General features: G+C 37.8%; 1 protein-coding gene across 1 annotated transcript; it reads left to right on the top strand.

Annotated features, from left to right (window-relative positions):
* The first annotated feature begins 17,036 nt into the window (after positions 1-17,036).
* On the top strand, positions 17,037-23,252 carry LOC149197207 (putative beta-D-xylosidase 5). The gene is made up of 7 exons (XM_089408601.1): positions 17,037-17,453; positions 17,628-17,915; positions 20,328-20,497; positions 20,586-20,683; positions 20,786-21,124; positions 21,235-21,648; positions 22,603-23,252. Exons 1-7 carry the CDS (start codon positions 17,037-17,039, stop codon positions 23,250-23,252), a joined length of 2,376 nt encoding a protein of 791 aa, XP_089264727.1.
* The last annotated feature ends 48,837 nt before the right edge of the window (positions 23,253-72,089 follow it).

Raw genomic sequence — 72,089 nt, forward strand, 5'->3', positions numbered from 1 at the left:
TTTATAATAATTGCAAGGCGTTGCTGGAACATTTGGATTTCTGTTATCTATTGCAAATCAGGCCATGTGATCACAATTAAAAGCTAATAAATGTGTCTGTGGCTTGTAGGAAATTAGGCACCCAAATGAGTCTGTATGGGCAGGAGTGTCAAAACTGAAGAACTGGAGTGATGAATTTCCTCAATGGAGACGGCTTGATAATCTGCGAGAATCCTCTGGAAATCCAGACCATGGGTTCGATTTGTTAGTGGTAAGTTCATATATTTGGTTACTGATATTTATAATTAGAAAGTATTTGTTGGTATCGGATGGCTTACCAATATAATCTACAGGTGCTTACCTATAGTTATGTTTTTCCCAGAGATTTTTTTCAGAATACAAGGGATTTGAATTTTGTTATATTTGTTGTCGATTGCAGACAAGATAAATTAAAAGATTTGAACCTTGAACTTCTAAAAACTAGTTTTTATTTGAATTATAAATTTTATAATGTTTTAGAAATTTGAGAACAAAATATAACCGTTGACGTCCTTTAAATATTCAGATATCTACCATACATTTAAATTCAACACTTTTTAACCAATTACTTATATTTATGCTGGTGCATAAAATACTAATTTATCAACTTACAAAACGAAAAAAGCATAATTTTATATTAATATCAGAAAATAAGTTATATATATGTCATTCGTTTAGGCATTGTCATATTCATTGTTCATAACATGAGCCTAAACTGGCACTGTCAGGATATAATATACAAATCGTCCTTGATGATAACAGTATAAGGGAAGAGCATAACATGAGCCTAAACTGGCACTGTCAGGATATAATATACAAATCGTCCTTGATGATAACAGTATAAGGGAAGAGGTCCATATACAGCAAGATTTACCTGATAGAAAAACAAAATATTCATGAAAACATATTTGAAATGGCAGAGATAAAAAGAAGCTATAGTTTGCCAGCAACCCACATCATCAAATAAACAAGATGGTGCAGAGATGCACTGATGTGTTCTATGGATAAGAAACTGATATGAGATATGAGAAACAGATTGAAACGATGCCACATCGGACAGTAAGGTATGCCAGAATAAGGATTCTATATGATCAAAAAATATAAGAAATATAAGAAATTGATATGAGATATGAGAAACATATTGAAACGATGCCACATCGGACAGTAAGGTATGCCAGAATAAGGATTCTGTATGATCAAAAAAACAACACCATCTACGAGGAGGAAGAGATAGTTTTGCATAGTTTATGCCCAGTAGCTAGGCTTCCATGTACAAAACAGAAACAACAGTCCTTCATTAATGCGGCAAAAAGCTATATTTCACATTTAATAACCTGCAAAAAACATCAAGAAAAATCAGAATGTTAGGGGAGGGAAATGTATTTAACCCGCGAGAGGAAAATCTTCAATATTTATGTTCTTCTGGTCCATAGTAATAGTTAAATGCATCTTGCTTAAGGAACCAATTAAACCCTTATTTGATAGTTCATTCGCTGTCATATTCTGCTCTCTATGAACATGGTTTATAGTGGATAGTGGAGTTGTTTAGTAAAGCACATAACTGTTCAATTCTCATCAACCATCTAAGCACTAAGGGATTGGAGATTTTAGCAGTCCCCTTTAAATGTTGTATTATTACGTTGGGATCGCCATGGATGCGGATAAGGGGAATATCTAGAAAGTGTATGAACCATAGAAGGCCCCAAAGTGCCATAACCTCCGCTTTAGTTTTGGTGCCCCTACCGCCATGCCAGAAAATGTTATATCTTTGTTCCTTTGAGATAGCCAACCAGAGGCCACAACCACATACTTTCTGTTGGGCAGCACCATCGAAAAACACCATTGGGAATATCTGTTATATTTCCGTCTTGTTAAGGAAAGGAACCATTGTGCATGTTTTTTTAGAAGAGTATAGAGTTAAAGAGGTGAGAATGTTATCCATGACCCTATGAAAATTCTTAGAATAGTTTTGAAAAATGTAGTTATTCCTCCACTTCCATATTTCCTAGAAAAGAATAGGCGGGAGAATTCTCCAGTCAGCCTTTTGGCTTCTCCACCATATTAGACAATCTTTAATGCAATCATATTGATGAAAAGGAAAACCAAGTAGAGAGGAGAGATGTTTCCAAATATGAGTAGTGAGCAGAGAAGTAAGGAAAATGTGATTATTATTTTCAAAATCTCTCTTACAAATGGGATAGATGCTAGGCCCACGTCATAACCGATTTTGCAGGTTTTCCCATGTTAGATTTTTGTTGTGAAAGACTAGCTAGGTGAAAAGTAAAATTTTGTTAGGAATGTTGGTTTTCTAGAAAGCATAAAGAGTATGTTTCTCAGTGATGTTAGAGGCCCTCGAGAAGAGAGAAAAATATGGATTTGCCACATTAATATTGTCATTCTGCATCTTCCTTGTCTAGATTAACTTGTCCTGGTTTCCCTCGCGGCATATCCCTAGTTGATTCATCCCCGCCAGGATGTGCAACCATTCCCGATCCCATAGACGAGGCACACTGAGATCCAAAGCAGACCTCCAGATAGGATGTGGACCCCTCCTTGAAGCTTGGCCCCATAAAAAGATGCCTTTGCTATTAAGGGAAGTGATAAGTTGTTCTGGGATATTGTCCACATCACCATAACCCAAGATACGATCAGTTCCAATGAGAATGTTGTGTTCTGAGCCAAATTTCCAAGCTAGATGTTGCAGAAGGATCTTGGAAACTTTTTGGAAGCTGAGCTAGATGACTGATCCGTTTTTGACACCAATGGAACCTTTGCGGAACCATTCAGTGAAGTCACGGTTCTCGAGATATTTTTATCTAATGATCATGCTCCAGGTACCTGTAACAAAGATGCCTCTCGAAAGGGATTTAATAAGTAAACGAAGGTCTAAAATTCCCCATCCCCCCAAGATTTTTGGTAGGGTAATCAAATGAATTTTGGCAAGGTGATATTTTTTTTTAAATATCACTGCCTCCCCAGATGAAATTAGCCATGACTTGATTTAGGAAGAGGATGGTAGCAGCAGGAATATGAAACAGGTGGCCTGAGTGTACTGATAATTGGTTTAGGATGGCTTGGGAGAGGATAATGCTGCCACCGAGGGAAAGGTTTCTGAATTCCCACCCAAAGATTTTTTTGAAGAATCTATCAACAAGCCAAATCCAGTCAGCAATTTTGTAATTGTAAGCTTTAATTTGGAAACCTAAATATTTTATGCCTTGATCCATCAATTTGGCCTCTATTCAAATAAATTCTTGATATAGATAATATTTTCCAAATCACAATTATTATGATACATAATGGATTTATGTATATTCATGGAATTTCAAAACAAATGCTTTTCACACTTTTCCTACTCATCTCCACAATCTAACTGTATCCACAATTTCAAGGAAGGATCAAAGACCTCTTCACAATTTACTGTATTTGACAGGCAAAACCGTCAAACCAAATTCCACCCGTGGACCTGTCTTTATTTGACTGAGTAGAGTTGTCGAAGCACTTAGGAACGAAATTATTTTTCAATTTGAAAAATAGTGTTACGCTCTGATGCGATAATCTTTTTTTCAGCACTATACTATCTGCTACAGATATTTCAACCGTCAACGCTAGTGCAAAATCATTATCAAACTATTATATAGAATGAAACGATGGCCTATTAAAACGGTATCATTTAGCAAAAAAAACACTCCGATGAGATGATGTAGGTCTTTAGGTATTACAAATTGAATTTAAAATAAATTCATTTTGATCGTTAAATTTTTTATATATTTAAAAAAAAAATCACGGAAATATATTTTTTATTTGAATGCATAAAAATGCGAATAAACGATGTTAGGGGAAGATTTTCAAATTATATATTTTTAGTAAAATGAGGTGTAATTCTATTTAATGGGTCATTAAACGATAAAATAATTTGATTTTTTATTTATATTATATAAATTTTAATAATAAAAATGATTATTAAAAATTATATTTTTATAAAATATAAATAAATGGTTTATAATTTTAAACTTTTCAAAATTAGCAATCTTGACACTTTATCTCAAAATTTATTTAAGAAGGGTGGCTACATGTAAAAGCGTGTGATGTTTTGTGAGAACCATCAATATGAAATGCCATCTTCCATTTTCATTCTCGGTCGCTTGATAGTGTGGTTTGCTTTTGTGTATATGGCCTTGCCTAGCATATCCCCATTGCAGGTGGGATTTTCCAGACCTAGTGGCATGGGGAGGTTTGCACATGGTGATGAAGACATTCCTATGGAACTTCTCCCGTTGAATTGCATGCTTTAGATTCTCGTTGTCTTCATTTTTGGGTTTGAGATAGTCCCTCTATCAGAGGGATTACAGTGACTCATGGTATTTGGGCATGGTTAATCTGGAACGTTGCATCTAGAAGACACTCTACACAACGAGGATTGAATCACATGCTTTAGGTTCTGGCTATCTTCACTTTTGGGTTTGAGATAGTCCTTCTATCAGAGGGATTACAGTGACTCATGGTACTTGGGCATGGTTAATCTAGAATGTTGCATCTAGAAGACCCTCCACAGGGCGTGGATTCGCCTCTAGCTACATAATTTATGTGCACCCATGACCCTCCTAGACCTGGTTTTCATTTTGACATTGGATACTGTGGCGCTGGCTATTCGATTGTAATTGGAGTAGCTCGCAACTCCGACGAATTTAATAGTGGTAAAATTTGTGCATTCTAAATTGCATTCTCAACTCTCTAGGGATTTTTACATGGTTTTTAGTTCATGATTGGAGTCATTTTGTACTGGTGGTTTCTGGTCACTTTTGTGCCTGAAGTCATTTTGCATTGGCGATTTCCGGTCATTTTTTCTAGAGGGCATAACATAGTGGTTGTCTTTACACCTTACTTATTGGACCCTATTTTTTTTGTTGTCTCTTGGTTTTTCTTCTATTGCGCTTGCTTATTTGGGATGCCCCCTCTTGGTTTAGTTTATCAACACATTGTACTTGCGCTAATTTCTTCCTCAGAAAGTTCAATGCTTATTACCTGGTTTCTAGTTTTATTCCTTTCTAGTGATCATGCCCAGATAGTGCATGTGCAACCAGACAGGAAAGCGATGGTCGTGACCCTCAAGGTACACCACAAGCCCAGGCTCAAGCAAAAGAGGCTGCAACAATATACTACTTGGCTACTCCATCAGAAATTTACTCTAAAATTCGTCACCTGGAATCCTTATTTGCTCCTGACAAACAAGAATTTTCTTATTATGATGTCATTGATGAGGTTGTTTAATGGGTTCCTAACCCTAATAATACAAGGAGAAGTCAAAAGCAATACCTCAACTCTATGTCATTGCATTTCCAGTTGAAAACCAGCCTAGGGCGAGTGTTGAAAGAAAGATAGGGTGAACAAATACAACATATTTGCAACTCTGAAGGACATCAAGTGTGTTGAGTGGAATCAACGCTATTGTTTGGAGCGTTTGGATTCTCGAATATCTCACATGGAAAGACATTTTCAGTGCGAGGATAAACACACAGTTCCCTGGGATTTTCCAGACCTAGTGGCATGGGGAGGTTTGCACATGGTGATGAAGACATTCCTGTGGAACTTCTCCCATTGAATCACATGCTTTAGATTCTTGCTATCTTCATTTTTGGGTTTGAGATAGTCCCTCTATTAGAGGGATTACAGTGACTCATGGTACTTTGGCATGGTTAATCTAGAACGTTGCATCTAGAAGACCCTCTACATGACGAGGATTGAATCACATGCTTTAGATACTGGTTGTCTTCATGGGTTTGAGATAGTCCCTCTATTAGAGGGATTACAGTGACTCATGGTACTTGGGCATGGTTAATCTGGAACGCTGCATCTAGAAGACCCTCCACAGGGCAAGGATTCACCTCTAACTACATAATTTATGTGCACCCATGGCCCTCTCTAGACTTGGTTTTCATTTTGAGATTGGATATTGTGGCGCTGGCTATTCGATTGTAACTGGAGTAGCTCGCAACTCCAATGACTTTAATAGTGGTAAAATTTGTGCATTCTAAATTGCATTCTCACCTCTCTAGAGATTTTTACATGGTTTGTAGTTTGTGATTAGAGTCATTTTGTGTAGGAATTTACAGGGTAAGTTCCTCAGAAAGAACACCAAAAGGACACCGCTCACAACCAGATCACAGATCAATACACCAGTATTTTTGACGTGGTTAAAATCCTCAAAGAGGGAAACAGTCCACGGCCTGCGCCAACGTGGCTACTACAGGCAATTTATTAATCAAAGAATGAAAATTTACATAAGCTTCTCTCATGCACGGATTACCCGAACAATGACCCTCCATGCGCTTTAAATAGAACTCATGGACCAATCGGGTGTCAAGCCACGGATCAAGTGTCGGTAATACCGAGGAGAGAATGAACCGTCGGATCACTACATATCGTGACCGTCGGATTGTAAGTTACAAAATGTACAACGGTAAAGAAACACACTTTACCTAACTCTATACCTAACTCTAAACTAGACCAAGTTGTACTTAACTATTTCCTATGTGTCGGAATATCCTAACATCCCCCCTTAAGAACAACTTGGGATAGGATTGAAGGATTTACAAATATGACACAATAGGAGAAGGAAGGAGGCACTAGAGCCTATCCCCCCTTAGTGACAACTTCCTGAACTCCAAGCATATATCGAAGTTTAGTGAACTTCGCCTCTGTGAGAGCCTTTGTGAAGATGTCTGCAACCTGATCATCTGTTGAACAATATTGCACTTCAAGAACATGGTCATGAATGAGCTTTCTGATGAAGTGCATGTGTAGTTCAATGTGTTTGCTGCGCTGATGCTGGACTGGATCTTTGCATAGCTGAATGGCACTTTGATTATCACACCAAAGTGTGGTTGGATGCTGCTGCTCAAAGCCAAACTCTGATAGGATCTGACGAAGCCACAAGGCTTCCTTACTAGCTTCCACGGCACCACGATACTCTGCTTCTGCTGACGAAAGAGAAATGGCAGCCTGTTTCTTACAAGCCCATGTAATAGGTCCTGAACCAAGAGTGAAGACATAACCGGCAGTAGACTTTCGATCATCAGGGTCACCAGCCCAATCAGAATCAGTGAAACCAACTAATAGAGGAGCTGCTTTGGCACTGTAATGAATCCCAAACTGTACTGTACCTCGAACATAACGAAGTATTCTTTTAGCTGCTTTCCAATGACTTTCACGGGGGTTTTGCATAAAACGAGCAACAAGGCCAACAGCAAAGGAAAGGTCAGGACGAGTATGGGTTAAATACAAGAGTTTTCCTACAAGTTGACGGTATAAGGTAGCATCAACTTCAGGAGAAGTACAAGAGACTGAAAGTTTGACTCCAGACTGAAAGGGAGAAGGGGCTGGCTTACAGTCTTCCATGTGAAAATGACGAAGAATATCACAAGCATACTTGGACTGGGAAAGGAAAATACCCTCCTTGGATTGCAAGACTTGAAGACCGAGAAAATAGTGTAAGTGTCCTAAGTCTGTCATTTCAAATTTCTTTTTAAGGCTGGACTTCACATGGTTTATAAGGTTGGGATCACTACCAGTAAGAATAAGATCATCAACATAAAGAACAAGGATGATAAGAGAGTTGCCCACTTTCTTGGTGTAGACAGTATTGTCAGAATAACACCTAGAAAAGCCAGATTCTAAAAGAAAGCTATCCATTTTGGCATACCAAGCCCGAGGAGCTTGCTTGAGACCATAAAGGGATTTCTTAAGTCGACAAACAAGGCTGGAGTCTGTTTGTATGAAGCCAATGGGTTGTTCCATATAGATTTCTTCCTGCAAGTCCCCATGCAAGAAGGCAGATTTAACATCCATCTGATGGACTTCCCATTTTAAAGAGGCAGCAAGGGAAAGAACAAGGCGGATAGAGTTCATTTTGGCAACAGGGGAGAAGGTTTCAGTGTAGTCAATGCCTTCAACCTGTGAAAAGCCCTTAGCAACAAGACGAGCTTTATGTTTATCAACTTTCCCATCTGGTCCATACTTGGTTCTGTAAACCCATTTACATCTAACAAGTTTGCGTCCCTTTGGTAGAGGAACAAGATCCCATGTATCATTTGTCAACAATGAATGATATTCTTCATTCATAGCTGCTTCCCAATGTGGATGGCCTGAAGCTTCTGCAAAAGTGTCAGGATCATGATTTACTGGAGCTTGAGCCAGTAAAGAAGAGGCTCTTTCAAACTGAGAACGTGTACGTCGCTGATCTGTAGGATCACCGGCAAGATCACCTGCTGCATCCCGAGTAGCACGGACCCATCTTGGAAGTTGAGGATCCTGAGAAGGTGGGGGAGGATTATCATCCTCACTTTCATCATCTGAAGAAGAAATGTTTTCAAAAGTAGAAGAGATAGGAAGAGGTGGCACATCCGCCGGACTAGGCTCGCAGGCCGATTTATTTTCATCAAATTTTACATCTCTTCTAATGATAACATTTTTGGACTTAAATGGAATAAGTCTATAACCTTTTACATCTTCAGAATATCCAACAAAAGTACATTTCTCACTCTTAGGTTCTAAAGCTTTATGCTTTTCATCTGGAATATGGGCCCATGCTTCACTTCCAAAAACACGAAAGTGACTTACATCTGGTTTAATGGAACTCCAAGCTTCTTCTGGAGTGATATTCTCTAGAACCTTAGTAGGAGTGCGATTGATTATATAATTTGCACAATTAATTGCTTCGGCCCAAAAACTAAGACTGAGTCCTTTAGATTGCAGCATACAATTAGCCATTTCCTTTAAGGTGCGATTTTTCCTTTCAGCTACACCATTTTGTTGTGGAGTGTATGGAACAGTATGTTGCATTTGAATTCCATTTTCGGTGCAAAAGTTGATGAATGTGTTTTTAACATATTCTCCACCATTATCAGTTCTTAGCTTAAGAATTTGATGTCCAGATTGTTTTTCAACAAAGGCTTTGAAGGCCAAAAATGTGTTAAATACTTCGCTCTTGAGTTTTAAGAAGTATACCCAAGTGCGTCTGGAGAAATCATCAATGAAAGTTAAGAAATACTTGCAGCCAGAGAATGAAGCAACAGGAAGAGGACCACATAAATCACTGTGCACAAGCTGTAAAGGGGCTGAGGCGTGCCAAGAGGCACGTTTGTCAAAACTGTCCCGATGATGTTTTCCGAGTACACATCCGGAACAAACACCATCTCTGCAAGATACCATAGGAAGACCTGTCACCATATTTTCTTTACATAGATGCTGAAGGGAGCGATAGTTTAAGTGACCAAATCGCTCATGCCAAAGTTTGCTCACTTCATCATTATGAGCAACAAATACTGAGGGAAGATTTGATGACCCAAAGTTGTGAAACTTATACAACCTTGTGGAATCATCAGCAATACCAGTAGCTAGAATCTGTTTAGGATCTCTTAGATCCTTGATTACAACATCATGAGGTGAAAATTCAACAATTTTACCTTCACCTGAATGAGTTATCTGATATACAGATAGAAGGTTGCAGGATAAGGTTGGAACACATAATACATCATTAAACTGACCATTGTCTAGATGAACAGTTCCAGTCCCTACAACATTAAGAGATCTATCATCACCAACATATATATTTTTGGTGTTACAATCATTTAAAGAAGAAAACATGGCTTGGTTTTTGGCCATGTGATAAGAGGCTCCAGAATCAATGAGCCACTCATGAGAATGAGAAGAAGAAGATACATTTAATGCATAACCAGACTGAGATGATTGACAACGACATGCAGAAAGTGCCATTCCGGAAGTTGAAGTTGAAGTAGGCTCCACATGGATGTTATGTTTCTTCATTGCGGCTTCCAAGGCTTCCATCTTCTTAAAGCATTTAGATTCTAAGTGGCCATCTCGATTACAAAAGTTACAATGTCTATCAGTCTTCTTCCATTTGTTTTTATTGGTCTTATCATTTTGCTGAAATGATCTTTCATTTTGAGGCTGAGTTGGTTTAGGACCATTTTTTTGAGGATATGACTTCTTAGGATTCTTTGAATTTGGTTGCTGCTGGGCGGCTAACGCTTTCGTGGAAGAGTTTCCAAGATTAAGAAGACCAAGGTGTAAGAGTTTTTCTTGTTCTCTTATTAAGGAATCACAAAAGGAGTCAAAGGAAGGGGCCTTGTAGTCTTTTCCTTGACAAATGAAAGCTTCCCTTGTAGAATGGAAAGTGGAAACAAATACAGAGTAGGCTGGTCCCAACTTAGTAAGGATGGAATAAATAAGGTTACCATCTTCTTTCTTAACCTTAACACCTTCCAAGAGATATCTAAGGGTCTTGAATTTGGACAAGAAATCTTCAATGCAAGAAAAATTATTAGGATCCAAAGTAAGCAACTCATTTTCAAGTTGATGGGCTCTAATTTCATTTTTAATCCCAAAAACTTTAGCGATTTTTTCCAATGCTTCATGAGGAGTCTCAAGTTCTGCAATATGGAATCTAAGATCAGGAGAAATAGACATCCCTATCAAACCACGTGCTTGATCTTGTCTATTTTCCCATTTTGCAGCCTTGTCTTCATCTTTTGGTTTCTTCTCTTGGTCTGTGGCTATTCTGTAGAGACCTTTACTTCTAAGTAAATCTTCCATGTAGGCTATCCATTGGAAGTAGTTAGTGCTGTCAAGAATGACTTGGCATGGACTTTCCATTTTAAAAAAAAAACTGAAGCTGAAGATGCTGAAAGTAAGTGTTCCAATGGATAGATCTCGAAAAATTAGGCTGTTTTAAAAAAACGGCTCTGAAAAAGGCTTCCGGATGAAGAAGTTATGGCTTTTTGAAAAAAAATTGTTGAAGTTGCCGGCAAAGTGCGCGAATGTGCGGGAATGAAAAAATCCGCCCCCACAAAATGGAGACTTGAACCCAAGACCTCTACTCTCTTAAAATAGCTTTGAACCAATTGATCTATACAAAAAATTTGAGAGAGAGAGAGAGAGAGGGGGGGGGCCTCGGTTTGCGTGCTTGCCTTGAGAAAGCTCTTTTTCCCTACAAAACACAAAACACAAAACACAAAACCCAACACGAATATGCAAAGAAAAACGAACCTTGCGGCTCGAAGTTAGCTTTAGCCAAAAAAACTAGATATTTTTAAAAAAAAATCTCAAAGTTAGCTTTAGCCGAAAAACTAAATATTTTTCTCAATGTTTCTGATTTTCCGAGATCACACTAAGGTGCAGGGAAAAGAGCATACGCATGAGAAAAATCCTTCCTTTCTGTTTCTGATTTGCCCAGATCGCACAGAGTCGCAGGGCAAAGAGCATACGCAGAAATGAAAGGTATAGATCCGGTTAAAAAAAAGGTAAATAAACCGAAACCGAAATAAGCAGAGAGAAAATAACAGTAAACTGCAAAAACACTGTATACCTCCCGATCTGAAAAATGACGCAGCTAGGGCTACCGGAAACCTTTTCGCGTGAAACGAAAGGGGTTCCTCACTAGAACAGATGCTCCGAACGCAACAGAGCAGTCCTCTCGGCCCGAAAGCAGTCAGAAACAACAGATCTAGGAAACGACAGCCGCATGCAGTTCTACCGGCTTCAGATTTGGATCACCAACGGACGCGGCCCTCAAATAGCTCTGATACCATGTAGGAATTTACAGGGTAAGTTCCTCAGAAAGAACACCAAAAGGACACCGCTCACAACCAGATCACAGATCAATACACCAGTATTTTTGACGTGGTTAAAACCCTCAAAGAGGGAAACAGTCCACGGCCTGCGCCAACGTGGCTACTACAGGCAATTTATTAATCAAAGAATGAAAATTTACATAAGCTTCTCTCATGCACGGATTACCCGAACAATGACCCTCCATGCGCTTTAAATAGAACTCATGGACCAATCGGGTGTCAAGCCACGGATCAAGTGTCGGTAATACCGAGGAGAGAATGAACCGTCGGATCACTACATATCGTGACCGTCGGATTGTAAGTTACAATATGTACAACGGTAAAGAAACACACTTTACCTAACTCTATACCTAACTCTAAACTATACCAAGTTGTACTTAACTATTTCCTATGTGTCGGAATATCCTAACATTTTGTACTGGTGGTTTCTGGTCAATTTTTTGTTTGAAGTCATTTTTCATTGGCGATTTCGGGTCAATTTTTCTAGAGGGCATATCATAGTGGCTGTCTTTACACCTTACTTATTGGCCCCCTCTTTTTCTTGTTGTCTCTTGGTTTTGCTTCTGTTGTGCTTGCCTATTTGGGATGCCCCCTCTTGGTTTAGTTTCTCAACACCTTGTACTTGCCTAGATTTCTTCCTCAGCAAAGTTCAATGCTTATTACCTGGTTTCTAGTTTTATTCCTTCCTAGTGATCATGCCTAGACAGTGCATGCGCAACCAGACGGGAAAGTGGTGGTCGCGACCCTCAAGGTACACCACAATCCCAGCCTCAAGCAAAAGAGGCTGGAACAATACACAACTTGGCTACTCCGTCATAAATTTTCTCTAAAATTTGTCACCTGTGATGCAGGAGCATCCTGCTTCAGAAAACCATTGTATATTTGGTTGACTTAGGGGGCGTAATGTTTTTAATTTAGTTTTATATTTTAATAATTGAGTGAAAAATATGTGTGTGAAGTTTTAATTGTACATATTATTCTCAATTATGAGAGAATATGAGTGATGATACGCTTGTAAAGATCTCATAGAGATCTTAGGGATTAGGGGATCCTAGAATAGATGATTAGCTGAATTGAAAGTGGAATTAAAGGATTTTTAAGATTTGGATGAGAGAGTTTAGGGATCAAGAGAGATATTGTTGGAGTTTGTTAAGGGATCTAGAACCTACTTGGATTCTAGTCCATTTGTATAAATTAAGAGGAGCCCATGAGGCATGGGAGGTAGAAGTGTGAGAGTAAGGGATTAGAATAATTATGTAAATATTTTATTAATGAATTATTTTCAGAGTTTATGTGCAAATGTTTTGGTATAATCTTTTATTATTTTTGTGTAACCTATGGCTAGATTTACAAGTCCAAGAATAGTGTGAAAAATTGCAGCATTGTCTGCATCAACTTGGAATCCTTATTTGACAAACAAGCATTTTCTTATTATGATGTCATTGATGAGGTTGTTTAATGGGTTCCTAACCTTAATAATACAAGGAGAAGTCAGAAGCCAAACCTCAAATCTATGTCTTTGCATTTCCAGTTGAAAACCATCCTAGGGCAAGTGTTGAAAGAAAGATAGGCCGAACAATACAACATATTTGCAACTCTGAAGGACATCAAGTGTGTTGAGTGGAATCAACGCTATTGTTTGGAGCATTTGGATTCCCGAATATCTCACCTGGCATTTGGATTCCCAAATATCTCACCTGGAAAGACATTTTTAGTGGGAGGATAAACACACAGTTCCCTAGGATCCAACTCCAAATATCCTACCCTGGTGACTTCATTAGAATGATGCATTTGATATGTATTCATGTGTTAGGTTGTTTAGTATTTATATTTTAGTAGAATAGTTTACTTATAGAGGATATTAATTTCAGTTTAGACATTAAAATAAATGAGTTATTTTATTTTATTTTATGGGATGTGTAAAACAATTAAATATTATGGTTAACATAAAAGAAATTAAATATAATTTTAAAGGTTATTGTATACCAACCCATGGATAGAGTAACTTCCTTGGAGGCCTATTCCTCTAGACTCATCATAAACTCGGGTGGAGAGGGAGTTAATGTTTTTCTTAACCACTCAGGCCTAGACTTACTTGCCAAATCAAATATCTTTTCACTCTAAAAGAGGTTTGTATCTCAAGAGACTTGATTAAGATGTATCTAGGCTTGTTTAAATTTTTTTCTTTAAAAATATTATATTTTACATGAATACCATGGGTCAATACCATGGGTTCTCATAAATCTCTAGCTCAAAAAACAACAATAATTTTTATTATTTTTATTTTAACATTGGATTATTTTTATTTTTATTTTATTTTTACTGAGTCAAAATGTTTACAACACATTCCATTACATCTCTACCATACTGGGTGATAGAGCACCTCTTGATGCGATTACTTTTATGTTTTTTGTTTTATTTTATTTTATATTAGAAAAATAGAGAGAGCATATTATGACACACAAATCACTTCATCTTTATTCATCACAACAATTACAAATATATAGGACATAGATCACAGACTTGGACGAATCTAGATCCTAAGAAAGTGGATCTATGACTCGGAAATGACACAACTACAACTCAGACATAAGGGACATCAACTTCTAGATCGACTCATGTAACTCCTAATGACAATTACACATGACATAGAAGCATTATTTCCAATACCCTCCCTTAATGCTTACATGGATAACATTAAAAACACATATTACAACAATAAATAAATCTTTTTCTGATTGGCCTTCATGAGCACCCACATCCACTCTGAAATCTCGCAAAGAATGCTCTTTCACCTCCATTTAAAATGTAACTGCCTCTAACCATCATTATGAACTTTGCAAGATCAAGAATATTGATAACTTGTTAGTCTTCTGTTATAAGGGTCATCAAATAATGAACCATCCTATGGACCAACCACCATCTGTTGGATATTTTACTTTCGTCTATTCGTTAGTTGCTAAGGTGGAGATCTGAATACAGAATGTGTTTAAAAGTTGATCAAACAACTTGACCTTACAAGAATTGATGTTTTGACCACTGAAGCTTCCAGTTTAAGAACCACCAACTATTTTTATAACCAATAAAAACACACACACCAACATAATCTCTCACATATTTTTTTTGAAATAATATAACAACTCCGCCATCTTCAAAACAAATCTTAACCAAGGAATATGGACCTCACCAGGAAGCCTCTACGGCATTGGATCCTTTCTTTATATCGCAAGTGCTTGAAATCCATCCACTTTCAGCTTTTTTAAATAAACCTTGCATCAATATATTAATACCCAAATACTTCCACAAGTTAAAATAATCATTTTATATATATTTAATACATTAAAATTCTCCTCATAGTTATAGCAAAGCACATCAATATATAAATAATGATTAGAACATTAATGTATAAATAATAACCATTTAATCTTTTAGAGATGGAATAGAATAGTAGACCATTTACTAGATCCTTTTGTAAACGATTTATAAGATTTTTTCGAATTGAATACCTCTAACATACTTTTATATTAATTTATATTTTGTGTATATGAATATAATTATATAATATTAGTGATTTTTTTTGTTTTATGATTTAGTATATTAAATAATTCAGTTAATTACTCTATATATATATATATATATTACAGTTTATGGGATAGAGTAAATGGTGATAAGATATATATTATAATTTATGAGGGATAGAGCAAATGGTGACAAGGTATCATGTTAAGGTATTCTATAGTGTAAAGTTTACTTGTTCGAAATTTTATGGGAAAAAATCCATCCGTGTTAAAAATTAAAAATTAGTGTAACTTAAATATCCCTTGAACATACAATCATCTTAAAACTCATCTAAACTATATATATATGAATTATATTATAATATTAGATTAATTACAATATATTTTTTTTTCCCATAGAAAAAAGTCGTAATTTCTATTAATATAAAGAAATTACATTTTGTAGATGCCAAGTGCATATGCATATGGAGGCATAGATGCCTGACTAGTTCATAAACTATTGATCGAGAAGAAAGTCTGTTATATCTCCACCCAGGGAGTCCACTAAGACTGTGCTAGTTGTTACTGATATAAGTTGATCAAAAATAAGTCCTGCTCTACGCAAAGAGTGACAATATAAAACTGTGTGTTACCAAAAATTGAGTTGTAAATCATGACAAAAAGCAGTAGTAATATATACATTGTAATATGAGTGGGCCCTATAGCCCATCGTCTATAGGATCATCAAAAGGTCTATGATAATGCTGGTAGAAAGTTCCATCGATCTCCTCCGGTATCAACCAGTTATTTCCTTGTCTATGCGCTGGTTCTTTTGATAGTTGATCTTCCCCTGTATTTTGTTCCCTGTAAATGTGTTGACATACAAAGGAGTCAAATGAAGTAATCAATGGTTTTGCTTCATCTAATATATGCCTCAATGAAAATGCATAGCAATGTGATTGCAATTTCAGAATCTCCAAAAAGCTGTAGATGACTGCACTGTTTTTGCAATGCAAAGTGTATAATGTGTTTTGCTATGCAAAGTTCAGCAAAATTATTGGTGCCCCTGCCTAAGTTAATTTGGATCTTGAAGCAATGATTTTCATTAAGGTATAGGATGGCTCCAAGCCCACAGCCAGAGCCATCAAAATATTAACTACAATATATTATTAAAAAAAATCAATTTATCATTTATTTATTTTTTTTAATATCAAAATTATAAAAAGATATCAATATAATTATAAAATTATACTATAAATAAAAAATATATAATTATATATGAATTTAAAATTAATTTATACATAACCAAATTCAAAATTATATATATAATTGGTAGATGTATATATTGTTAAGGTATTCCATATAATAGTCATCAAAACTCTATAGATGTACCACATACTTAACCCTCAATGACAACACCATTAATAACCATTATATCCCACGACAAGATTGCACACATCAAAAACCTAAAAGTGAAGAAACCAGACACAATGATTCCCAAAAGTGAAGAAACCAGACGCATGAATATCTGACTCCTCAATGTGAGCGTGAATTGCATGGCAAAAGAATCCGGAGGCCAGCTCCACCAAACCTCTGAAAAATTTGAAAATGAGTTCAAATCGAAATTGGAGAGGCTTTAGGCTGCAGTTTGCTGCATTCTCACACTCAGTATAGTAACATTCCTAATTCACTCAGTAGGGAACGTTTCACACTTCACATTTTCTCGACGTATGCAGTTTGGTTTGAAGTTTATCCGAAAATATTTGCGTTATTGATTATTGGATTAAATTGCGTCATTGAACATGTTTTAAATCTCTGGTTTTGAATGATTTCTTTCATCTCTGCAGAGGTTGCCCATTGAGTTTTGACAATGGCTCAGAATTATATGGCTGCGTTCTTAATTATTATTGCTGTACATGGATGGGCTGACTGCGCCACAGCAGCGTCTCCTGAATATGTGTGTGATCCTTTGAAGTTTCAAGCCTTGGGATTGAATATCAAGGATTTGGCATACTGTGATAAATCTTTGCCATTTTTAGAGCGTGCAAAGGACTTAGTGAGTAGATTAACTTTGGCCGAGAAACCTGGCCAGATGGGAAGCAGCGCTACTGGAGTAAAGAGGCTTGGAATTCCCAAATACCTATGGGGGTCGGAGGCATTGCATGGATTGGCTACTAATAGTCCCGGTGTCAAATTTGAAGGGCCTGTACCATCTGCAACGAGCTTCCCTCTTGTCATTTTAACAGCTGCTTCTTTTAATGAAACCCTGTGGAGAACCATTGGAGAGGTAAGTACTCATTGTTGGTTAATGGGTATACATTTATGCAAAATATTCAAAATATTCTTGAAAATCTACCCTCAATCAAATTAACCATTACTATTCAGCTTAATACTTTTATCATCCATTTTTAAAATCCATGAAATGGTAAATGAAATTCCTTTATGGTGGCATTCAATGCAGGTGGTATCCACTGAGGCACGAGCCATGCACAATGTTGGGTTGGCAGGATTAACATATTGGAGCCCTACCATCAACCTTTTAAGAGATCCAAGATGGGGTCGTGCGCAAGAAGTCCCGGGCGAGGACCCTTTTGTGGTGGCCAGATATGCCGTGAACTATGTCAGGGGTTTGCAAGATCACCCAAATGCCTCATCAGGGAGACTGAAAGTTGGTGCCTGTTGCAAACATTACACTGCTTATGATCTCGACCTGTGGAAGAACATCAATCGTCTTGACTTTAATGCAGAGGTAGGCTCTAAATTCACGTGGATAAAACAAATCTATCTTCAAAATTGTAAATAATTTATTTTGATTTAAAATCTTAATTTTAATGTTTTAATTTTTATATCCATGTTTTTTAATAAATATTAAAATTTATAATATAAATTTTTTTAAAATTAAATTATTTTATATTTATATAAAAAACAAATTTATATACTGATCCCTTAAATATCAGTTACATAAACTCAAAAAAAAAAACTAACTTATCCAACAACCACGTAATTCCATAATCCAGAATCACCAAAACATTGTTACAACAATGACAAAGTTCCATCTTATGATCTAAATTATGATACATGTCATCCTATAGTTTCTAATAAATATTAAAATTTATGATGGTTTTTAATAAATATTAAAATTTACAATAAATTTCAATATTGAGTTCCATCATCTTTATAATGTTTAATAAATATATTTATATTTATTTTTTTCCTTATTAAAACTTTTGGTATTTGAGGTTATAAAAAAAAGAAGTTACGATATTTTTGTCGGAGCTTATAGACTTTAGTCCACCTGCCCGGCGCTTGCTCATGAGAAAGAGGACAGAGGGTTCAGCTCTAGTACTATAATTTAGCTAGTGCCCTTGGTTGTTCTTTGTTATTCGGTTCAGATAGAGCAGGAGCACCGGGAGAGGATAATCTTGAAAACCTCTCCCTCTCCCTCTCCTCTCGATGGCGGCCTTAACAGTCGAGTACCTAAAGGTCCTTATGGTCGAGTACCTAAAGGTGATGGCGGCCCTATGGTCGAGCCTGCTTACGCATCCTTAACAGTCGAGCACCTAAAGGTCCTTATGGTCGAGTACCTCTCGGTTTCTCTATCATTTTTTACCCTTTTCAATTTAAAAAGTAAAAGCCAAGTCATTGATAGTATTATGAAAATTACATTTTTTAAGAATTTAATATATAGTTTATAATGATGTTATCTATTTATTTAATTTAAATTCAATATAAATATTAAAATATTATATAAATTAATATATTTTTAGTGTAAAACTTGAAAAAAGCTTACACTGAAAAAAATTTCATCACTCCAAAGATATTTCTCCCTATTTTATTTGTTTTATTTATAAATACTACTTTTTTATTATAATATTTTTCTCTCATTTCTTCATTTTATTTATTATTATTTTAAATTTTAATAATATTTTTCCCTATTTTATTTCTATATCCTAATTTATTTTATTATAATAATTTTCACTATTTTATTCATTTCATTTATTTTTAATATTATGAAATAATAATTTATATTTTAAAAATGTTCTCATTTAAAAGAAAATTTAATTAATATAATAATTTTTTCCCTCTTTTAATTATATTGATTTTATTTTATTTTTAACCTATATTAAACCTTGTTTTAAAAACATTAGAAATAAATATTTAATTACACATTATATATTAAAATTTAAGATATTCACTTTTAAGATGGGCTTTAAATTTGAGGTATTCATTTCTAAAATGGTCTTTTCTGATATTGTCATGTACAATTTCTTTTATTGTTAGATGTAAATTGACATTATCTTCTTCATATTAAATTATTAAATCATAAAATTATGTCTTTCCATACTTTTTCTCTATATTAAAATATATATCTTTATGACATTATCATTTTTATATTAAACTTTATCTTATAAATTTGAATTATCGGATTAATTTCCCTTCAATAACACATTTATAAAAAAATAAAACTTTAGTGAGTTCAATGATCACTAAAATGTTTTTCCTAAAAAAAATCACATGTTAAAATCCAATCAAAAACAAATATAAAATATGTACACCTTAAGACTTTAACAATAGAAAATCGCACCAACTTTTTTGAACCCAACACAAATTTAATTTAATTAAGCAAATATAAAATATGTAGGCCTTAAAGACTTTAATAATAAAAAATCACACCAACTTTTTTGAACCCAACACAAATTTAATTTAATTACCACATAGCAAACAACCACCTTCTTTCAGCCCAAAAAAATTGCCACATGACCAAAAAATTCACATTTTTTGAACCCAACACAAATTTAATTTAATTACCACATAGCAACAACTTACTTCTTTCCGCCCAAAAAATTGCCACATGGACTAAAAAATTCACACCAACTTTTTTGAACCCAATACAAATTTAATTACCACACAGCAATAACCAACTTCTTTCAGGCCAAAAAAATTGCCACATTACCTTAAAAAATCACACAAACTATTTTGAACCCCAACACAAATTTAATTACCACATAACAACAACAACCAACTTCTTTCACCCAAAAAAAATTACCACGTGGCCTCAAACAGCATCTTTCAACCCAAAATGGTGTAACGCCTGTTTAATTTGAACATGAATGATTTACTAATTTTGAATTGATTTTGATTCTAACTGGAATGAATGCAGGTCACTCAACAAGACATGATGGATACTTTCCAACCTCCTTTTGAGGCATGCATTAAAGATGGGGATGCTAGTAGTGTAATGTGTTCTTACAATCAAGTCCAGGGAATTCCCACCTGCGCAGATCCGAAGCTTTTGGGGGAAACCATCAGAGGGGAATGGAAACTTAATGGGTAAGAAAATGATATTAGTATTGAGTTCTTTAACAATTCATAGCTCTGATACTAACCGATTGCCATGATTCTAACTTATGTTGTTTAGGTACATTCTGTCTGACTGTGACTCTGTTAAAGTACTATATGCTAACCAGAACTACACAAAAACACGAGAAGACGCTGTAGCATCTGCTTTGAGAGCAGGTTGGTCTAGACATTTAGACAATGTTGCAATGTTTTATTTTAGTGTCTCACAGCAATTTTAAAAAATTCACTTCATTGCATGGTTTTTCTCCTTTGATTCAGGATTGGACTTGGACTGTGGATCGTTCTATCTGGATTATCTAGAATCTGCAGTTCTGCATGGAAAGGTCAAGGAATCGGATTTGGATAAAGCTTTGATAAACTTGTATATGGTTCTGATGAGAGTAGGTTTCTTTGAGGTAGATGAGCATTATGCCAATCTGGGGCCCAAGGACATCTGCACTGCTCAAAATCAAGAGTTGGCTGTTGAAGCAGCCAGGCAAGGTATAGTTCTTCTTAAAAATAATGGAGCCTTACCATTATCAACTAATCATATCAAAATATTGGCCGTGGTTGGACCCCATGCCGATGCCACCAAATCCATGATAGGCCTCTATGCGGGTACGTTTTAGTTGTTTTTTTCACATTTCAATTACCCTAGACTTATGAAGTACTGAAAGTGAACATTATTAAAATTAATAGTATGGTATGGTCTGGCACTTGAATTGCAGGGGTTCCTTGTAACTACACCCCACCTGCACACGGGTTGGGTAAATATACTAAAGTTGTATATCGACCTGGATGCCTCGACGTGGCATGTAACAACACACGCCTGATAAGTCCGGCAGTGAAGGCAGCCAAAGAAGCTGATGCAACTATTCTGGTTGTGGGGTTAGATGTAAAGCACGAGGCAGAAGGACTTGATAGAGAGAGTCTACTGTTACCTGGGAATCAAACGGAACTTGTAACTTCGGTGGCCAATGCTTCCAAAGGACCAGTCATACTGGTTATCATGTCCGGAGGTGGAGTCGATGTCAGTTTTGCCAAAAATTTAGACCAAATTTCAGGGATTCTGTGGGCTGGATATCCTGGCCAAGGGGGAGGAGATGCCATAGCTCAGGTCATATTTGGAACATATAATCCAGGTACAAGGTGCAACACATTTATCAACCAATCAAGTGATTTTGAACACTACAGGATACCTGTTTTATCTATATAATTCTTCAGGGCCTTATTTTTCAATTTATCAACATTTGCTTCACTGGTCAACCCGAAATATTAGACAATTGAAAATCTACACACTTAAAAATTCCAAAAACACTGACAATCATTATGACGAGTAAATGTAGAAAAACACACCCAGCAACACAGATTTTTCAGTTTTACTTTTTAATACAAGTAACTGTTCACGCTACCTTTTGTGGCCCTTTGCACCGGAGCTAGGTCAAATAAAGGAATTAGCTTTTACTCTTAGATTTTGTTCTTTGAATTTTGAGATATTTTTAGTCACCTGCAATTTGAAACCATTCACTCTATTCCTATGTGGTTATTTTTATTAGATTGCAGATTATGAGAAGAGTCTAGATTTTGAAAGATAAAAGTGAGATCAAACAAAACAATTAACCTTTTTTTCAAATTATGGAATATTCATAATTTTTTGTTTTTGTTTTGTTTTGTTTTTTTTTTTAATTCTGCAATATTGTAGGATTCAATAAGATGAATAACTTCAACTCCCTTTGTGCCGGTGAGCTAGAATAAGATGAATAAGGTATTTCTCGTTAGAGAAAGATTTCGGCGAAAATCACATGGAATGTCATTTGTCAACGCGTTTCGAATCAACCAGTTTGGTTCATCGTCAAGACAAGTTCAGCAAAATTTCACTCATTGAAAACCCTTTTTTCTGGATGTCAGGGTTGTTCTACTCAAACAAGTTATTGATGGTTTTTAGCTTAAGTATATTGGCATACATGGTTTTGGCCATAATATTAATGTTTGATGTAAAAAGCCTTTATAATTATCTTTGGACATCACATCACGAATTATCTCAGTGCTCTATAAACCTAACTCCTTCATGATGTAAATGATTTCAATAAATGCAGGTGATCGGCTTCCCATGACTTGGTATCCGGAGCAATATGTGGAACAGGTTAGCATGGCAGATATGCACATGCGAGCCAATTCAAGTGGGTACCCAGGAAGAACATACAGATTTTACAAGGGCAACACAGTGTATCCCTTCGGCTATGGACTGAGTTACACCAATTTTACATATCAGATAAAGTCTCAATCCCCGCAAGCGATACTGAGAGTTCCCTTGCCTAAGAATCAGAAATGCTTCTCTCTGTTTCAAGCCATGGATCCATTTGCATTTCCTTGCGAGTCGATTCGCTTGGAGGATTCGACAGAAACATGTCGGGGATTGAATATAAAAATAGGTATTGAAGTGAAGAACGAAGGTAACAGAGATGGTAGTGATGTTGTTCTGGTATACTCCGTTCCGCCTACCGGCCTTAGCGGAGCTCCAGAAAAGCGGTTGATTGCATTCAGGAGAGTGTTCGTGAAGGGTCAGAGCAGTGAAATTGTTTCAATAGAAGTTAATGCTTGTGAGAGTTTGGGGTTAGTCGACAATACAGCGTATCGGGTACTGCCAGCGGGCTCCCACACATTGCTGGTAGGGGATAAACCCTCCAATTCGGGAAATAAACCCTCAATTTCAATTCCTCTACTGGTATCTCTAAATTCAGCTTAGTTCAGTATAGTAGAACGCATGCAGGCTACCGTTATCAATTTTCTGGAAATCCAGAAACCATCTTCTCTTTTATGATGTTTTCTTGTTTAAAAGCAGAGCATGTCATTAATATAATATTACAATCACATCTGTGCTGGCTAGTTATAAAATTTTGCTCTTTAATGGCATGCGACCGTTATCAATTTTCTGGAAATCCAGAAACCATCTTCTCTTTTATGATGTTTTCTTGTTTAAAAGCAGAGCATGTCATTAATATAATATTACAATCACATCTGTGCTGGCTAGTTATAAAATTTTGCTCTTTAATGGGCATGTTTTTAATTTTGGGTTGTATTATTGTTGCTTTATTAAATGGTTAGTAAATGCTCATAACATCCATATTAATCATCAAATGTTTTACTTATATTAATCATCAAAACTTTTACTCATAATACATATTGTATTTTCTAAAAAAAATTATTTAAAAATAAAAATAAAAATTAATTTAATTATAATTTTATTTTAAATTATTATTATTACTATTTATTTAGATAGGTATATCTATTTTAGAACAAGATTTTCAGAATTTTAATTATTAACTGGATAGTGGAAATTTAACTTTTATAAAATAATTAGGCTTTTTTGGTTAAACTGATTAATTAAATGTCACATGAAGAGACTTATGATTTTTTGGACATCTCATAGTGATTATCCATAGTAGTGTAGCATACTCTATCCAAAGAATAAAAATTTCCATAATAAAGTGGGGTAAATTTCCATGCTTAAGAGTCACGTTCTATATTCTTTTAAACGTATATAAGTCTAACTTATATATTAATTTTGTTATAATTAATAATATTAATATTGGTTTAAAATAACATTATAATTTAGTTAGTGTTCATGATGCGTTAATATGCCATTCTCTTTAATTAATTAATTTGAAAGAAAATAATTAAAAGAGCAGAACTAATATAAAAGAAAATCTTAACCCTTGATATATGAATACTACTATGACTAATACAATCATATAAATTAAATAGCTAAGATATGTTGCTAAAATTGGAAAAAGTATAAGAATTAACCAAAATTATAACTTTATTTTAAATAATATATATAAAAGACATGTAACAAGATTCTTAATCATGGAGTTTCAGTGCTATCTATTATGGAGATTCTTAATCTATGAATAGGCTTTGTTACAATACCATGACTTATTAATCCCTTTGCTATAATTCATTTCATATGACATTTTTTTTAAAATTAATAAATTTAATTACAAGGGAAAAATGCATAAGTACTTTGGTAATAAATCTTAGTCTTTGATTTGTGTATACTAAGAATATTCTAGAAAATTTTATGGAGGTTAAATCCCTACTATCTCCTTAATAATTGTTAATTAAATTAAAATTTTGGAAGCTCTATTCTAAAATAGACATGCCTATTAACATAAATATTCCAGCATATTCATTGGAGCTTTAATCTCTATCATCCACCCAATAAGTATTAATAACTAAATTAAATGTTTGCAAGGACCATTCTAAAATGGGCATATGATTGCATATTTCCTTTTCAAAATTTTCAATATATTGGTATACTTTTTTTTCTTAAAAATGGATTAGCAGAATTGAATCCCATTTCACAAACAAGACAAAATGTTGATCAAAATTTTTAAATCGACATAAGAGACATTAATACTAATTTTTTTAACAAGAAAGAGTATTTGTATTGTATAATTTAGAATTTGTATTGTATAATTTTGCATCTCGTTCACAACAAATACACTAAGCATTACCGAGCTAATTTATCCAAATTTTCTAATTGTTTTCTCCTTTCCAATAGGAATACATGATTTTCCTTAAAATAATACATTTGAGCAACAAAAAATAAAGATTTTGTACACCAAAGTTACAACACATGACACTACTAATTGATTATGAAAATTTTCATGATAGCTTTCGTGCATGCATGTGTTTCCTCAATATTATTATGAAATCACTTAGATCCCCAAATTTTCCATTTTTATATTTTTTTATTAACCAATTTAACTAAAGAAATATTAAACTTCATCTATCCAGAATTATAATAAACTTGATTTAACCATTAATTTTTAATTTGGAAGAACCATGTTTAAAATTCAAACAATTTACTTTATATATAATTTTCAAAATATTCAGAAAATATATAATTAATCAAATCAATAATAACTATTCAACTTTGTATTTCAAAATCTATAGGATGATAAATAATATTCCTTTATGACACCATTCAATCCAAGTGGTATCCACTGAGGCACAAGCCATGCACAATGTTGGGTTGGCAGGATTAACATATCAGACCCCTACCATCCATTAACCTTTTAAGAGACCCAAGATCAAATGCATCATCTGGGAGACTGAAAGGTTGCAAACATTACACTGCTTATAATCTCGACCTGTGGAAGACCGTCACTTTTTATTTTGAATCTTAATCTCAATATTTCTATGCCCATCTCCATGCCACAATCTAAACAAGAGGGGCTGTGCGGCAGTTAGTCCCTATCCAATGTGAATGTTGAAAGCAATGGTGGGAGCAAATTGAAGTTGTGAACTGTAGTCTTGTGCATTGGCAGGTTTGCATTCGAGAGGCTATACACAGCTTTCAAAGGCTATCCATACATTATCAATAGACTCTGCAGGCGAAACTATTACCATGCAACTGCAACTGCGATTGGAAAACCATTATAGAATTTATCTGAACTATATCTGTATATCTGTGTCGCTTGCAGGAGGCTGAGTTGGGATTATTATTTCGGTAGGAAAAGAAATATATATATATATATATATATATATATATATATATATATATATATATATATATATAAATTGTCTGTGTTTTGCTTGCAGGAAGCTGAGTTGGGAGAAGAGTGCAGATTACTTTTGGGCAGCACACAGGACTACGAACCCCCGGGTTCCAATAAGGACCATGCAAAGGCCACCATCCCTAGCGAAATGGAGACTCATTACAACAAGAAATTAATGAAAATCAAGGAAAAATCTGAAACACTTGAATGTACTTAGGGTATTAGGGTAGGAAAAATATGAAGCACTTGAATATATGTAAATGTCTTAGGAAATAACTGCCTACAATTATATTGTAGTTTGTCAGCTTCAACTTCACGCCACTCTACTCAGTTACAACGTTGTCAATAATAATTGTATTCTCATTCGCTTGAAATGGACTCAAATAAAATGAAAAGCACAACTATGAGGTTGCATGCAACCCATGTGTTAACATTAAGAAATCTATATATTGATAAAAACAACACAACAAATTTGTTGGTCCACATCGCCACTTCACAGTAGAGTATGAAATTGAGACAGGTACATGTGAATGTCTTAGTAAGAAAAACACAAAACGTCATGTTATGTGTCTGTTTTCCGTGGTTTTCTCACAAGCATGGTTTGCTCCAGCAAATGGTTGATGCAGCTAGGTGTTGACTGTGTCTAAAATAGCAGAAGCGGTTGAAGCACCACTAGAAGCAGAGGTGGAAGCACCAGAAAGAGAGCCAGTGGTCCTTGCTTACCGAGAAAAAGCTACATTTCGAAGGCAAGATCCAGAGCTAGTGGGGATACAGATCTAGTTGAATCAGTTTACTTAGTTGAGCCAAGTGACCCAGCATCTTAAACCATCATCAATGTAGATCAAATGTCCACTTAGACCTTCGCACAGTTTCAGATATAAATAAGATATAAATACATATGTGAATTTAGTGGCAATGAATGACTTTGAAGCGGTTTAACCCAGTGAATGTTCCAGTTATTGATGATGCCGATGAAAAACAAGCAACATGGATGGAGCACCCAGAGAACATGCAATTTGGACACCAACACCAACGTTTATGAATTGAGATCTGCTGCACTAATTGGGACAAAAGCATGGGCAAGGAACCTGACCACCGAATCAGAGAAGACTATGTAGACGAAAAACACATCTAATGGGCGCTTTTGTTTCGAAGATTGATTTCTATATAAATCCATCTCATGGATGTGAATCTATGAATACTGGTTCTGTCGCTCCACATAAGCATTTTTTTTGTAAGATCCCGTTATGAATAAAGTTCTAGCGCATAGAGGATCCAACTGTTATCAATCTTCTAGTTCTCATCTCCCAAAGCCAACTAAAGCCTAACTTTTAGTCCCTAGGAGTAGGAGTTCATCCTCTGTGAATGAGATGGATTGCCTGCTTCACTAAAATCGAGCGAGCAAAGAGTCCCGTGCACCAACTGGAAGGTGAGATATCAAGGTTCGTTCAGGCGAACACTCCATGTAGGTAAGCAACCATATTGAAGGTGTTGGTTCAACTTGCAAAAGATATCTGACACATTTTGAGCTGCGATTACATGACACTTAACTCATATAATGTTGTGATTACAAAGTAACCAATGTTGTTCAATATGCTGCTACACAGAGAAGAGTGGCAAATTGAGAAAGTATCATAATAGTAGATATAAAGGAGGAGCTAAAGAGTGCCTGCAGAGATAGCACGGTTATCATGGGCGATATTTTCAGTAGTAAAGGACTACTAATAATTCAGTAGCATTTTTCTACTTTAAATTCTTTAGCTTATTTCTTCTTTAAATTCTTTGGCGTCTTGAGTCGGTTGGCAAGCTTCTAAAGATGTATAGCTTTCCATGATAATTTAACTCCAAAATGTGCTAACTTTTTCAAAGCTCCAATGCGGATTCACAACATAAATAAATAAATGAAAAATAGAACCCTAGAAACAATTTTTTATTTCTTGATATATTTTATTTAAAGCTTTGATTCCTTTCGTTGGCCTTTTAAGGGACTATGATGACGAAAATTCACTGTTTTTGTCTTTGCTTTTCACTAAATTGTGTGTAGGAAGACAATTGAGAAAAAAGTAGCATATGTCCCAGTTGGCCTAGTGGATTGAAGGAAGAAGAATGATGAACCGCCCTCAGATAAGTGGGCTTGGCCAAAATACAGGCAGAAACTTATCAGAGATTCTCCATATTCAAGGTGTTTATACTTTTACCCAAATTTTAGTACTTTCGAGTCTCGACCTTTCTTAACTATAATCTATCTAAATGAAGAAAAGAACCCCAGTTTCAATATTTTTCAAACCCTTTCAAGGTAGAAAATTCATCTCTGGTGTATTCTTTATATATATCATGATAGAATGCATACCTCGTTTTTTACAAACTTCCTCTGGTTGTCTTAGAATACCTTCTACATCTTGGCCCGCAGCAGTGCCCTCACAGACTGCGATGACGGGAATTCACTGTTTCTGTCTTTCCGTTTCACTAAATTTTCACTAAATTGTGTGCAGGAAGACAGTTGAGAAGAAAATAATATGTGTCCCTGTTGGCCCAACGGATGGAAGGTAGAAGAAAGATGAACTGCCCTCAGATAAGTGGGCCTGGCGAAAATACGGGTAGAAACCTATCAGAGGTTCTCCATATTCAAGGTGTTTATACTTTTACCCCAATTTTAGTACTTTCAAGTCTCGACCTTTCTTAACTATAATTTGTCTAAATGAAGAAAAGAACCCGAGTTTCAATATTTTTCAAACCCTTTCAAGGCAAAAAATTCATCTCTAGTGTATTCTTTATATATATCATGATAGAATGCATACCTCGTATATTACAAATTGCCTCTGGTTGTCTTAGAATACCTTCTACATCTTGGCCTACAGCAGTGCCCTGGCCAACAACAGGTTCAATGCGACTAGCCAGAAACTGTCTCGTTTTCCTTTTGAAATACATTAACCATGGTTTTCGATGCACCAGCTACTCCAGGTACAGTAGCACGACAAGCAAGGGTTATGGAGCCTGGCTCGACTCCAAGTACAGTAGCATGACAAGCAAGGTTATGGAGCTTGAATGAGCCACTGAAGCAGTCCATAAGCCAAATCATGGGTACAGGGGCATACACTGCTTCTCCCTTGGTTTTTCTCCATGGCACTCCTGTAGGCACAGAACAATCCAAACTGACGCATAGGACAAGTAGTAATACGGGCCGACGTAGTGGTTGGGAGAGTTGACAAGTGCGTACGCCCATGCAAAGTTTTAAACGTGGAGGAGCCAAATGCTGCAATTTTGGAAACCTTGTCACATAAACTGGAAACCTGCCCTTGTCACATACTTTTAATTCTTGGCATGAAATGTCATCCAAACTTTGGTTTTTCTCCACGACGCTCCTACAGGCACATAACAAGAAGTAATAGGGGCCGATGCAGTGGTCGGGCAAGTTGACAAGTGTGTACATCCATGCAAAATTTTAAACGTGGAGGAGCCAAATGCTGCAATTTTGGAAACCTTGTCACATAAACTGGAAACCTGCCCTTGTCACATACTTTTAATTCCTGACATGAAATGTCATCCAAACTAATGCTAACATTAGTTTAAAACTTTCATTAAACTAAAAAATGCACAAGAAATAAATGACTATAAGATATGGTTTAACAAGCCTTCGCCTCCGCCTCTGCCTCAGGAAGAGGCCAAATAACATGACGAAATCGTTTGCATATGTTGGTAGGGTAAATACTTTGGTTATTTGGGGCAGTGAAGGCTTAAAGCAGCTAGAATTAATGTTCCAAGCCAGTCAATTGATTACTATAGTCTCAGCCGTGCCTGCGTCAAGGACTAATGAAAGTAAATATTTACAATCTAAATTATGACACATGTCATCATTTTCGTTTTTAATAAATATTAAAATTTACCATGATAAATTTCAATATTGGTCTTCCATTTAATAAATATATTAATTTTTTTATATTAATATATATATATTTTTTTGGAATTATAGGAGAAAGAAGTTGGCTTCTCTCTCACGTAAAATTGTACTTCGCTTCTTTCTACCTCCCTATCATTCGTAAAGTAAAAGTGAACGTATTGATAGTATGATGTGGATTAGACTTTTTAAAAGTTTATAATTTATAATTATTTTATATAATTATTCTATATATATATATATATATATTTTAAAATTTGAATGTAAAATTTAAAGAAAAATTGTATTTCTAAAATTTTTATGTTTCCAAAGATAATTTTCTCTATTTTATTTGTTTTATTTTTATATATTATTTTTTATTATAATATTTTTTTAATTTTTTTCATTTAATTTATTATTGCCCTAGGCACTCTATAACTATATGGGAGAAATGTTCTCACATAAAGTGACGTTATATTTAAAAATATTAAAATAACAATTTAAATTAAAAAATTAAAAATAGTAATAGCAAGAGAAATAATAATTTACTTTTTAGTATGAAGAAGAAATTTAATTTATTCACTACCTAATATGGAAATGAGTAAAACAAATGAGGAAGAAATGTAATTATTATTATTATTGATATTACATGACATATACTATTATAAAAATAACAATAACAAAGAAAAATATGTAATTATTATTATTATTGATATTACATGACATATAATATTTTAAAAATATCAATAACAAAGAAAAAATTAACTTAAGTTATATATAAAATATTTAATTTATTAGTCCTAGGCACTGTACAACTCTCTATGGGAGAAATGTTCTCACATAAAGTGACGTTATATTTAAAAATATTAAAATAATAATTTAAATTAAAAAATTAAAAATAGTAATAAATAGAGAAATAATAATTTACCCTTTAGTATGAAGAAGAAATTTAATTTATTCACTACCTAATATGGAAATGAGTAAAAAAAAAATGAGGACAAAATGTAATTATTATTATTATTGATATTACATAACATATACTATTATAAAAATATCAATAGCAAAGAAAAATATGTAATTATTATTATTATTGATATTTTTTTGTTGAAGCAAGAGTCGTCCCTTCTATTTCATTAAATCGGAGAAAAAAATTACATAAAATACAACAGTCGTCAAGGAACTGTGGGCCAAAGAAAAAACTAGCCTCTTAAAACCAAGGGCACTGAGCTAAAGGCTAAAACACCTAGCCAAGGTCCCGCAAACAAAACTACAAAACCCTCAAAAAACATACAAAGCCAAGACCGTTCGATCTCTCCTCAGAGATCTTATGGACAAGGCTCAAATCGGGTCGAAAACAAGCAGCCACTTTAAAATTAGAATCGGACTCGATGAGGAAATAGAGACCAATCGAAAAGGATTTCGGGTCTGAATGGGGGAATAACCCTCGAGCATGTAGATCGCGCGAAATACATCTATTCCCACTATGATGCGAAACAAGCACGGAAAATATTTCTCACCCAGACCTGCATACTTATTCTTAACCGTCAATTCTCCTCACCAGATCCAATGATGAAGGATGATATCGCAATACCTAGAAGCACGACTATTAACCACGCCATAAACCTGGACCCACCAACATGCTCACTTATTCCTGACCGTAGATCCATCTTGCTTTATCCAATGGCTGAGGATCATATCGCACGAGCCAAAAACACCGATAATTAGCGTGCAATGCGGGCAGTATTAAACGTGGAGGAGCCAAATGCTGCAATTTTGGAAACCTTATCACATAAACTGGAAACCTGCCCTTGTCACATACTTTTAATTCCTGACATGAAATGTCATCCAAACTAATGCTAACATTAGTTTAAAACTTTCATTAAACTAAAAAATGCACAAGAAATAAATGACTATAAGATATGGTTTAACATGCCTTCGCCTCCGCCTCTGCCTCGGGAAGAGGCCAAATAACATGATGAAATCGATTGCATATGTTGGTAGGGTAAATACTTTGGTTATTTGGGGCAGTCAAGGCTTAAAGCAGCTAGAATTAATGTTCCAAGCCAGTCAATTGATTACTATAGTCTCAGCCGTGCCTGCGTCAAGGACTAATCAAAATAAATATTTACAATCTAAATTATGGCACATGTCATCATTTTCGTTTTTAATAAATATTAAAATTTACCATGATAAATTTCAATATTGATCTTCCATTTAATAAATATATTAATATATATATATATATATTAATTTTTTTATATTAATATATATATTTTTTTTATTTGGAATTATAGGAGAAAGAAGTTGGCTTCTCTCTCACGTAAAATTGTACTTCGCTTCTTTCTACCTCCCTATCATTTGGAAAGTAAAAGTGAACGTATTGATAGTATGATGTAGATTAGACTTTTTAAAAGTTTATAATTTATAATTATTTTATATAATTATTATATATATATATATATATTTTAAAATTTGAATGTAAAATTTAAAGAAAAATTGTATTTCTAAAATTTTAATGTTTCCAAAGATAATTTTCTCTATTTTATTTGTTTTATTTTTATATATTATTTTTTATTATAATATTTTTCTAATTTTTTTCATTTAATTTATTATTGCCCTAGGCACTCTATAATTATATGGGAGAAATGTTCTCACATAAAGTGACGTTATATTTAAAAATATTAAAATAACAATTTAAATAAAAAAATTAAAAATAGTAATAGCAAGAGAAATAATAATTTGCAGTTGTCTATAACGCGACTTTTTGAAAGCCTTTCCGGCGGGTTTTTCCGGTCGAAATCCGGTAGGAATTTATTGGAATTGTAAGTTTGATAGCTAGTTTCTGCACAATGAAAGCGTCCGAGGGGTTTTTCAGGGTGCTGAATCCAAATATGCAGTTAAAAAACCATTTTATCTGCAACAAATCAAGATTTAACCTCAATTTCTTCGCCAGATTCCGTCACCGGAATCTCCAAAAAGTCGCATTTTAGTATGAAGAAGAAATTTAATTTATTCACTACCTAATATGGAAATGAGTAAAACAAATGAGGAAGAAATGTAATTATTATTATTATTGATATTACATGACATATATTATTATAAAAATAACAATAACAAAGAAAAATATGTAATTATTATTATTATTGATATTACATTACATATAATATTTTAAAAATATCAATAACAAAGAAAAAATTAACTTAAGTTATAAATAAAATATTTAATTTATTAGTCCTAGGCACTGTACAACTCTCTATGGGAGAAATGTTCTCACATAAAGTGACGTTATATTTAAAAATATTAAAATAATAATTTAAATTAAAAAATTAAAAATAATAATAACAAGAGAAATAATAATTTACCCTTTAGTATGAAGAAGAAATTTAATTTATTCACTACCTAATATGGAAATGAGTAAAAAAAAAATGAGGACGAAATGTAATTATTATTATTATTGGTATTACATAACATATACTATTATAAAAATATCAATAGCAAAGAAAAATATGTAATTATTATTATTATTGATATTTTTTTGTTGAAGCAAGAGTCGTACCTTCTATTTCATTAAATCGGAGAAAAAATTACATAAAATACAACAGTCGTCAAGGAACTGTGGGCCAAAGAAAAAACTAGCCTCTTAAAACCGAGGGCACCGAGCTAAAGGCTAAAACACCTAGCCAAGGTCCCGCAAACAAAACTACAAAACCCTCGAAAAACAGACAAAGCCAAGACCGTTCGATCTCCCCTCAGAGATCTGATGGACAAGGCTCAAATCGGGTCGGAAACAAGCAGCCACTTTAAAATTAGAATCGGACCCGATGAGGAAATAGAGACCAATCGAAAAGGATTTCGGGTCCGAATGGGGGAATAACCCTCGAGCATGTAGATCGCGCGAAATACATCGATTCCCACTATGATGCGAAACAAGCACGGAAGATATTCCTCACCCAGACCTGCATACTTATTCTTAACCGTCAATTCTCCTCACCAGATCCAACGGTGAAGGATGATATCGCAATACCTAGAAGCACGACTATTAACCACGCCATAAACCTGGACCCACCAACATGCTCGCTTATTCCTGACCGTAGATCCATCTTGCTTGATCCGATGGCTGAGGATCATATCGCACGAGCCAACAACACCGAGAATTAGCGTGCAATGCGGGCAGTATTATTCCCCCCCACCCCCCCCCCCCCTTGGCCACATGTTGCTTGGTGAGTGGAATCACTCCCAACTCCGAAAAACTGCTTCCAACTTGAAGGGCTTGCGATAAACCATAAACCACCCCGAGAACGGTATTGCGTCCACAGAAAGAAAGACGGGGGTTTTAAGGCTGCCGAGAAAGCCAGGACTCCGACCACTCACCCCATCCCTTCTCCGCTAGTGCATGAGAGGATAACCACGCCATAAACCTGGACCCACCAACATGCTCGCTTATTCCTGACCGTAGATCCTTCTTGCTTGATCCGACGGCTGAGGATCATATCGCACGAGCTAACAGCACCGAGAATTAGCACGCGATGAGGGCAGTATTCTTTCCCCTCCCTTGGCCACGTGTTGCTTGGTGAGTGGAATCGCTCCCAACTCTGAAAAACCGCTTCCAACTTGAAGGGCTTGCGATAAACCATAAACCACCCCGAGAACGGCATTGCGTCAACAGAAAGAAAGACAGGGGTTTAAGGCTACCAAGAAAGCCAGTACTCCGACCACTCACCCCATCCCATCTCCGCTGGCACATGAACCAATGTAGGATGAAGATCCATTCGTCCAGCTGACCATCTGAGAAATAGTGTCTGCTGAGCAAATTCCATCTGAAACTTTTGTGCTTGTACTTACCAGGGTTAAGGAGGCCGACAGTGACCTGCATCCCAAAAATGACCTCACTTCAGAAAAAACACTTCATAATGAATCCAAATCAGCTAGACCCTGCCTCTGTGGCTCTGTTTCGAAACACCATCCTATCCTCATCTGCCTAGTCATGACAATGCACCTTTAATCTATTCTGAGGCATCTCTTGCCAACTCAGCGTGACCCTGCTTTTGGTTCATAGCACCCTTTGATTGGCCAGAATGTCCACCAATTTATTTGGTGTCCTCCGCACATGGTTAAAACTCACTGTACGTAAGCATAGGAGGTGAAGCTGAATCCTTTGAAAGACCTGGAGTAGCCTCCAGTGTTTTGAGACTTTTTCTGGCTCCGTGCCACAGCTGATTCTTTTGACCGAGTTAATGATTAACTCAGAATTAGCTTCGACAATTACATTTTGGAGATTATCCTGCTTCAGGAATTCTAAACATTTCTCAAGAGCCATTAATTTCGCCATATTGTTAGTGGCTCTTCCCAAATGGCAATGGAAGATGAAAAGGATACCGCCGTTTTCATCCCTTAACACCCCTCCAAAGCCAGCAATACCTGGGTTGCCTTTTGAAGCCCCATCAATGTTGTATTTCAAAAAACCCTGAGGGGGAGGATGCCAGTAATCCTGCTTAGTATCCAGTTTCATTACCTTCCTATCCAAGCCCTGTGGTATAAGCCCCTGCATACCCAACTGAAGAAGTATCTACATTTCAACTTCTGAAGGTGGATTCTGAGGGGAAGTTCGCACTACAGTACCTACCGTCTCCTTAAGCTATCTTAAGATCTGCTCGAAAAGGAGTTGGGAGGAACTCTTTTCATTTTTGAAGATTTTATTGTTCCTTTCTTTCCAGACATTCCATATTATGAAGCTTGGCGTTAAAGCCCAAGCTGAGCCAAGAAATTCATAATCAGAGAAGTTTCGTCTCCAATTGTTTAGGGTATTGATAATGCTTCCTTTGTCCCTGTCTGTTTGTTGGAAAATAGTGGCGAAAGTATCCCACAACTTGGAGGTGAAAATGCAATTATTGAGAAGGTGCTCCATTGTTTCCTCTTGGGCTTCACAGAGCTGACATCTGGAAGGACCCAGAACACCCCTCTTCCGAATGTTATCCCAAGTCAGAATTTTCTTATGATGTACTAGCCACATGAAGAGTTTGATCTTCATCCATCCTTGATGCCTCCATAGGTTCTGCCAAACCCTGTCCAGTACATTGGAGTCCAGCTCAAGGAGTATGCATTTTGCCTCCTTAATATTGAAGGTACCTTCATTATTGTTGCCCCATCTAAGTTGGTCATGCCCCCCTGTAACTAAAATCTTCCTTTGTTCCAACATTTTCAGAAGTGCCTCTGCTTTTGCTTTCAAGGGGCTATCATCCCTGTAATCAATATTCTTCCAGGTTCTCCATTTTCCTTCACTATTGGTTTGATCCCAAAAATATTTTACCTTAAATAACCCTTTGGTGTCTATCTCTTTCTTGAGGTCCAGAAAGTCCTCTCTTAACAGTGTAGGTTCTTGTTGCCATTTATCCTCCCAAAATAAAGCAAGATCTCCCTCTCTGATTTCCCAGAAGCTATTTTTTTGTACTAAGCCTCTATTCTCCCAGGCCTTATTCCAGATGTGTGAGCCCTTTATGATTCCAAACATCCTTATGTGATCATTATTTTGCCAAGTGCTGGCATATTTTTCTTTCCAGATACTAGCCCACTGAGCCTTTGGGTCTTTTACCCAACGCCACCATAATTTTTCCCCTAAAACTTTGCTTAGTACTTCCGGATCATCCAATCCAAGACCCCCATGGTTTTTAGGTTTGAAAATCTTATCCCAGGCTACCAAGGCCCATTTCTTTCTTTCCTCCCCCTTACCCCAAAGAAAGTCTCTTTGAATGGTTCTGAAATGTTGTAAAATTCCTTTAGGAGCTGGAAGGGCTGATAGCATGAAGACGGGGATTGATTGAAGAACAACTTTTGTAAGCACTAACTAACTAGCAAAGTTTAAAGATCTGACATTCCATTTCCTGTTTTTTTCATCTTACCAATCACTGGCTCCCAAATGCTCTTGTGAAAAGTTTTATCAGTTAGAGGAACTCCCAAATATTTGGAAGGAAGGACATCCCTTTGAAAGCCCAGAATTCTGGAGATATTTCTCTGAATAGCAATATTGGTATTAAAGAAAAAAATCTTAGATTTGGAGAGATTAACTTCCATATCTATAGCCATGGCAATGTAACATAGGATATGCTTATACGCTAGTGCTTCTTTGACCGTGGGGATTCCCTGCAGCATAGTATCATCAACAAATTGTTGATGGGTCAAAGCCTGTCCAGTCTCAAAAAGTTGGAGACCCTTGATATTACCAACTTCTTTCGCATGCTTGATAGACCGACCAAGTCCTTCCATCATGAGGATGAAGAGAAAGGGAGAGAGTGGATCTCCCTGCCTGAGGCCTCTTGAAGGAGTAAAAGTCTCGGAGGGAGAACCATTAACCAGAATTGAAAAGCTAGAAGAAGTTACCAGGGCCATGACCCATCTTACCCAGTTATGATCAAACCCAAAAGCAATAAGGACCTTTCTGATGTAGTTCCAATTCAACTTATCGTAAGCTTTGGCTAGGTCCAATTGCATAATCATTCCAGCCTTCCTATTGCTTGTCAATGAGTGCACCACCTCATGTGCTTGAATGATGTTATTGAGAATTTGTCAGCCCTACACATAACCAGATTGCTTCACAAAAACTAGAGTAGGAAGGAGTGGTTTGAGTCTATTGGCAACAACCTTGGATATTATCTTGTATACCACATTGCACAAAGCTATGGGTCTAAACCTGTCAGGAGTCTGAGCATTGTCGTGTTTGGGGATTAGGGAGATGAAGGAAGTATTGAGCACCTTCAAAATAGTTCTATTCATCCTGGAATCTTCCACTACATTCAGAATATCCTCTTTAACAATATTCCAGCAATCCTTAAAGAGATCCACATTGAAACCGTCAGGGCTTGGCGCTTTACAATTCTGCATTTCTTTGATGACCTCACTAACCTCCTATTTAGTCATTGGCCTATTAAGATTGAAATTATCCTCTCTAGATACCAACCTAGGTATATGCCTTGTTAAGTCCCTGATAAAATGCTCTATATCTGAAATTTTTTCCCTTGCTATACCTCGAAAGTGCTGAGCTAACACAGATTCTATATCTTCATGGGAATTAAGAAGATGACCTTCCTCGTCCTTGATCGAAGAGATCCTATTATGAGTTCTATTCGCCATGGTGGATTTGTGGAAAAATCTAGTGTTTCGCTCTCCTTCTTTTAGCCATTGAACTCTAGCTTTTTGTCTCCAAAATATTTCCTCTTCTTTACATAAATTCTCCTAGTCTTGATGATGTTTGGTGACTTGATCATTTCTAACTTTATCAAAGCCATCCATGATAAGGGCTTGATTGAGTTCCTGCATTTTATCTTCAATAGCTTTTTTTGCTTCAAAAATATTTCCAAATTCATTCTTGTTCCAATCTTTAAGTCTGAGCTTGATGTGCATTAGTCTTTTGTGTAGTAGGAACATTCTTGTACCTTGAATATGCAAATCTTTTGTCCACCATTTTTCAATGTTTCTTATGAAATCTGGGTGGGTGAGCCAGATATTCTCAAATCTAAAATGTCTATTCCTAGGGGTACCAATGCCCTGAACCTCAAGTTGAATAGGGCAATGGCCTGAGCCTCCAAAGGGGAGAATTATCGCTATCATTTCCTTGTCGGTGAGCATAAGGTCCTATGAGATTATGAATCTGTCTAACTTTGAGGCTACTTGAGACTCTCCTACTCTTTTATTGTTCCAAGTAAAGAGACCATTACTCGTCTCAGTGTCAACTAGCTTCATATTATCTATGAAAGTTTGAAATGTTGAAGAGTCTTTGCTTAAAGTTATGGTTCCCCCTTTTTTCTTCGAAAGTGATTTGATCATGTTGAAGTCCCCACCTAGGATCCATGGTACTCCTACATGTATGTCTCTTAGATCCACAAGAGAATCTATGAACTTGAGTTTATCATCCATTCTTTGAGGGCCATAAACATTCCTGACCAGATAAGTCTCCCTATCTTCCACAATTTGAATAACCACTGATAAATAATTCCTAGATGCCTCAACATCTATTATGCCAATATTTTGGGGGTTCCAAAGAGTGAGTATGCCTCCTGCTATATTGTCTGCTTTGACTTCTAAAAACTCAAAATGATTGAGCCATTTGCTGTGAATTTCTTTTATTTTTTTAATGGAACATTTCGTTTCCTGGATAAAGATCATATCTGAAACTTCTTGTTTCATTCTATTACTAAGTATTCTTTGTTTTCTTTTACTACCTAGACCTCTGATATTCCAAGATGTGAACTTCATTATTAAAGATTTGTAAAGGAGTAGCTGGTTAGGTCTTTCATCTTATCTGAATCTATCATTAGCTTTCCACATTCCATCAACAACTCGTTCTGCTTTTTCCTGCCTCTTTTCTTTCCTGGGTTTCTAGGTGCCAGTCCTGGTGTGCTTTTCATAGTTTTCACACCTTCATTGCCCTACCTTTCATTATTTCTTTGCCTTTCCAACCCTTTAGCCTAATTTTACCATAGGAACAACTGCTGTACTCTATTGAACTCTTCTTGAGTTAATGAGTCTACTCCTCCCATGGTTCCCTGTTTCAAGAACCCTTCCAGAACTAGGTGTTCTCTATCAAGAATCTCTTGTAGTTCATGGTCCTCCATTGCCATCTCAATCTAGGTCATTTCTTGGTCCATCTCCAGTTCTACATCGCTCAGCATAGTCTCTTTCTTTTTATTAATATCCTGTGTTTGTTCTCTGTCTTCTTCTCCCCTAGGCTTCCTTCCATTACTTGATCTACTTTTGTTATCTCTTCTTCTTCTTTGAGTACTTGGAACCTGTTCAGACTGGCCTATTTCCCTTCTGTTTGATGTTGCTTTGGCCCCCTTTTGTCCCATTTTCCTCTATGTCCCACTTTGTCAAAGCTTTCAGTATCTTTCATTGTGGTAGCTTTACTTTTTTTTCTCTATTTTACTAAGAGGGCAGTCTCTAAATAGGTGCCCAGCTCATGACATCTACAAAATCTGAAAGGAATATGTTCATAATCTACTGTTTGCACCCATTCTTCATCAAAAACTTCCAAGATGACCTCATCCGGTAGAGCTCCAGAGAGATCCATCTCCACAAAAATTCATGCAAAGAAAGTGTATTTTCCCCTTTTGGTGGCCTCAGAAGCTTTGACAAAACGCCCTAATTTGTTTCCTATGGCAGATAACAATTCTGTTTGCCAGTAATCAAGAGGTAGGGAGTAGAGTCTTACCTAGATCGGGACCGAAGTGAAAGTCTCACGCTCCGGGACAAAATTCATCATCCACGGCCGCATGTAGAGGCCTGCTACTGCATAGAAGTAGGGCCCTCCTTCAAACACCCTGTCTTTATCCTCAATATTTTTAAAGACCACAATGAAGAATCCCTTTGACCCAAGATGTAGGTCTATGCTTCCTTTTGGTTTCCAGTGGTATTTAATCCATGTCTGTAATGCCTTTTTAGTGGGCCATAATCCCATGAATTTACAAATGATAGCATATGTCCGCATGTGGTCCCTGTGCGCCTGCAGAGCAGGATCATTTAAAACTACTCTGGGTGTAACCTCAACTTTGGGTTTACATGGTCCCTTTTGTGCTTTGTTTTTTGTTCCATGTTCCTTGTCTTCTTCCTCATTTTCTTTTGTGCTATTATTCTCCCTTGCTTTGGTAAAATCTTGCTCCTCTTCCATGTTCCTTTTCCCTTCTCCTGAAGGACCTCTGACAGTTTCTATTGGTTTCTTACCTCGGCTGGCCACGACCTGCTTGTAGGAGGGAGTGGAGCTCCCTCCTTTACGCCCTTCCATGGAGTTCAACACCTGCAGAAGCCTGAAAACCCTAGCTTTTCGTCTGCCTTCCCCCCCTATTATTGATATTACATGACATATAATATTTTAAAAATATCAATAACAAAGAAAAAATTAACTTAGGTTATAAATAAAATATTTTAATGCCCATCTTGAGTAAATTTTTTTAACATGAAACACATATAGAGAGAAAGATTGAGATAATTATTATTCCATTAATAGTTGTTTGATTCAATGTGGGAGAGATATTTGTAATTTTTCCTATGCTTAATATGGATTTGACATGTAATATTTAGAAAATATTACTAATAAAAACAATTAAATGTAATGTGGAGAATGTGAATTATAAATAAACTATTTCAATGTCAACTACATATATATTATACCAGACTAAAACTCTAAAAGATATTTGATCCTTGTAACACCCCAAATCCATAACTTTTAGAATTAAGAAACTTGAGTAAGTCTATGAGGTAAAAGGGGCAAAATAATTCTTAAATTATTTTAAAAAATAATGCCACAATACAATTCACCTTTGAGCCAAAAGCAGTAGCATATATGGTAAACTTATATGATACAACCTTCATTAATATCTAATGAGGGTTCATATAACTCTCTGGAGATCATCCTTTTGCTAGCTGTCAAGAGCTCAATTTTTATTTGATTGACATTAGGGATAATCCCCATCATCCACATAGCAGGTCTATCAAGGAATGGTGAGAATGGAGGGTATCAATTATTGGAACCGTTCCTACCTTAGGCCTCCATCGGAAGTCTCATTCTATTTCTCCTATGTCGTTGTTGCAACCTCCATGCTCAGGAACTTGGCTTTGGCGTTAATGTATTTTTTGGTAAGTTGTATGTCCACAGTTACATTCATATCTACACTTTTGAATCTTCGAAGCTATACTTCACATTGTATAGTTTTCTTTGTTTGATTTATGAACTGGGTTGGTACACAGATGGTTTAACAATTTGGTCCCCGTCTACTCGACCTCAAGGAGTGTTTTGGGTTTTTGTCCCTATAGGTAAATGATCCCTTTAATTATTTTGGGTATCATCCCTTCAGTTAATTCAGGTTGATTTGTTCAAACCCTAACACAGTGGCCACATCTGTCGTTTTCCAAAGTTGCAGGGTTTCCCTTGGCAAGCGTACTGTTTAAAGGTAATTTCATTGCTAGTTCCTTTTCCAAATTGAGGAACAATTTGCAGATACCTCAATTTACCCATTTTTTATCTAATGGCAAAAGATACATATTCTTTATCATTTGCTTGTTAAGAGCACGATAATCACAGCACATCTATACCTCATTCGTATCCTTCTTTCGCTGGAACAATACGGGAGCTCCATAGGGGGGACCTTGAAGGTCTGATGAAACCTACATCAGCTAACTCCTTTAACTGTCATTTCAACTTATCCAACTCAGGTCTTGACAACAGATAAGGTGCTTTAGCCGGAGGTTGCTTCCCTGGCTCAAGATCAATGCTATGGTCCACTACACGCCTTGGTGGAAGCTTATTTGGTAGCTCATCAGGCATCAAATCTACATACCTGGCTAGCACCTCAGAAATATCAGTTGGAACAGGCATCCCCACTCCATCATCGCCTTCGACTCCTTTGAATATAGCCGCATATGTCTCCATGTCTGACTCCCTCATAGCCTTCTCCAAACTTAGTGCAGAAACATGCTACACCTTGACTTCCCTCCTTTGCCTTTGACTGGGAAAAGTCCAAGTTTGTGACTGTCCAACCAGCACCACCTTATCACAGAAGGGGACAACAATTGCCTTGTTGACCTTCAAGAAATATTGCCCCAATATCACATCAAAGTTGTTCATATCCATCACCGTGAAGTCCAACTGACCTTTCCAGTCTTTTATCTGCACAAGCACTTCGTGTGCCAAACCCGCCACTTTAGCTCTAGATTTCGCCGCCTTGACTTCCACATTCGATGGGAAGATCATCAGTCCAACCTCTCTTGCTAACCGTGTCGTCATGAAGTTATGAGTGGCCCCCATGTCGACCAGAGCTTGGATGGTCTTACCATGAACCACCAAGTCCACGAAACCCAGACTGTTAATCAACGATTTCTCCATAACTTTTCCCTGCATACATGTCTGTTCTCTGCAATTCACCTTCAGGCTCTACTCCCTCCACATCTTCTTAGATGTCTTAGAAGATGGGGCTCATTGTTAGCTGCTCATGGCAGTGATTCCTTTAAATAGGCTGAGTAGGTATGATAGATAAATGATGCAGGAATGGCTTGGCATTAGCATCATGACATGTTGCAGATGGGATGGAGTTTCCATGGACCTGAGCATGGGATTTGGAGCAGATTCTTGATGAGTCAAGATTGTGGCAGAGTCTGAGAAAAGACTAGTGATGGCATAAGGAAGTGCATTCTTATGATTTGAGCGCGACAGTTGGATTAGCTACTCAACTAGCTTGAGTCATGAGGGACGTCAGTGTGTAGAGAGATGTTGGCATTATGTTGGAGTATCATGACGAGTTCACATGATGGGACGACACATGGTGGAGACGACCATTTTTCATATGTTGCAGGGATGTTTGCAGTATATGGACTAGTTGATATCATGGATCAAGAAGATGACTATTCTGTTGGTTTTGGCGATGTTGGATGGACCGGATTGCTGAGGACGACAATGACTTTAGGTGGGGGAGGATGTAACACCCTGCGGTCATGGTGACCCATGGGCGCGCCCACCGGGCAAGGCGAAATGGTGATTCAGGCAAAATGACGATCTGACACAAGCGAAGCATGGGCGTGGGTCAACATGATGAGTTGACAAGGCGAAAGTGCGAGCAAGAGTTGGCGGTGGAAGTTTATAGTGGCGGAGCATGGGCGTATCCACAAGCCGACCTAGCGATGGGCGAGTCACCTTGGGTGGGTCGACGAGCTAGCAAAGGCAAAATGATGTGATGGTTGGGCAGTCACCCACACATTGGGTGGGCCGACGTGTTAAGAAACCAAACGAAGGTGAGTTGGGTAGGTCGGCCAGCAAACGGTGAGACGTTGTGGCGACCATACATATAGCCAATGAGTTGGAGAGTTTGGACATTGGATCATTCGATCACAACAAGTCAAGAATTTTGACGAAGGAGCTCACATTCTTGGAAGAGTTCTGCGGTTGGAGAAGTGCAAGGGGTTCTACAGACGAAGCTGGGTAGATGCGCCCGCACGATGGGTAAAGCGTGTGGTGGTAACCGGGAGGACGTGCGAAGGCAGGCCAGGTTTGTTCTTGGGATTTTTTTCTTGCATGCGTGTTTAATTTAACCATGCCTTTTTTTTGCTAAGTGACGAGAGGGTCTCAACGTCAAACCATGCCTCTTACACTTGGACTCCTACTGTGCCAAGTCTATTTGGACTCCTACTCTGTTATATCGTTATTTTCGTGAATAAATAATTTTTCTAGGGTTTTATTTTATGGTCTTGAATCATGCAAGGAAGGAGGAGATTTCAAGTTGAATTTATGTGAACTTTACTTAATAGAGAGATTTCCAAAAACCCTATGCGTTTTATTTAAGATTCTGGATTTATGAATACAAAACCCTTCATGGGCTTAAACTGAGTATATATACGTGTTGTTTTTATGGAAGGAAAATAGTTTTATGATATTACCCAAACTCGGTGCACTGTTTATTATTTACTGTCAATGTTTTATGCATTTCGACCCTCGGGTCTTCTCTATTGATAGTAGTTATTGTATGGGCTATTATATATTCATAAATGGAATGAGTACTTGACCTTTGGGTTATAATCTCATGCTCAAGTTGGTGACCAACACCTCTATTTCTTGTTGTTAACATAAATGTATATATATTTATACTCTTAGTTTTCATGGGTATAACTGTAGTGTTCAATTTGCATATTACCATTTGGGTTACCAGTCCTGACTGTAAGACTACTAGTCGGACCCGGTTCCATATTCTGATCTAGGAAAAGGACTATTTCTCAAATGGATTATGTATTGTAGGTTTTAACCCTATACAAAAATTACCTACAAATCAATTCTTAAAAACATAAAATAAACAATGGCAAGAGCATAAAACATAAAATAGATATACATAAAGATTTTTCCCTGGATCCCAAAACTGGGACTACCAAATTGATTTTTCATTATATTCCTTTCGATGTTACAATACAAATATATACAAGTTGAAGCATCCATAAACCCTAATATGTTAACCCTAGATTAGAACATAAATGTAGTTCCCTTGACCATATCTACAAGATACCATGGGTAGAAAACCATCATGCCTAGAACCATGTGCAAAACCCATGCACAAAACCATAGGTAGGTTCACCCACCTAATATAAGGTCTATTTTTTTTTCCTAGGGTGCTCCCACAAACCCCGTAGAGGGGGGCTACCACCCCCCTCAAACCCTCCGATAAGGGGGGATGCTTGCCTCCCTGTGACTCCCTTGCTGCACCCTGCACAACGAAGGGGGCACTGGTTGCCCCCTTCTAACCCCCTCGCTTCGTGCGTGGGGCTAGTCATGGAAATAATATAACACTCACCCAACATTCTCCCACTTGTTGTTTTCTTTTTCACACAAGGGGTCGCATGAGAGCTTAGTCATTGGTCCAACCTTGCAACGCCCATTATTTCTCTACACCAAGAAAACTTCTCAGTACTCAAAGACTTCGTCAATGCATCCACCTTTACTAGAAACACCATTTTGTCCTCAACCATATCCCTCAGAAAGTGATATTGAACATCAACGTTCTTTGTATTTGAATGATAAGCAAGGTTCTTTGTCAAGAAAATTGCACTTTGGCTATTATAGTCTATCTTGATAGATCGTTGTACTAACCCCATACTTGAACACAATCTCTGCAACCAAACTGCTTCCTTACTTGCATGAGTGGTTGCCATGTATTCTACCTCTGTAGTTGAAAGAGCCACTACAGACTGCCTTTTGCTCATCCAACTGACTGCACCTCCAAATAGGTTAAACACATAGCTAGTTGTAGATCTTCTCTGATCTAGATCTCCAGCCCAGTCTACATCAATAAATCTATGAATGTCCAAAAATCTGTCCAATCCTGGTCTACCTTGGTAGCACGAACCATAATAGCTAGTGCCACACTAATACCTGAAAACCTGCTTCACTGTTGTCCAATGCCCCTTTCCTTGTTTTTCCATAAACCTGATCAATAATCCCATTGCATGTGCAATTTCTATTCTAGTATAGACCATTGCATACATCAGACTACCAACTGCACTTACGTATGGAACATGGGATATGTCCACTTCCTCTTCTTATGTCTTCAGACACTGTTCAACATATAAATTTACACCTACAAGAATAGGAACCTTCACCGGTTTACTATCCTGCATATTAAACATCTGTAGTATTATCTCGACATACTTCCTCTGGTTTAACCAGATCTTCCTCTTCGCCCGATCTTGTTTAATTTCTATGCCCAAAATATAGTTTGCAGCATCAAGATCCTTCATGTCGAATTTGGAGGACAATTGGGTCTTCAAATCCTAGATAATTTCTTTGTCATTTCCAATCAACAACATATCATCTACATATAAAACTAGATAGATAACACGGTCACCAATTAATTTAAAATACACATAGTGAACCTCTTTTCTTTTGGTGAAGCCAAGTCCTCATATAAATGTATCAAATTTCTAATACCACATCCTTGGTTACTATTGTAACCCATACGGAGACCTTTTTAACCTTCATACCTGTTCTTTCTTACCCTTCATTGCAAAGCCTTCAGGTTGCTTCATGTAGATCTCTTCCTCCAGATCCCCGTGAAGAAATTTTGTCTTCACATCCATCGGTTCTACCTCAAAATCAAAATCAGTACCAACACATAAAAGTAATCTAATAGAAGCTACCTTGGAAAAAGGAGAAAAATATCACCAAAATTGATTCCCAACACCTGGGAATAACCTTTTGCTACCAACCGAGCTTTGTATTTCTCCACCTTGCCTTCTGCATTCATCTTCTTCTTAAACACCCATTTGCTACCAATGGGTTTCCTCCAGCCAGGAACTCCACCAGATCAAAAGCCTCATTTTTGTGCAAAGATGACATTTCATCAACCATGGCCTCTTTCCAAAGTTTTCCATCCTCTGAATCTACTGCTTCCTTGATAATTTTTGGATCATCATCAGTGATATATAAAGAAAAATTTGAACAAAAATCAGATGAACTATACCTTTTTGTCTGCCTTTCTTCTCAAACTGATCTTCTCACGACTAAAGTTTGTGGTTCTTCATCTTCTGATTCCTCTTCTGTTGTACAGTCTAATTCTTCCTCCTTTAGCTCAAAATCTATCTTCTCAGGTTCCTTTGGTAGGATTTCATGTTTAATAACATATTTCACCTCTCTAAACAACACATCTCAATTTTACACAACCTTCCTAGTTTTTGGGTTCCAAAGATTATAACCTTTTAAACCATCCTTATACCCAATAAAGTTGCAATTTTCAAATTTACTATCCAACTTGGTTCTTTTCTCCTTTGGAACATGTACATATGCATCACAACCAAATGCCCTCAGATGTGAAAGAGAGGTTTTCTTACTAGTATATACCTCTTGTGGAGACTTATCCTTCAACACTGATGAAGGTGATCTATTAACCAGGTAAAATGTAGTCTTCATTGCCTCTGCCCAGAATTCCTGTCCTAACCTGACACCACTGAGCATGCTTCTTTCCTTTTCCATCAATGTCCTATTCATTCTTTCTACAACTCTATTTTGTTGAGGTGTGTATGGAGTAGTCTTCTTTCGTGCTATACCATGCTTCTTATAGAAATCTTCAAATTCCTTCTTGTAGAACTCTCCACCATTATCTGTCTTCAATACCTTTATCTTCTTCTCTATCCGGTTTTCCATAAGAGCCTTAAATTCCTTAAGCCTTTCAAAGACTTCAGGGTTCTTCCTGAGGAAACATATCCATGTATCCCTTGAGAAGCCATCTATAGATGATACATAGTACACATACTTACCCAGTGATGGAACCGACATAAGTCCAAACACATCACTGTGCACAAGCTCTAATATCCCTTTCTCCCTCTTAGCACCAGAGGAGAAACTCACCCGATTTTTCTTCCCATATACACAATGTTCAAAAAAATTGAAATCCAGAGAGAAATTAGACATACCTTATACCATACCATTACCATCAAGTATTTGAAGGCCCTTCTCTCCAATATGTCCAACCCTTTGATTCTGTAACAGCCCTTGTGAAAATTCCATGTAAAAGTATATAAATACCACGAATGATGGGGCATGTATTCCAAGCTGAATGGTGGGCAAGACATTCTAGAGGGTGTTCATTTGATTGTTTATGGCTAAGGAAATTGGCAAAGGTAATAGCTAAGGCATTAAAAGGCATTCTAGGACATTTATTTATTAAAATATTGGAAATTTGGAGAAAAAGGAGGTGAAATGTCACATGTTGTATGTGAGGAGGAAAATGAAGGAAAATAATGGAAATTAGGAGAAAAATGAGGTGAAAGGTCACAGGTTGCATGTGAGGAGGAAAATGGAAGAAAATAATGGAAAATGAAGAAAATAGAGGCCCCATTAGTAAAAAGGCTTCTAATGATCAGTGGGCAAGACTTGGTCAGTTTAGATTTGGAGCTCTCTCATTATTCTCTCTCTCTTTCATACTCTTGGACACATAGATTTTTCTTGGAGCACTTTGGCATTGGAGCAAGAAAAGCAAAGAAGGTAAGAGGAAGCAAGGATCAAGTAGGGAAAGGTAGGATCAAGCAGCTACAACAAGCTTCATTGTATGTATCAACTTGCATGTGTATTTTCCTTGCTAGATTTGGCATGCATGGGATTGCATGTGGATTTTCCTTGCTAGGTTTGGAATGCATGGGATTGCATGTGTTTATTTTCTACCATGGCATGGGTTTTGCTAGGTGTGGCAGTATTTTCAACCTAGCCTTCCCATTTACTGATAGCTTTGATGAGATGGGTTCTCTCATGCATTTTGTGGGGGGATGGCTGAATTGGATTCGAAACTGAGTGGGGGTGGATCTCTGAATTTGACAAACACATGGTGGTAGTGGTCCCTGAACCAAACTGAGGATGCATGGAGCCACTGGCCTAGTAACCCCTGAACTGGACTGTGGGTTGTGGTAAAGCCAAATTATGTGCCTCGGTGGGCCTATGAATCCTTGTCAGTGAATGGCGAGATATACATTAAAGGCAAGAGGTGTATTTTCTCTCCATTGGGCCTAGTGATTCTGAGATGGAATGCATGGTAAAGCCTGGAGAGTATGTCTCAGTGTAGGGCCTAGTGATCCCTGGATCAGACTGCGGATGCATGGTAAAGCATAAGAGACTAGGAGGCACTCAAATTCCTCATAGTGTAGGCGGAGAACTCCGGTGGCATCCACATTGATTGGTGTTTTTTTATGTGTTCTATGAGTCCCACATTCATGCTTGGAATATGGCACGGGGGTGATTGGATGAAGAGAGACTTGGCTCAGCCAATCTATGGTCAGGTGGAACGTGGTAGTCCCATCACCGGTTGGTTCATTGCATTATTAATGAAAATAATTCATTCCCTTGATTTCCATGTGAAATTGTAATGATGTATATATGGATTTTGATGGCTAATATTTTTATTGTACTTTTGTTCCTATTATGTTTTTTTTATATGCACATTTTCCCTGGAGGATGTTACAAGTGGTATTAGAGCATGGTTCAAACACTTGGACTGGATGGGCTCTATCGTAGGTAAAATGAAGAACAAAGGTTAAATTTTGAACATTTTTGTCATATCTGTTATAACTTTTCTTTTGTGGAATATTAGAAGTCTAAAATTTTTCCATACTAAATGTAAATCCCACTGATAACATGGTAAAAATTTCAGATACTAGTTCACAATACTTTAGGAATTATGATCTAAGGAAGATGACCTTCCTGAATGCACCTTTAAACAGGTCATGTTGGAATTTCTGCAATAACTTCCCTTATGTAGGCTTTGAGAAGCTGAAAAATCGTCCACATTAAGGGGAAATACCAATTATTATGTGGTAGAAAGTTCAGATATTGGATCGCAATATTTTAGGAGATATGAGTAGAGGGAGTCGAGCCTTCTGAATGCTCCTAAAATCAGGTCTCAAACAGGTCACGCTGACATTTTTGTTATAACGTTTATTTTGGGCACTCTCAGGTGCTGAAACTTTTTCCACAATGATATGAAATCCCACTGATATTATGATAAAATTCCAGACATTTATTCACTATATTTTAGGAGATATGACCAGCGTAAATCGAGCTTTCTGGATACTCCTAGAATTATGCACCAAATAGGATTGTGTTGGTATTTTTGTTATAACTTTTCATCTATGAAATCTTAGAAGTTGAAACTTGAACCATAGTGAGGGAAAATACCATTGATGATATGGTTCAGTTTCCATAACTTTTACTACTACATTTTAGGACATATGCATTTAATCATTCGCTATATTAGTTTGCATACAAAGTGCTTGATTAAATGCTTAAATGGTTCAATGATTAATTGCATACAAACTGTTTGATAGAATGCCCCAATGAATATGTTGTTTGTGGTTGGGGATAGTATTGATGTGTAATATTATTTCTGTAGTGATATATGCTTACTTTTATGCAAATACTTTGCTATATTAGTTTGCATGTAAAGTGTTTGAATAAATGCTTACATGTAAATGTAATAGTATAGTAGTTGTTTGAAGAAAATGTAAAAGTATGGTAATTGTTTGAAGAAAATGTTATTTTTTAAATGTAATAGTATTGTAGTATGATAATATGGATGTAGTTGATCTATGCCTATTTGCATGCAAAGAATTTGAAGAGTTGCATGTAGGGAAATTGAAAGGTTGCATGCAAGGAATTTGAAAAGTTGCATGTAAAGAAATGGAAAAGTGGCATGTTTTTAGTTATTATGTTACAAGTGGAATAAGTGAAATGTTTTAACTTAATCTCATACAAATGTAGGAGAAATAAAAATCAATTTATTTTCAAGTGTGGTTAAATTTAATAGAGATTTTGAGATCCCATTTCCATAATTGGACATTGGAGATTGGGCCATTATAGTAGCTTCCTCCTCCTACTTTAGTGTGGACCATGGATAGTAAGGGGTATGCTTATAGGTTGTTAGTATTTGTGAATGTTGATTTCAAATTAATAGACATGATGTCTTGATTTTTGGAAGATTTGACTGATTGTGTATGAATTATATGCCACTTACATGTTGATTTCATGATACATACTTACATCCTTGTATGTTAGGTTACATTTTTGAATATTTTGATTACATGTATGAGTCTTGTAGGTTGATTACAAGAATTGATTGCTTATGCTCAACTACATGTGTTTATGCTTAGGTGTATTTGATTTGGCATTGCTTATGCATACTGTTGGTTGCATGTGGTAATGCGTACAATGGAGTAATGGTTGTTTTCATGCTTGAGGTCATGGTTTGTGTAGTTGATATGGTCATGCCTTGATGACTAGACTCTAGCTAGAATGATGTGTATATGGTTTGGTACTCGTGTTATATGTCCATATGCAATGATTATGCATGTATGGTATTGGTTATAGTATGCATGAATAGTAGGTCAAACATGCCTTGTGAAATCATGGTATGAAAGTTAGGTCATCATAGTGTTATTGGATGTTATAATGCTAATATGTTGGCTGAGATAGAGAAGGAGATGCAGATCATTATAATGAGGTTGCAACATTGGACTTTGGGATAAGAGAATATCATCATAAAGGTATTATATATTTGACATGAAAATATGTAAGTTAAGGATTATTATATGCATTAGGGTTATATACAATGGGTTTATGAACATGTATTTAATGTTATGGTTACATTCATGGTAGATGTTTGATGATTAGTGTGGTTATTTGCACGTGTCAGATAGTTAAGAATGATAGTAACTTGTTGCTGTATGCATTAGATAACATGATGATTATGCTATATGTTTTTGATGAGTATGTTATAGGTTAACTTGTTGATTGCTATATGACAATTAGCTTGATGATTTGGTTTTATGTTGTTGATGAGCATGATATATAACTTATTGTTGTTATATGTTATTAACTTGATGATTAGGGTTATTTCATTGAGATATTGATGTTATAATTTGGATTGGTCATATGAGTGATGGTTATGTTCATTGCCTTAAAGATATTGATGTTATATGTATTGTGTTAACCTGGTTTGACCTATGTAGATGGTTATGGTTGCGATATTCAGGTATGAACCGACATATTTGTGAGATGGTGTCATACTAATCTATAATTAATTTTCATATGTGTGAATTTTATGATGTGAACATGTTAGTTAGATATTGTTATGTATATCATGATCTTATGAGTGCTTGAGTTGACATGTTGTAAAATTATATCTCGCTAACTAGATTGATAATGCAGACAAGATAGCCTCCCCTAAGGTACACTAAGGTATGAGTTTGCTTATGTATTATACTTGGTGTTTCATAGTTGATTACATCATCTATTTGGTATTTGAGTGTTGGGTGCCTATTATGTTGTCTAATTGATTTATTTAACATGGTATTTTTGCGAGTTGGTTGAATGTTTGATAAATTGCATAATATGAGTATGTACTCCAATGATATTGTTTTAAGATGATGGTACTAATACATATGTTTTAAGATAGTTGATAGGTACTTGAGTGTAGTAGGTGATAGTTCTAGTATTATGCCTAATGACCGTGAGTTGACTATGGACTATGACATGATGGTTAGTCTTGGTAAAGATCGATTTCAAATTGATAGACATGATTGTCTTGATATTTGGAACATGTGGTTGACATGTGTGAACATGATGCAGGGAGTTGCTTGGCAAGAGAGGTTTCCATGAAATCTTGAAGAAGGCTCGAGTTGATCTTTCACTGGGAACCATGGGGATTGAGTCACGGTGTTTGTTTTTAGTCTTGTGCTTTCGGTCTTTTATGAATTGTTGAGCATGATTTGTGTCTTTGTTTATGTCGAGTGTATGGCCATACCACTTTATTTGCAGAGTCACATTGTTATTGGTTTTTATGGTCTTCATCTTGTTTGTTTCTTGTCTTGCCTTTTTTATGTTTTGAGTTTAGGGAATTGGTTGGGAAAGAGGAAAGTTGATGGAAATCGGGAGAGATGTGTGGTACCCAACGGATGATATCAGACCCAGATGAAGCTTTGTGCATGAGTAAGCGCAGTAGAAGGTAAGACTATGATAGTCGGTTGCACTGGTTGTGTTAGGACCCGCGGTTCGTGCAGGGTAGGGCGACTCCACCGTGCGAAGGACGTTCGAAATATGAAACGAAACGAACCTTGGACGAGTTTATAAGGTGTTGGGTGAGCGATGCGGGGGCGGTCCCATGAGTTGGGTGGGCCGACCTACCTCATGGGCGAGAGTTCTCATTATGAACGAGTCGGCTTGGGCATTTGGTGTGGGTTGGTCGGGTGACATAACCCGCCACCCGCCCGTATATATTGGAGGGAGTTTGGAGGCAAACGACCATCATTTGATCAACACGAGTTCGAACAAGGAGTTCTGTAGTGCGTGGATGAGCCCACACGATGGGTGGAACTCGGGTGGAAAACTCGTATGGAAAGTCGTTCGAGAAAGTCATTTGAGAATTCGTTTGAGAATTCGTCAAGAATTCGTTTGAGGAAGTCGTTTGAGAATTCATTCAAGGAATTCGTTCGATAAAGTTGTTCAGGAAAGTCATTCAAGAAATTTGTTCAGGCGACCCGGGCGAGGTCATGTGGCAACTCGGGTGAGGTCGTGTGGCGACCCGGGTGAGGTCGTTACGGCGACCCGCGTGAAGTCATGTGGTGGCCCGGGTGAGGTCGTTCGGGCGAACTAAATGAAGTCGTGTGTTGACCCGGGTGAAGTCATGTGGTGACTCGGGTGAACGGGTGGACGTGCGGATGGGCGGCCGGGCGAGGGCACACCATGCACGCCGAAACGAAGAATCTTGTGGATGGGCAACCGGGTGAGGGCGCACCGTGCACGACGATATGGTGGAAATGATGAAGTGTTGAGGTTGTAAACGAAGGTGTGACTCGTGCGAAGGCACCCGCGTGTGGCGACTTGGTTACGACGAGGCACACCTAAGTTGGGCGAACAACATGATCGTGCGACGAGGTGAACGAAGGGTTGGTGAGACGTGCGGCGACCGTGCGGAGGTGCCGACGAGCTGGGCAACCGAGTTTGCCGAAGTTGGAAAATTGGTTAAGTGTAAATTTTTGGTTTCGTAAGATTTAACTTGTACTTGTAAAAGAAGATTATATATTGATTCAGCCATACTCATATTGCAGGGAGTTGCCCCTCCCTTTATGCTGTTGTACATTTCTCTTGTATAACGCTGTTTTTGTGAATGTTATGGGCTTTCACTTGTATACAGGATAAAAATAATACTTGGTAACAAGAAATAAAACTAAGTATGGAATGTTAGGCGTAGTCTACAATCGTAAGTATTGGTGAAAAGAAAACGATTGGTAGGGTCTCCCTTCGCTATAAGCGGTTGAAAGACTACCGCAAGTGTAGGGGCATGACAGGTGGTATCAGAGCTAGTCTGAAGACTTGGAGAAGTCTTGCAGGAAGTTGGGTGAAGCAAGTGTGTAAGCACTTGACAGTTGATGATAGTAGAAGCAGGTACTTGCAGGTGAAGGACGTTGGTTTCGCATACAAGTGGAACAAGGGCTGGTTCATGATTGCAAGGAACTTGGTGAAGCTGGTGAACGGTGAAACAGGTTTAGCAAAGGTGAAGCTTAGTGCTTGGACCGAGCTGAATGACAAGGCATGGTAGGTTTGGAATAATACGAAGGGAAGCTCTTGCTTACCTTATACAGGTTGAAGCAGATGAAAGAAGAGAATCCCCAAATTTGAAAGGAACTTGAAGTCTTGGAAAATAATGTTGAAGACGAACTTCTTCAACTTGGTTGGACAATGGAGTAGGATGAAGTTGCAGATTGTGTTGACAAGGAATAGGAAGTCGTGATGATTGAAGATGTCGCAGATGTAACAACGATGGAGGATGAACTTGAGATTGATCAAGTTGGACCAGGATCGTGCAGTTTGCAGACATGGATGGATGAGGGTACTCACATGGAGGAGCCTCATGATGATGTAAGTACTATTGATACTTGTGTTTCATTTGAGCTTTTGGGAGATGAACCATATGCAAGGAAGGGCAAAGTCAGTTTGACGATGCTAGGGAGGATCTTATGATGGATGTCTACGATGAGACCTTGTATGGAGAAGCAAGGATTGTTGACTATTGCAGGACTTGTTGGGGTTGTTTGTGACCTTATGGTAGAAGGTACAAAGGCCTGTGACAAGGGAGGAACATGATGATCATTGCAGAGGATTGGGTCATGCTTAGCCACATGGAGAATTGGCTAAGTGCCTGGCATGACTCATGGACAGGTTGAAGGGCACATTCTTGAGGTATGATGATATTTGGGTGGAATTCTAATGGCTGAGACCAAGAGATGAAGTCTTGGTGGAACCTTTAGTGGGGGAGCTATGATGGAAGGGACTCGTGATGATGATGATATGGTTGGGTGACCGAGTTCACTAAACCGAATATGCAGACTTGGATGGGATGACCATTTGTTGTGATGGGTCTATGTGATTGGAATACATGGGCAACTTAGTCATGGACATCAGGTTGGAGACATGGAGCATGACAGTCTTATGCAGGGACATTATGCGGGAGCACTTGTAGAGGTGTCAATTATGGGCATCCAATGAGGAGTGCTAAGGTAGGGATGTTGTGCTGGTGGATTTGCTATTATGACATGGAGATGTTTTACTTATGAGCCGATGGAGAGGTTGTGCACTCTTCTACAACAAGGCCATGGACTTGGATGGAGTTGTGAGTAGACTATGGAGCATTCCTACTACATGGAGAGCTGAGTCATCTTGCAGAGACCTTTGGGCTGAGACTTGTATGCTTGCTAGATGTTGGTTGGAGATGACTCATGGAGCTCATGATGACATGAGATTGTCACTTTTAGGGACTTCATGTATGGTGGACTTAGAGGATCTAATGCATTGAGGAGCTAAGGTCAGAGACTTTGATGTAGGATGGGTTGCATACTTTCAAGTACATGTATGGGAATGGCTTGAAAGAGTGACTTGATGTGGAGGATCGATATGAGACACTTTGGAGTGATGGAGTTACAATGATGATGATGCCTTGGTGGCAACACTTGGACATGGGTTGAGCCAAGACTTAACCACTTATGATACATGGGAGCTGATTGATCTATGATCATGGGCAGCACATGGATAGATGAGACGAGTGTACACTTGTTTCTATGGCAAACTTGAGGGATGGCACATTGCAGATATGATGGAGGTTGCTTCATGGACCTGGATGTGGCACATCGAGAGTCGAAGGTTGATGAGATTATCTCTTCATATTGAGGAGATACACATATGGATGATGATGTTGGGGTAGATGTGGCTAATTTCATGCAGCACATTATTACCAGACATCATGGACAACTTGTTGCAGATGAGATGAGGACTACTTCATGGACTTGAGCATGGCTTACATTTATATGGAGATGGATTCTTGATCGAGTTAAGGATGTGACGGGATGTTCTGAGAAACAACTGATGGTGGCATGAGGATGTGAATTCTCATCGTTTGAGCGGACAGTTGGACTGATCACCCGACTAGTTCAAACATGAGGGGATCCAATGTACAAAGATGTGTTAGCATTTGTTGGAGTATCAATGATGGTAGCAGTTCACATGAGGATGACAGATGATGAGGTCAACACGATATGTTGTAGTGGGCATGTGGCTTGAGATGGAGGGACCAGCCTTCCACGGTGGGAGCAGCATATGGAGATTGTGACAGGGTTGTTGATGATCATAGATTGAGATGATTTCCGATGTATGACATACCGATGAGGTGTATACCTTGGTATGGTGATCTTGGTGACAGATGGTTACCGGGATGAGATATTGTCAAGGACGACAATGACTTCTAGTGGGGGAGGATGTTAGGACCTGCGGTCTGTGCGACGGGCAGGTTGACTCCATCGTGTGAAGGACGTGCGGAATATGAAACGAAACGAACCTTGGAAAAGTTTATAAGGCATTGGGTGAGCGATGAGGGGGTGGTCCTATTATCACTGAAAATGATGTTGTCAAAATTTTTCTAGATTAGCTTAAAGATCGAGCAGTTTCGCAGCGCCTGAATTCTTTTAGCAATTTCGCAGCGTCATCTGTTTTAGTGATTTCGTAGCGAAAACACTGATCTTGTATTGGCTGCGCTACCAAATTGGGAATTTGTCTGAAATCATTGCCATTTTCACCCAGTTGTCATGTTTATTAAAATCCATTGGGTTATGCATGAGTGCAGGCTTGAAGTAAACAGACATTCCGGTGATGTTCTTAACTATAGGCAGGATACATATGGTTCTTTTACTGGGCTATTTCTCCCAGCCTGTTGCAGATGGTCTTGACCCAAGATTACTTGTGATCCCTGGAGCAAAGGCAGTTAGCGAAACAAGGAACACCTTTACAAGCACACATGAGCAATCACCAAACAAAGTAATGCAAACTGTTGTGAATCTATGAAGTATTTCAAAGAACAGTCAAAAACCTGCAATCTCAATTGTTGAGGCATATAAATTAGTCACGAGACATGTGAAGCACGAAGGGCCTATAAGGTAGTTTGTTGTCCATAGGAGCTGGAGTATTGGCTCGAGTGCTTACAGATGGGAAGCTCGCATTCAGTGTCTCAAAAAATGGTTGCCATAATGTTTGCGCGGGGGACTGTCCACTTCTTAGAGAATTGAAGGTTTTAATGGAACATGCTCAAAGTGGAAGAGAGAATTGTTTTCCCTGCTCTGGAAAGGGCCGAGAGAGGTATTACTAAAGTTGTAAATGATGAACAATTCCCCACTCCGCAGGCGCAAGTCAAGTAACTCAAAGCGTTACATATCTATCTGCAATGATTCAGCAAGTTTAGCATGAAACTAAGGGAAGGAGAGTTATGAAGATGTTTATACTGAAGCTCTTCTCTTGGATAAAAACGATTACTTCAGACATTGTCAATGATGAATATTGGGTGTCAGTATTTATGTTTGAACGCAGTGGACCAGCGTTGGCTATCTCTTCTTTGCCTTTATCCTTTCATGAACTGTCGGTCTCTAAAGTGGATAAAATTAGTAAATATCCTGCCTGTTCCATCTGATGTAACTTATCCACTTAGTTTGAAAGCACCATAAGACGGTTATTGAAGTTGGAGCCCGAATCAAATCCAGTTTGGCATTATTGTCGATATTCAGAAATACAGAATTCGTGGTCTCTTAGAAGGCTGCGCATTTGATCATGAGGTGCTGTTGGATGCTCTATATTGCCATGGGGAATGCGCATTAACTGTTTGACAATTTCAGTCTTAGAATTTTCTTTATCGAAATGTAGTGATTAACCGCCAAATGTCAAGTGGCTTTTATGAGGGTTTGATTGCCACAAGGTCGCCACTATTATTGACACCCGGATTGAGATGTGGCGCTTCAGATGGCCATATACATTAGCAAAATCACCAGAATCACAACGGCAGATGCTATTTATAATGATGATGTGCTGAACGATGTTTTTCGTTTGATGGTTACAAGCTCACCGCGGTTTAGACAATGGCGTTATTCCAAATCAGACACGGAGGTGCGCCTGCCACTGAAAAGATATTTCCATGGAAGCTCATCCATCGGCTATGGGGCATCACAAGTTTGGGATTCGGTTGCAGCTGAGGATCCTTCTTTCTCAGAGAAAACATGGAGATTGCAAAGTTCGCAATCGGTACATCTTGAGTTTTGGGTGTAGATGGTGTACAGAATGCCCTCAGAACATATTTCGCTCTTTAATGTCAAGCTGATGAGATTGCCAATATACGAATCTGCTGTTGTGCCGGTGGCAGAACCACCATTATCACTCCCACTGCCGCTGTTGCTGCTCGGCTTCCCCATTTTTCTGCTTCATTGTCCGCACTGATAACATTTTCGTTGGTTTTGTTTTTCTTTCAGATATAGCTTGGGCCTTAGGATTATATATTTTCCACACCAATTTGAAGTTTGCTGTTTAGTGGCAATACTGCTACCTCGAGCGCGTTTGGTTTATTACCGAGATGAAAGTGGGAATATTTCTTCTTCACATTTGAACGCCGATTCTAGAAAAACAGAACTGGAAATTTAACTTTGATATCCTATAATTGGAGGCTGGCAAAGCTACCTGTATAATAGGCTATGGCTTATCTCTACAAGATTTTCTATTCCAAGCAGCTGATGGCAGGGGTTATCTTGATATTGCTGTTGCATCTTCATTCAGTGTTGTGGTCATTGATAAACTTATTGTGAAGGGAACTCGAGTTCAGGAGTAAAGAGGAGGTTGCAGAGCATAATGGATGATTGAATGACTACTGCTCGCTTATATTGTACTTGCTGTTATAATGTTTAGTTGAAATCATGAAAGACAGTAGAAAATTCAGTATGAAGTGACCCACAACATAAACTCCGGTAGCCTGGCTACTCTTCTCTCTGACAATGGAATTCAACGGGTGCCAGGATTGTGTTTCTCTTATACTCATATCATTCATGGTGTTCCTCCTATCGTTGGTCATTATGTGGAAATGTAGATTCCTTGCATGAGGTTCTCAAGTAAATCATTTACCATCTCAAGATTTATTTGCTACGGAACAAATAGAGGTTATCTACAGCAGTTTCGTAGCGCGCTACGAAACTGCTGTAGGTGATAATTTAAAGTGCAGAGCAGCTAGTCTAACACGGTGAGCGGGAGTTGAGGAAGAGGAACAGCTGTCTATCAAAGACCACCTCCAGCACATCATAAATCTGGCATTACTCCATACTTGGGGTCATTAAAGGATTTGGGAGCAGGCTGCTATATTTTAGGAAAATGTTGGGAGACAAAAGGCCGACAAACAGGAACAACTCCCTATATTTCAGGGCGATGGAAAACATATTATGTTAAGGGCCAACAAACAACTGCAGACACCTTTTCAGCTCATAAAGTTTCCAGCTCATTTGAAAGGTGTGGTGATATGCGGTGTTTGGGAAGAATTAAAGAACAGCAGACTTGTTTTTAAAGTGATGAAGAGTGATGGGAGACAAAAGCCGTGCAAACAGAGCACCTTCTTTAGTTAATTAATGAAGCCATCTACGTGACTGGAATCCAAGGCCAACTTATTTAATGTACTTTCCTTCAGTCATCTCAACTCAAGCAGCAAAAGGACATGTGTCAAGAGCCAGAAAAGCATCAAGCATACGAGGAGAAAGGAATTAATGTTTTAGTTTGATTAGGATTGTGTGCAATTACATTTCAGCAGTTTGTAATTAATGCATTAGTTAGTAGCATGTAGGAATAGTTAATAGCCACCTTCGAGGCTCCCCTCATGCTGGAGGAGGAAGCTCGAGGTGTTTTAGTTTGCTTGCCTATATATGGGCCAAGGTTAGATGTAAAAAGGGTTGGATATTATATAAAAAACAGAGTTTTATTGGAGCCAATGTAAGACTTGTTACAGCAATAGTAAACAGTGGTTGTTTCTTCTCAAGATTCTCAATGGATCATTTTGTTCAAATGTGATGGTGGTGTATTCTCTTAATGTTCTTTTACAGCTTTGTTATAACATAATCACTCAGAATTCATTTTTAATGCTCTGACTTCCTGTATGTTTAGCAAGCTGTGGTTGTTCTTTTTACAGCCTTGTTATAGCACAATCACTCAGAATTCATATTATATGCTCTGACTTCCTGTGTGTTTGGCAAGTTGTGGTGTTGGTGAAGCATGTTTGAACATCTGATGCAAAGAGCCTTGATTTCCATGAGATGACTGTGATTTTGTTTATTAAATGTGAGAGACTCCATAGCCCAATGAAGACCAATTTGATGTGTGTCCAACCAGCTATATTTTCATAAGTGTGTGAAGAGTTAGCCCTCTGTTGTTGTGATTAATTCTTTATCAAAAGCCTGTGAGAGAGCCCTCTCTGATTAGGAAGGCTAATTCCTAATCTAAAGTCTGGTCTGAAACAGTTACATGAAATCTTGCTTGGTTGCAGCCCTCAGTAGTGATTTTGTGATAACATTTTGGTGCGTCTGCCGGGAGCTTAAGATTGAATTTCTGAAGGTAGCAGGAGTTCAAATGATTTTCAAGGCTGCAAAACTACCTTGGCGACTCCATTGTTGAAGAATTCAAGGTTTATACATTCATGGTGATTCCACTGGAGCTATGAAAGACCCAGAAGCTGCCATTATTTGTTCAAGGTATGCATGCATAGATTTCTCAGGACTTCATGGTTTCCCAAACCATTTTCCCAAGGATGTTTATTTTCTAAAGAATGGTCCAAAATACAACGGAGAAGATTTGAGTTTAACCTTGGATCATATCTCAGATTTTTGTCATTTTGCTGAGGTTCTTAGAATTAAACATGAAGATATTTGCATAAGGTTATTTTATGATTCTTTCCAAGGGAAATGCAAACAGTGGGTTGAATGCTTGCCTGCCAAGTCCATTAAGTCATTGCCAGACTTTTGGCTTTTGTTCTTGGAGGAATGGATAGATAGGCCAGAGGTGGAAGTAAAATCTCCTTCTGTTGAAGGTTTTAAACAGTGGAATGATGATCATAATAAAGAAGAAACAAATGAATCTTTTTCTTTGTCCCTGTCCTCATATCTGGAATCTTTTGACTGCAAGTCAGAGGATAAGATGAAATTTTTTGATGAATTTTCCAAAGACATTGAGAAAGAAATTGAAGGTTTAGAAGGACAAATTCAGGAATATAATTTTCATGATCATGATCATTATTCTCAGAAATATTTTATGGCTGAGCGCAAGGAGACTATGCTGGTTCCCCTCTCTTTTACGTTTGAGGAACTGAACACTGTGGTTGAAGATCAGTTTGCACAGCTGGAAAGTGTCGTGGAAGGACAAGCTGATCATGTGTTTTGGGATCCTATAGCTGATTACATGGAAGAGTTTTATTCTCCAGTGTTTCAGCTTACCTATGAAGATCAGAGACAGTTTCAGTGGCAGTGGTCATTACATTATCACATTGGCTCTGAAATCCGATGCAGTCAAAGACATTTTCAGTGGCAGCTGTCATCTCACTATCACATTGGCGCTGAACTTCGGGACAGGCAAAGAAGTCAAATGTCAGATAAATCAAATGACTGGCTGCATTGGAAGTTTCATATTGATTGAGCTGAGGAAAGTTTAAATGGTTAGGGTAGGTAGGTAGGTAAATTGCAAATAAGCTCAAGGCTGGCTGAGCATTTATTTTTCAGTAGCATTAGTTTCTTTCTCCTACAGTCAGGCTTGTCAAGCAAATTTCTGTTTGTTACAAATGGGTAAGGCACTGGAGCTGCGTGTTCTTAGCGCACCACAAGGGCACACTATCCCTAGTGGAGCCACTGTTATCACTGAAAATGATGTTGTCAAAATTTTTCTAGATTAGCTTAAAGATCGAGCAGTTTCGCAGCGCCTGAATTCTTTTAGCAATTTCGCAGCGTCATCTGTTTTAGTGATTTCGTAGCGAAAACACTGATCTTGTATTGGCTGCGCTACCAAATTGGGAATTTGTCTGAAATCATTGCCATTTTCACCCAGTTGTCATGTTTATTAAAATCCATTGGGTTATGCATGAGTGCAGGCTTGAAGTAAACAGACATTCCGGTGATGTTCTTAACTATAGGCAGGATACATATGGTTCTTTTACTGGGCTATTTCTCCCAGCCTGTTGCAGATGGTCTTGACCCAAGATTACTTGTGATCCCTGGAGTAAAGGCAGTTAGCGAAACAAGGAACACCTTTACAAGCACACATGAGCAATCACCAAACAAAGTAATGCAAACTGTTGTGAATCTATGAAGTATTTCAAAGAACAGTCAAAAACCTGCAATCTCAATTGTTGAGGCATATAAATTAGTCACGAGACATGTGAAGCACGAAGGGCCTATAAGGTAGTTTGCTGTCCATAGGAGCTGGAGTATTGGCTCGAGTGCTTACAGATGGGAAGCTCGCATTCAGTGTCTCAAAAAATGGTTGCCATAATGTTTGCGCGGGGGACTGTCCACTTCTTAGAGAATTGAAGGTTTTAATGGAACATGCTCAAAGTGGAAGAGAGAATTGTTTTCCCTGCTCTAGAAAGGGCCGAGAGAGGTATTACTAAAGTTGTAAATGATGAACAATTCCCCACTCCGCAGGCGCAAGTCAAGTAACTCAAAGCGTTACATATCTATCTGCAATGATTCAGCAAGTTTAGCATGAAACTAAGGGAAGAAGAGTTATGAAGATGTTTATACTGAAGCTCTGCTCTTGGATAAAAACGATTACTTCAGACATTGTCAATGATGAATATTGGGTGTCAGTATTTATGTTTGAACGCAGTGGACCAGCGTTGGCTATCTCTTCTTTGCCTTTATCCTTTCATGAACTGTCGGTCTCTAAAGTGGATAAAATTAGTAAATATCCTGCCTGTTCCATCTGATGTAACTTATCCACTTAGTTTGAAAGCACCATAAGACGGTTATTGAAGATGGAGCCCGAATCAAATCCAGTTTGGCATTATTGTCGATATTCAGAAATACAGAATTCGTGGTCTCTTAGAAGGCTGCGCATTTGATCATGAGGTGCTGTTGGATGCTCTATATTGCCATGGGGAATGCGCATTAACTGTTTGACAATTTCAGTCTTAGAATTTTCTTTATCGAAATGTAGTGATTAACCGCCAAATGTCAAGTGGCTTTTATGAGGGTTTGATTGCCACAAGGTCGCCACTATTATTGACACCCGGATTGAGATGTGGCGCTTCAGATGGCCATATACATTAGCAAAATCACCAGAATCACAACGGCATATGCTATTTATAATGATGATGTGCTGAACGATGTTTTTCGTTTGATGGTTACAAGCTCACCGCGGTTTAGACAATGGCGTTATTCCAAATCAGACACGGAGGTGCGCCTGCCACTGAAAAGATATTTCCATGGAAGCTCATCCATCGGCTATGGGGCATCACAAGTTTGGGATTCGGTTGCAGCTGAGGATCCTTCTTTCTCAGAGAAAACATGGAGATTGCAAAGTTCGCAATCGGTACATCTTGAGTTTTGGGTGTAGATGGTGTACAGAATGCCCTCAGAACATATTTCGCTCTTTAATGTCAAGCTGATGAGATTGCCAATATACGAATCTGCTGTTGTGCCGGTGGCAGAACCACCATTATCACTCCCACTGCCGCTGTTGCTGCTCGGCTTCCCCATTTTTCTGCTTCATTGTCCGCACTGATAACATTTTCGTTGGTTTTGTTTTTCTTTCAGATATAGCTTGGGCCTTAGGATTATATATTTTCCACACCAATTTGAAGTTTGCTGTTTAGTGGCAATACTGCTACCTCGAGCGCGTTTGGTTTATTACCGAGATGAAAGTGGGAATATTTCTTCTTCACATTTGAACGCCGATTCTAGAAAAACAGAACTGGAAATTTAACTTTGATATCCTATAATTGGAGGCTGGCAAAGCTACCTGTATAATAGGCTATGGATTATCTCTACAAGATTTTCTATTCCAAGCAGCTGATGGCAGGGGTTATCTTGATATTGCTGTTGCATCTTCATTCAGTGTTGTGGTCATTGATAAACTTATTGTGAAGGGAACTCGAGTTCAGGAGTAAAGAGGAGGTTGCAGAGCATAATGGATGATTGAATGACTACTGCTCGCTTATATTGTACTTGTTGTTATAATGTTTAGTTGAAATCATGAAAGACAGTAGAAAATTCAGTATGAAGTGACCCACAACATAAACTCCGGCAGCCTGGCTACTCTTCTCTCTGACAATGGAATTCAACGGGTGCCAGGATTGTGTTTCTCTTATACTCATATCATTCATGGTGTTCCTCCTATCGTTGGTCATTATGTGGAAATGTAGATTCCTTGCATGAGGTTCTCAAGTAAATCATTTACCATCTCAAGATTTATTTGCTACGGAACAAATAGAGGTTATCTACAGCAGTTTCGTAGCGCGCTACGAAACTGCTGTAGGTGATAATTTAAAGTGCAGAGCAGCTAGTCTAACACGGTGAGCGGGAGTTGAGGAAGAGGAACAGCTGTCTATCAAAGACCACCTCCAGCACATCATAAATCTGGCATTACTCCATACTTGGGGTCATTAAAGGATTTGGGAGCAGGCTGCTATATTTTAGGAAAATGTTGGGAGACAAAAGGCCGACAAACAGGAACAGCTCCCTATATTTCAGGGCGATGGAAAACATATTATGTTAAGGGCCAACAAACAACTGCAGACACCTTTTCAGCTCATAAAGTTTCCAGCTCATTTGAAAGGTGTGGTGATATGCGGTGTTTGGGAAGAATTAAAGAACAGCAGACTTGTTTTTAAAGTGATGAAGAGTGATGGGAGACAAAAGTCGTGCAAACAGAGCACCTTCTTTAGTTAATTAATGAAGCCATCTACGTGACTGGAATCCAAGGCCAACTTATTTAATGTACTTTCCTTCAGTCATCTCAACTCAAGCAGCAAAAGGACATGTGTCAAGAGCCAGAAAAGCATCAAGCATACGAGGAGAAAGGAATTAATGTTTTAGTTTGATTAGGATTGTGTGCAATTACATTTCAGCAGTTTGTAATTAATGCATTAGTTAGTAGCATGTAGGAATAGTTAATAGCCACCTTCGAGGCTCCCCTCATGCTGGAGGAGGAAGCTCGAGGTGTTTTAGTTTGCTTGCCTATATATGGGCCAAGGTTAGATGTAAAAAGGGTTGGATATTATATAAAAAACAGAGTTTTATTGGAGCCAATGTAAGACTTGTTACAGCAATAGTAAACAGTGGTTGTTTCTTCTCAAGATTCTCAATGGATCATTTTGTTCAAATGTGATGTTGGTGTATTCTCTTAATGTTCTTTTACAGCTTTGTTATAACATAATCACTCAGAATTCATTTTTAATGCTCTGACTTCCTGTATGTTTAGCAAGCTGTGGTTGTTCTTTTTACAGCCTTGTTATAGCACAATCACTCAGAATTCATATTATATGCTCTGACTTCCTGTGTGTTTGGCAAGCTGTGGTGTTGGTGAAGCATGTTTGAACATCTGATGCAAAGAGCCTTGACTTCCATGAGATGACTGTGATTTTGTTTATTAAATGTGAGAGACTCCATAGCCCAATGAAGACCAATTTGATGTGTGTCCAACCAGCTATATTTTCATAAGTGTGTGAAGAGTTAGCCCTCTGTTGTTGTGATTAATTCTTTATCAAAAGCCTGTGAGAGAGCCCTCTCTGATTAGGAAGGCTAATTCCTAATCTAAAGTCTGGTCTGAAACAGTTACATGAAATCTTGCTTGGTTGCAGCCCTCAGTAGTGATTTTGTGATAACAGGTCCCATGAGTTGGACAGGCCGACGTACCTCATAGGCGAGAGTTCGCATTATGAACGAGTCGACTTGGGCATTTGGTGTGGGTCGGCCAGGTGACATAACCCGCCACCTGCCCATATATATTGGAGGGCGTTTGGAGGCAAACGACCATCATTTGATCAACACGAGTTTGAACAAGGAGTTCCGCAGTGCGTGGATGAGCTCGCACGATGGGTGAAAATCAGGTGGAAAACTCGTTCGGAAAGTCGTTCGAGAAAGTCGTTCGAGAATTCGTTCAAGGAATTCGTTCAGGAATTCGTTCGAGGAAGTCGTTTGAGAATTCGTTTGAGGAATTCGTTCAAGAAAGTCGTTTAGAAAAGTCGTTAAAGAATGTTATTCAGGAAAGTCGTTCGGGCGACCCGTGTGAGGTCGTGTGGCAACCCAGGTGAGGTCGTTCGGGCGACTCGGGTGAAGTCGTGTGGCGACCCGGGTGAGGTCATTCGAGCAAACCGGGTGAAGTCATGTGGCGACCCGGGTGAAGTCGTGTGGTGACTTGGGTGAACGAGTTGGGTGAACGGGTGGACATCCGGACGGGTGGCCGGGTGAGGGCGCGCTGTGCACGCCGAAAAAAAGAATTGTGAGGATGGGCGATCGAGTGAGGTCGCGCTGTGCACGACGATACGATGGAAACAATGAAGTGTTGAGGTTGTGAACGAAGGTGTGACTCATGCGGAGGTGCCTGTGTGTGGCGACTTGGTTACGACGAGGCGTGCCCAAGTTGGGCAAACAACACGATCGTGCGATGAGGTGAACGCAGGGTTGGTGAGTTGTGCGGCGACCGTGTGGAGGCGCCGAAGAGCTGGGCAACCGAGTTTGCTGAAGTTGGAAAATTTGTTAAGTGTGAATTTGGGGTTTCCCAAGATTTAACTTGTACTTGTAAAAGAATATTATATATTGATTCGGGCAGACTCATATTGTAGGGAGTTGCCCCTCCCTTTATACTGTTGTGCATTTCTCTTGTATAATGTTGTTTATGTGAATGTTATGGGCTTTCACTTGTATAAAGGATAAAAATAATACTTGGTAACACGAAATAAAACTAAGTATGGAATATTAGGTGTAGTTTACAATCGTAAGTATTGGTGAAAAGAAAAAGATTGGTAGTGCAGTACCTCGCTATAAGCGGTTGAGGTCGGTATTATATAGATATGATTTGGTATTGTATACTTGTATTATGCCTATGTTTATGTTATGACAGGTATTGTTTAAGGATACATCAACAAAGTGAAAGAAGTGTGGTCTGCGACATGCTAGGATGAGCATGGATAAGACAGTAGATGCAAGGTTTATTGGTAAGAAGAATGTGGTAAGAGTAGTCACAACAAATATACGAGGTCAGTATCATATAGATATGATTTGGTATTGTATACTTGTATTATGCCTATGTTTATATTATGATAGGTAATGTTTAAGGATACATCAACAAAGTGAAAGAAGTGTGGTCTGCGACATGCTAGGATGAGCATGGATAAGACACTAGATGCAAGGTTTATTGGTAAGAACAATGTGGTTTTGGATGTGCGGTACATTGTTGTACATACGTTGTATATGTTGTATATGTTTCATCTATGATGTGTGCACTTGTGGTGTTGCATACATATAGCATGTGTCCTTGCTATTTATGCAATGTTATGTATATGATGGTACAAATAGGGTTGTGTGAATATTGCATATGAGGTGTTGTATACATATTGTACTGTTTTCATGATGTATATGCGACGTGTGTGTATATGGTGCTCTGTGCATGTTGGATATGTAGTGCTTTGTACGGATGATGCTATGTACATGTTGGATATGCAGTGCTATGTACACTTGGTGTTGTGTGCATGTTGTACATATGATAGGTATATGCCTTGGTTGTTGTACCTTCCGATGCAAGGAAGCCTTGCCAAGGGATGGACTGCCTAGGATGGGGGTGCCAACAGAAGTTGGGAGGTGAGTGATTACATGTAAGGGGTGATCAGATTCCAGAGCGACTGTGTAGCAGAGACGGGAAGGTCACAGATGGATTTGTTTTAGTCATTAGCATTTCCAGATGGAATCATATGCACATTGGGATTGCCCCTGGAACAATGAGCCGGTAACTGTTCGTTGGGCATTGGATGCAAATTTGACTTTGCGGTGGATTCTGGACTTCTTGGGAAGGAGGTGGATCCTAGTATTACTTTGAGGGTGGAGGTGTGAGCCTCTAGATTCCCTTGTTGCAGATTCATATTATTTTATTTGTTGGTTAAGAAAATGTGTATATGTGTATATCATTGTAAATACTGTAATGAGCTGTGTTATAAAGCTCCAATATGCAGTATGGCTTTTATCTGGTCATGTTGTCATGATGTTTTGGTTTTGAGCGGGTCAGTGATTGTAAATACTGCAACGAGCTATGTTATAAAGCTCGATGGGCAGTATGTTTTGTTTTCAACAGTCATGTTGGTTATAAGTGTCATTGAACACCGAGGATGGTGTTCTCCCAAGGGGGAGTGTTATGTAACAACGCTTGTGAAAATTCCATGTAAAAATATATAAATATCATGGATGATGGGACACGTATTCCAAAATGAATGGTGGGCAAGACATCCTAAGGGGTGTTCATTTAATTGTTTATGGCTAAGGAAATTGGCAAAGGAAATGGCTAAGGCATTAAAAGACATTTTGGCACATTTATTTATTAAAATAATGGGAATTAGGAGAAAAATGATGTGAAAAGTCACAGGTTGCATGTGAGGAGGAAAATGAAGGAAAATAATGGAAATTAGGAGAAAAATGAGGTGGAAGGTCACAAGTTGCATGTGAGGAGGAAAATGAAGGAAAATAATAGAAAATGAAGAAAATAGAGGCCTCAGTAATAAAAAGGCTTATGAGGATGAATGGGCAGGACTTGGTCAGTTTAGATTTGGAGCTATCTCATTATTCTCTCTCTTTCTCATACTCTTTGACACTTAGATTTTTCTTGGAGCACTTTGGCATTGGAGCAAGAAAAACAAAGAAGGCAAGAGGAGGCAAGGATGAAGTAGAGAAAGGCAGGATCAAGCAGCTACAAAGGGCTTCATTGCAGGTATCAACTTGCATGTGTATTTTCCTTGCTAGATTTGGCATGCATGGGATTACATGTGTATTTTCCTTGCTAGATTTGGAATGCATGGCATTGGATGTGTTCCTTTTCTACCATGGCATGGGTTTTGCTAGGTGTGATAGTATTTTCAACCTAGCCTTTCCATTTCTTGATAGCTTTGATAAGATGGGTTCTCTCATGCATTTTGTTAGGGGATGGCTGGATTGGATTCGAAGTTGAGTCGGGTGGATCTCCGAATTTGACAAACACATGGTGGTAGTGGTCCCTAAACCAGACTGAGGATGCATGAAGCCACTAGCCTAGTAACCCCTGAACCAAACTGTGGGTTGCAGTAAAGCCAGATTGTGTGCCTCGGTGGGCCTATGAATCCTATGAATTCTATCCATAAGTTTATACAGAGTTCCAATCCAAACTCCCTATATCAAATCAGTGCTCTTTGAACCATCTTGCAGGTATCTTTCTCGAACAATGTTTTTACACCTGCATCATCCATATTTCTTATAAATATCAAATTTCTTGCTAACGCAGGAATATGCATAACACCCAGAAGTGATCTAATCCTTCCACATTGTAACTTCAACTTGACTTTTCTACGACTGACGATTCTAGCCTTCCTGTCATCCCCTAAGAAGACATCACCACCATCATATTTCTCATATTTATAGAACCAATCCCTCTGGGGAGTGATGTGAAAGGATGCACCAAAGTTAATCAACCATGCCTCATGATCTACATGTGTACTTGAAGAAGAAGTCAAGTACACATCCCCGCCTTCATCTGAGGTTGCTTTCGTCTCTGCAGAAGGAGTATCATCAGATCCATTTCTTTTCTCACAAGCTTTAGATCTACAATCCTTTCTGAAGTGCCCTTCCTTTCTGCATTTCTCACACACCTTTACAGGTTTTCCTGGAGATTTAGATCTCCCACTTGAGGGCTTATTTTTATTTCTGTTCTCGGACCGTTCTCGTACAGACAAGGCATCTTCATTCTGTCTCTTCATATTTTTCCATCTCATCTTCTTCCACAACAAATATGAGACTATTTCATCAAACTTCATAAGTTTGATGGGTAGTTTCTTCATAGTCCAAGTGCGTTAAAGTTTTTTCAGGACGTTGAATCCATATATAAAGTCAAATAAACAATTTAAATAGCATAAATCAAGATTTCACTTCGATTTTTTTCACCACCAAAAATCTAAAAAATTATATTAAAAACAACTTCTTTTATAACAAATATTAAAAATTGCAGCAATCGTGCCAAAAAAAAAAAAAGTCGGTCGTTAAAGTTAAGTCATGTATTTAAAAAAAAAAAAAAAAAACCCTGGGAGATCAGTTTGCTGACGGAACAGCTGGCTGTATCATGCAACAGCTTCGACCTCTGTTCCTCTTGATGTTCTGCGGTCAGTTACTTCTCTTGTAAGCGATGCAAAACGTAGAATGGGCAGAATCCCACCAGAATATGACAACATCGCCTTCCATCAAATTCTTGCTTGCCACGTAGTCCGCCCAACCCTCAATCAACACAAAGGATCCGCTGCTTCCCCATCGCCTGAACCTCACTTCAATTCTTGGCCCTCCAATATGCAGTTAAAAAACCATTTTAACTGCAACAAATCATGATTTCATCTCAATTTCTTCTGCCGGATTCCGTCACCGGAATCTCAAAAAGTCGCATTATAGACAACTCCAATATGGAGCAGTCTTTAACGCGACTTTTTGAAAGCCTTTCCGGCGATTTTTTCCGGTGAAAATCCGGCAGTAATTTATTGGAATCCAAGTTTGATAGCTAATTTCTGCACAATGAAACCGTCCCAGGGGTTTTTCAGGGTGCTGAATCCGAATATGCAGTTAAAAAACCATTTTAACTGCAACAAATCATGATTTCATCTCAATTTCTTCCGCCGGATTCCGTCACCGGAATCTCAAAAAGTCGCATTATAGACAACTCCAATATGGAGCAGTCTTTAACGCGACTTTTTGAAAGCCTTTCCGGCGATTTTTTTCCGGTGAAAATCCGGCAGTAATTTATTGGAATCCAAGTTTGATAGCTAATTTCTGCACAATGAAACCGTCCCAGGGGTTTTTCAGGGTGCTGAATCCGAATATGCAGTTAAAAAACCATTTTAACTGCAACAAATTATGATTTCATCTCAATTTCTTCCGCCGGATTCCGTCACCGGAATCTCAAAAAGTCGCATTATAGACAACTCCAATATGGAGCAGTCTTTAACGCGACTTTTTGAAAGCCTTTCCGACGATTTTTTCCGGTGAAAATCCGGCAGTAATTTATTGGAATCCAAGTTTGATAGCTAATTTCTGCACAATGAAACCGTCCCAGGGGTTTTTCAGGGTGCTGAATCCGAATATGCAGTTAAAAAACCATTTTAACTGCAACAAATCATGATTTCATCTCAATTTCTTCCGCCGGATTCCGTCACCGGAATCTCAAAAAGTCGCATTATAGACAACTCCAATATGGAGCAGTCTTTAACGCGACTTTTTGAAAGCCTTTCCGGCGATTTTTTCCGGTGAAAATCCGGCAGTAATTTATTGGAATCCAGGTTTGATAGCTAATTTCTGCACAATGAAACCGTCCCAGGGGTTTTTCAGGGTGCTGAATCCGAATATGCAGTTAAAAAACCATTTTAACTGCAACAAATCATGATTTCATCTCAATTTCTTCCGCCGGATTCCGTCACCGGAATCTCAAAAAGTCGCATTATAGGCAACTCCCTCCAATATTTCCATTGCCATCACCATCCATATCAACTATTGAAATCCTGCATCCTTTGCCTTCAGTGATATCTCGCTTTTGCGATGGAGTGCAGAA

This window comes from Pinus tabuliformis, chromosome 2_2, assembly GCF_031772625.1.
Source record: "Pinus tabuliformis cultivar Carrire ecotype Pingquan chromosome 2_2, CPIR1, whole genome shotgun sequence".
Classification (NCBI taxonomy): domain Eukaryota; kingdom Viridiplantae; phylum Streptophyta; class Pinopsida; order Pinales; family Pinaceae; genus Pinus; species Pinus tabuliformis.

Coding starts and splice junctions, on each gene's coding strand:
- LOC149197207 (XM_089408601.1), top strand. CDS start 17,037: ATGGCTCAGAATTATATGGCTGCGTTCTTAATTATTATTGCTGTACAT. Junction 20,498..20,585: donor GGGGAATGGAAACTTAATGG/GTAAGAAAATGA, acceptor TATGTTGTTTAG/GTACATTCTGTCTGACTGTG. Junction 21,125..21,234: donor CATGATAGGCCTCTATGCGG/GTACGTTTTAGT, acceptor CTTGAATTGCAG/GGGTTCCTTGTAACTACACC.